Source organism: Salvelinus namaycush, chromosome 13 (assembly GCF_016432855.1).
Source record: "Salvelinus namaycush isolate Seneca chromosome 13, SaNama_1.0, whole genome shotgun sequence".
Taxonomy (NCBI): Eukaryota; Metazoa; Chordata; class Actinopteri; order Salmoniformes; family Salmonidae; genus Salvelinus; species Salvelinus namaycush.
The window spans coordinates 32,341,514-32,413,602 of NC_052319.1; the positions used below are offsets into that span (position 1 = coordinate 32,341,514).

The window sequence follows — 72,089 nt, forward strand, 5'->3', positions numbered from 1 at the left end:
GCAGTTGTCAGCATCACTGTGGTGACCTTGTTTAGAGCCTGCAAAGTTAATGGTTTACTCTTTACACACACAACCATGACTACTCATTAAGTCTACAACTTAATTCGCATTACCTAAACTCAGCAGGAGATACAGTTTTTTGTGTTTTGTTAGTGCTTCGGAAAAAATAAAAGCCCCCCAAAAAATAAATTTAAGATTAGATTAGCCTACTGTACTTCTTGAGAATGTTTACTCAAGACTGTCCTGAAATAACATTCTTCTCTCCCTGTTAGTTTTCCCTGCTCTTAGCATACTATATATTGCACACGTAACTAATCTTGCACAACCATCCGGAAGGCTTGCTAGGTTACAGTACATCCTGTTTGGTGCACAGCGGTTAACAGCCTGGTAATTGTGAGGCTAAGAAATAGAACCCTGGCAGTAAAAATGGTAGGTCAATGTAATGTTACTGAAATTACAAATTACATGAGATTTTTCATGTGCTTACAGTACTTACTTAGTAATCTTCATCCCGGGTGTGACATAAGGATGCAACAATTTTCTGCCACTGGAGTCTGTCTTTGGCCACAGTTTGCACCCTGTGCCATGAGAGACCCAACTTATTCCAGCTCAGCAACCACTGTCCGTTGCCATGTTTTTGGCCTGACTTGTGTGCGCTTTCCAGTTGGTGTCCATCTGAGGGCAACTTTGGGGATCCTTTCTGGCAGCTTCCTCAGCACATGGAGTTTCAAGTTCCTTGGTGTCCACATCACCAATGAACTGTCATGGTCCAAACATATCAAGACAGTTGTGAAGAGGGCACAACAAAACATTTTCCCCCTCAGGAGACTGAAAACATTTGGCATGGGCCCCAAGATCCTCAAAAGGTTCTACAGCTGCACCATCGAGAGCATCCTGACCGGTGGCATCTCCCCTGGTATGGCAACTGCTCGGCATCTGATCGTAAGGCGCTACAGAGGGTAGTGCAAATGGCCCAGGACATAACTGGGGCCAAGCTTCCTGCCATCCAGGACCTATATAATAGGAGGTGTGAGAAGAAAGCCCATAAAATTGTCAGAGACTCCAGTCAAGTTTATACTGTTTTCTCTGCTACCGCACGGCAAGCGGTACCGGAGTGCCAAGTCTAGGACCAAAAGGCTCCTCAACAGTTTCCACCCCCAAGCCATAAGACTGCTGAACAATAAAAATCGCCACCGGACAATTTACATTCACACCCCCCCTCACTGTTTGTTTTTCACTTCACCCCCACCTACATGTACAGTTTACCTCAACTAGCCTGTACCCCTGCACACTGACTCGGTACCGGTGCCCCCTGTATATAGCCTGTTATTGTTATTCTTATTTTATTGTGTTACTTTCTATTATTACTTTTTATTTTAACGTACTTGGTAAATATTTTCTTCTTCTTGAACTGCACTATTGGTTAAGGGCTTGTAAGTAAGCATTTCACGGTACAATCTACACTTGATGTATTCGGCGCATGTGGCAAATAAAGTTTGATTTGATGGCCAAGCCAGCGTAACCTGCGTATTTTAATTTCCAGGACAATGTTCTTACAGCCCGTCCTTCTATACAGGTTCTTGGAGATTTTGATTGGCCAGAGGATGTTGGAGATCTTGCAGACACAACCAATGCTCATCTCACTCTTGACTACCCTCCAGCACTCGGAAACATATAAAAGCAGTGACTTCACATTACTATTATAGAGCCTGATCTTAGTTTTGAGGCTGTAAAAATGTATCTTGCCTTGCAAAATACAAATCTGCAGAATTTCAGCAAACTCGGGCAAACCAAACAATTGCCCATGGACAACAATGATTCCTTTGTTGTAGTTCATACCATTGTATTACACATTGTTTGTAATATGGATATCACTTTCATCTGGTAATTTTTGCTTAATAACAATTGCAATGTCACTTTGCAACACATAAATTGGTACTGATGAGACTCTAGTTACCACCAAAGGTGTCCTATGGTCAGAAGAGTGCAAGTCAGAGGCAATCATGAGCTGATGTTTTCTGGCAAGTGTGAGAGGTATGTTTTTAAAACAGTTGGTATGGTGAGCAATCTGTTTAACCTTTTCTCAATATAGGGGGTGCTGTTTCAACGTTACCATTTATCGTTCCCAAATTAAACTGCCTCGTACTCAATTCTTGCTCGTACAATATGCATATTATTATTACTATTGGATAGAAAACAATCTCTAGTTTCTAAAACCGTTTGAATTATGTCTGTGGATGAAACAGAACTCTTTATGCAGCGAAATTCATGACAGGAACTGCGAAGGTCTGAAAACGAGGCTCTGTTCTCAGATCAGTTTAAAGCTCTGTATGTATCCTATGGGTCGACATGAACTGCACGCGCCTTCCCCTGGATGTCAGTAACCAATGAGAATTGGAATGGAGTTTCTACGTAGATCTCAGACCTTATAAAGCCGCAAGGAACGGAGGGAGCTCTCTTTTTGACGTTCGTCATGACGCAAAGCAAGACCTCAGGATGGCATTTTGAAACGCTCAGTTATCGGCCTTAGATATATCCGTCTGTAATTTAATTCGATATAGGTGTTAGAAACATCATAACGAAGTTATTTTAAACCGAGTTATATCAGTTTATGCGAGTATATTGCAATTTTCGGAATTTCCTTAGTATTGCGTTTTGAACATTTGGGCACGTCTTCGCCACATGGCTAATGTTTGCTGCTAATTCCTAAGTTGAAGACGGCAATCTACAACCGAGCAACGATGATTCTGGACAAAGGACCACTTGCCCAAGATTCTGATGGAAGCTCGTCCAAAAGTAAGAGCTATTTATGATGTTATTCCGTATTTATGTGGAAAAATGTAAAAGGATTTGTCCGCCATTATTGCGGCACTGGTCTGGCTGTAACGCACACTGTATGTCTAGTAACGTTAATTTTAAAAATCTAACACAGCGGTTGCATTAATAACTAATGCATCTTTCAATTGCTGTCCAACCTGTATTTTTTAGTCAAGTTTACGATTATTTATCGATTAGATTAGGTGCCTCTCCAAGATGGCGCCGGCCAGAATGCATGAAATGCTGCTACTGTTCACATTGTATAACCACGATTTGTGCCGCTAAATATGCACATTTTCGAACAAAACCTATATGCATTGTGTAATATGATGTTACAGGACTGTCATCTGATGAAGTTTATCAAGGTTAGTCCAATTATATATCTTTTGCTGGATTGTTACGATCGCTAACATTTGCTGCTGGTAAATGCGGTTGTGTTTCTGGCTATTGTGGTAAGCTAATATAATGCTATATTGTGTTTTCGCTGTAAAACACTTAAAAAATCTGACACATTGGCTGGATTCACAAGATGTTGGGCTTTCATTTGCTGTACGCTGTGTATTTTTCAGAAATGATTTATGATGAGTAATTAGGTATTTGACGTTGGTCTCTGTAATTATTCTGGCTGCATCGACGCTATTTCAGATTGCAGCTGCAATGTAGAACTGTGATTTATACCTGAAATATGCACATTTTTCTAACAAAACATATGCTATACAATAAATATGTTATCATTTGATGAATAACATATTTGATGAAGTTGTTTCTTGGTTAGTGGCTATTTATATCTTTATTTGGTCGAAATTGTGATAGCTACCTATGCAGGAAAAAAATGGTGGAGAAAAAAAAGTTGTGTCTTTTGCTATCGTGGTTAGCTAATAGATTTACATATTGTGTCTTCCCTGTAAAACATTTTAAAAATCAGAAATGATGGCTGGATTCACAAGATCTGTATCTTTCATCTGGTGTCTTGGACTTGTGATTTAATGATATTTAGATGCTAGTATTTACTTGTGGCGCTATGCTAGGCTATGCTAGTCAGCTTTTTTTACTGATGGGGGTGCTCCCGGATCCGGGATGCGTAGCAAGTAGAAGTTAATGCACATTGCTTGTGTCTTTTGTATGTTAATATGGAGACCAGTCTGTTTAGCATAGATGCTGAGTCTGTCTGACTTCTCCTGGAGGTGGAAATGTTTGGATGATATAGAAGCCAGATCATCAGCAAAGTCGATGTCCTCTAGATGGGAGAAGAGGATCCCCTGGATTCCTGGGACATGGTCAGATGTTCGACGCATTACCCAGTCGACTGTAACAAGAAAAAGGATTGGAGAGACGATGCAGCCTTATCTGACACCAGACTTAACTGACTCTAAGAGAACTATCAAGGATGATGCAACATTCAAAGTCTTTATAGAACGTCCCAATGAGGTTGACAATCTTGGTTGGCATTCTGTAGGCTCCAAGAATTCTCCATAAGCTCTCATGGTGAACACGATCGAATGCCTACTTGAAATCAATAAAGTTGATGTAGAGGGATGCATGTCACTCTAGACAATGCTCGACGATGTTGCACAGGGCAACGATCTGGTCGATACATCCTCTTCCTTTTCATAAACCTGCTTATTCTTGTATTAGTTTGTAATCGACAGCAGTGTCAGTCTTTTTGAGGAGTATCCTGCAGAAGATTTTTCTGGGGATGAAGAGGAGTGTTACCTCTCACCAGTTGTCACATTCGCTGAGGTTTTCTTTCTCTGGCAGTTTGACGATAAGGCCTTTACTCCAGTTTTGTGGTATGACATCACGCTCCCAGATCTCGCGAAAGAGATCAGTCAGCACCTTGGTAGCTGTGTCGACATCAGCTTTAAGTAGCTCAGTCTGCAGAGAGTCAATCCCTGGTGTTTTGCCACTCTCCATAGCCTTGATGGCTGCTTGGACCTCTGCTTCAACTGGTGGGCCGGTGTAAACGCCATCAGTCATATCCGAGGATGGTGGGTCTTATCCCTTTGAGCGTTGTTTTTACCTCTTTGTCCTTGGTCTTATATTGTTCCTGTGCTATCAGCTAGGGTGATTTTGCACTCTGCAGTTTATCTATGGCCAGCCTTCTCTCATCTATGTTCTTCTGTGTATCATGTGTTAAAACCACTTCTTACCCTTCTTCTTTCTAAAGCCAATAACTTTCATTGGTGTTTCTGTGTATGCATTATTGATGTTACTCCATGTAGTTTCAACTGTGCCCTGGTCTTCTTCCTCTGCATTGGCTAATGGACTGAAGTGATTTCCTAGCTCGATGCTAAAAGCTTTTTTTATTTCAGGAGATGTGAGCGTGTTGATGTCAAAGACTTTCTGCCCTTATTGTATGGTGTGTGTGTGTGGCTCACATCTTCAGCCTCACCTGGGCTGTTAGCAGGTAGTGGTCGCTGTTGCCCCACGGTGTACCTTGACACACTGCAGAGACCTTTGCCATTTCTTGTTGATAATGATGTGGTCGATTTGGTTGATGGTGTGACCATCTGGGGATCTCCATGTTATCTTATGGATGTGTTTGTGAGGGAAGAGTGGGCCACCAATCACACAGCTGTTATTGAGGCAGAAGTCCACAAGCCTTTCACCGTTATTGATGGTACCACAGCCATGTTGCCACATAGTCTGTTCACAGTCTGTGTTATTGGCTCCAAACATTGCATTCAAAACTTCCGTCATGATCACGTCGCGTTGTGGGACCTTGGATAGTGCTTTTTGTAGCTGCTCATACCAGTCAATCTTGTCCACCTCCTCTGCCTCGTTGGTGGGAGCATAGCATTGCAGGATGGTGAACTTGCAGTACATGGAGTCAAATCCTGCTCAATGATGGGTTCCCATTCCAAGAGTGATTTGGCAGTTGTTCTACTGATAATGAGGGATACACCACTAGAGTGGGAATCATCCTTTCCTGAAAAGAGTATTTGTTGAGCCATCACTTGTCACCTTGTGTCCAGAACAGTCCACTTGCTTTCGCTTTAACACAGGATGTCCACATTGTACCTGTCCATCTCTCTGATAACTTGAGCTGAGTTTGAAGTTTCAAACATGGTGCGGAGGTTCCTTGCTCCAAAACGGACTGTAGTTATGGTCCCTAGAAAACTCGTCATCGAGCTCCTGATTTCCCGGGTAGGGCTTTCATCTGAAGACAGCATAGTGCCGATGGATTGGCTGGAGTTTCCTGTTGGGTTCTTTGTTGCTTTAGTTTTCAAAGTTGTTTAAGTTTCTGTAGCAATGTGTGTTTTTACAGGGTGGGGTTGTTAGCCGCACACCCAACCCCCAACCTGGATGACCAGGTGTTGTGTTTAGTCTAGCCTCTCACCTGGAACCTGGCATGGTTGAACTTGCCTCGGGCCAAAACCCAGCCTGTATAGCTTTCAGGATCACTGAAATAAGCAAGCTTCCCCGCAAACGCAAAGGAAACAGCACACAGGGAAAAGCTTTTACATGTCAATACCTTTTACTGTGTAATGGTTGGCACAGGCATCTGTAGGTCTTCGTTGGTCAGGTGTGGCATTTCATTATATATTATATCTATCCTACAGTGCCTGTCTAAGGTCTTCGAAAGCCAAGTTAACAAACAGATCACCGACCATTTCGAATCCCACCGCACCTTCTCCGCTATGCAATCTGGTTTTGGAGCTGGCCACGCTCAAGGTCCTAAATGATATCATAACCGCCATCGATAAGAGACAATACTGTGCAGCCGTATTCATCGACCTGGCCAAGGCTTTCGACTCTGTCAATCACCACATTCTTATTGGCAGACTCAACAGCCTTGGTTTCTCAAATGATTGCCTCGCCTGGTTCACCAAATACTTATCTGATAGAGTTCAGTTTGTCAAATCGGAGGGCCTGTTGCACTCTCTATGGGGCTGCCACAGGGTTCAATTCTCGGGCCGACTCTCTTCTCTATATCCGTAAAGTTCATAGAAACTTGTCAAACGATGTTTATATTCAAACCTCGGGTTGTTTTTAGCCTAAATAATCAATAATATTTCAACTGGACAATAACGTTGTCAATTTAAATGGTAAACAAGAAACGCACTCTCTCGGTCTTGCGCAGGAAAAAGCTCTGTGACACGGCAGGGTCCACTCATTCAGACTGCTTTTACTTCTTTATTTTTCAGAATACAAGCCTGAAATAATTTCTGAAGACTGTTGACATCTAGTGGAAGGCAGAGAAACTGCAGTTTGAGTCCTAAGTCAATGGATACTGTATTGGCATTGAATAGAAAACTACAAAACCAAAAAAAAAACTACTTCCTGAATGGATTTTTCTCAGGTTTTCGCCTGCAAAATCAGTTCTGTTATACTCACAGACACTATTTTAACAGTTTTGGAAACTTTAGAGTGTTTTCTATCCAAATATACCAGTTATATGCATATCATATATTCTGGGCCCAAGATGCAGGCAGTTTAATTTGGGCATGCATTTCATCCAAAATTCTGAATGCTGCCCCCTATCCTAGAGAAGTTAAGCATCTCCAATCCAAAATCAAATCTAGAATCGGCTTCCTATTTCGCAACAAAGCCTCCTTCACTCATGCTGCCAAACATACCCTTGTAAAACTGACTATTCTACCGATCCTTGACTTCGGCAATGTCATTTACAAAATAGCCTTCAACAATCTACTCAGCAAATTGGATCCAGTCTATCACCTTGCCATCTGTTTTGTCACCAAAGCCCCATATACTACCCACCACTGTGACCTGTATGCTCTCGTTGGCTGGCCCTGGCTTCATATTCGTCGCCAAACCCACTGGCTCCAGGTCATCTATAAGTATTTTGTAGGTAAAGCCCTGTCTTATCTCAGCTCACTGGTCACCATAGCGCGCGCTCCAGCAGGTATATTTCACTGGTCACCCCCAAAGCAAATTCTTCCTTCGGCCGCCTTTCCTTCCAGTTCTCTGCTGCCTATGACTGGAACGAACTGCAAAAATCACTGAAGCTGGAGACTCATATCTCCCTCACTAGCTTTAAGCAGCTGCTGTAAGAGCAGCTCATAGACCACTGCACCTGTACATAGCCCATCTGTAAATAGCCCACCAACTACCTCATCCCCATACTGTTATTTATTTTATTTATTTTGCTCCTTTGCACCCCAGTATCTCTACTTGTACACTCATCTTCTGCACATCTATCACTCCAGTGTTTAATTGCTATATTGTAATTTTTTCGCACTACACACTGTATATAGACTTTTTCTATTGTATTATTGACTGTATGTTTGTTTATTCCATGTGTAACTCTGTGTTGTTGTTTGTGTCGCACTGCTTTGCTTTAACTTGGCCAGGTCGCAGTTGTAAATGAGAACTTGTTCTCAGCTGGCCTACCTGGTTAAAGAAAGGTTAAATAAATAAAACATATTTAAAAAAATTAGCCTGGGGCAAACCGAAACCAATGTTGAAACAAATTAATTCCCCAGTCTGCTCCCAGTCTGCTTTTTATGTTCTATCTCTCCATAATGTCATTCACTTTTGTTGTTTTCTGAGCCGCAGCAGGAGTGCAATGATTTATAAAAACTGTCTAGCAACGGATGCTGCACAACACTGTTAATATGGACCCACAACACAGAGAAAAGGAGGCAGAGAAAACAGGAGGAGAACATAGAATGCGACTGAGGGGTGGAGGTTTGGACAAGAGAATGTTCAGCATTTCTATTTCAGGCATTGACCACCTGATAACAACAGTGCTGATGTGATGGAAATATATGTACGTGATTTGTACCAGAGCATGAGAGACAGATATCCCTCTGTACTCTATAGCCAGAAGGTGGTGCTTAGGGTTAAGTACTGGCGGGCCTGTTGTGGGCTAGGATTTGCACGGAAGATGGAAATCTAAGGCTTGTTTACAGAAAAACAACAAGCCAATGGGATTTTATCTATGGATCACAGTCACACGTTGTTTCTAGATAGCAGTGGCGTCCCTGCTTTATTTTTCTATTCAGAACAACATTCAAAGAATGTATCCACCCAGTAAAAATATATCCAGGTCCTGAAATAGACATAAAGCAATAAGAAGGCCTGGTAGGAACTAGATCTATATAATAACAGCAACAATAAAATGTTCTCATGAAAATCATGTCTATTATGAATAACAACATGAGTGAAGGACAACTATAGTAATGTGTACACATACAGAGAAACATGCACATTACATAATGATGGGAGAAATACGAAGTGGTAGAAAGGCCTGGGAAAGAGTTTGTGCATGTGTCAAACTGTTAAATAAATGTTGTTTTTGAATACACGTCCGAATACAAAATCGTATAATTTCCTGCACTTGATAAATAGATCACCATTTCATAAAAACATAAATTGTTATCATTATTTACAGTATTTACAGCGGTACAACTGCTCTTGCCTTCTCTCTCCTTTGTGTATGAAGAAAGTAGTGAGCAGAAGGACACAGCTGAATGCTTCACATAAATAAAGCCATGTGAGTGAGGTAGAGGCACTCCCATGATCTACTGATCTCTGCCGTTACCATAGTGATTACGTTACGGGACTTTCCATCACAGTCACTAGTCCATATTAGATTGCATGGGTCCAGTTCTCAGAGTAACAGCATAATAATCAAGTTAGGAACCTGGCTGGAGGCTTGGCTACTATCATTCAGTTCTGAATCTGGTGTAGAGGGCAGAGGCTTGTAAACAGTGACTTCTTTGAGAGAAAGAAGACAGCTTCAATATCCGTTATCTGATATCTCTTGATAGTTATTTTGACTGTTTTCTGTTTTGTTTATCATCAATCTCTCTGTATCACCCCTCTGCCACTGGTTTCACATCCCTAAGGGAAACTCCCCGTCTTCGGGGAGTCATGTGAGGATGTCATGTTTTTGCTGTGTATGCACTGTATTGTTGAATTCTATGTGGGGGTTTTATATTTCCTGCTGGCGTTCTGGCCAGGTCTCCCTTTTCTGGCCTCAATGAGACTTCCTGGTTAAATAAAGGTTAAATAAAAATATTATTACTGCACACAAAACGTAAACATATAATAATTAGTATTATTAATATAATAATACAATATTAATATTAATACTACTACTAATAATAATGATAATAATACAGTAATAATAATATATAATAATAATCATAATAATGATAATAATACATAATAAAAACAACAATAATAGTGATAATAATACAATAATACTAGGTCACCATAACAGAATCAAACTTCTTTCTGCATGATTTTGAACAGTGAACAAAAGCACTGAAACTAAAGTGTAGTTAAAAATATATTATCAGGAAGGAAACAACTGCTGACCATCTTACAGCCAACTGTCATTATTTTTCTCCAAACTGTGGTTTTCACTGACTTCCTTCCCCTACAGTGGTCTAACAGCTACTGTTTGCTACAGTGCCTGGTTACTACAGATATTGATTTATTTGTTATTTCACTGAAGAACGAAATGCGTGTCCCACTCAGTATAGCGTAGGTTTAATAAGCATCCAACCAATCAGTATGTTTGAATAAAACCAACACAAAGAAATGTACACTAGTACTGTACACACACACCAACCACTACCACCACCACCCCTAAACCCACACACCTGTCTCTCATTGTGGATAAAAAGGCAGGTGTTGAGACTAGGTTAATCGTTAGGAATGTTTTAACTTGATAAGAATTAACGTATTTTGGAAGATGGGGTTGGGAGGAAGTTGAGGCTAAGACAGTTGATGGTGGTCTATGGTGGTCTATAAGAGCCACTACCATATCATCAATCAAGCAGACAGAGCACAGCCACAAATAACCCACAGGCAACAGCTTGTCCCTGTGTGTTCCTAGTTCTGAAGGCTGAAATCAAATCAAATCAAATTTTATTTGTCACATGGGCCGAATACAACATTGAAATGCTTGCTTACAAGTCCTTAACCAACAATGCAGTTTTAAAAAAATAAGTAAAAAGTTAAAGTAAAGTAAAAAATAGATAGGTAAAAAATTCTAATAACAAATAATTAAAGAGCAGCAGTAAAGTAACAGTAGTGAGACTATATATAGGGGGTACCGGTACAGAGTCAATGTCTGTGGACACAGATTAGTCAATACAAGGACTTTACAGCTTTACAGGCAAGGCCTTGAGTAAACATTGATCAAAACATGACTGAACAGTCTCTTTCTAACCTGCATTCTAACTATTAACTACCTCCAGTAACTACTGGTGGACAAAATGCCATGCTACACTAATGCTAGGCTAAAACAACAAATAGCAGAGGGTTTATCAGTGATAGGGTTAATGCGTTGATAGGGCTGTGGCAGTCATCAGCCGGTGACTGTCAAGCAAATAACTGCTGGTCTCATGGTAATTTAACATGAATTAACATAAACACATTTAGCATCTCCTGGCTTCCACACATAGTCTACAAGCCACTGAGGCAGACCTTTGGAACATCTACATATTAAAAAATTAAATAAATCCATGTAATCGCCTACACCTTCGCAATAAATCCATTATTTATTTTAGAAAGGTCTAAAGAAACATGATATGAAGAAAATGCAGTATATTACAGAAGAACAGAATAGCATTCTCTGAGTTGTCCTTATGTTAGGTCCTGATCTGGCCATAAAGCTGTTGGCTAATATAGTTCATTTAGCAGACAAGATTTGCATAGAATTTCTTGGCATTATTTTATAGTATGAAGAACACAATCGAACAAACCTGAATAAAATGGAAAGGATATTTTCTCCAAATGATTTGAGGGAGTGCGCACATGCGGCTATTCTATGTTGAGCGGTTCACAATGAAACAGGTACTCCTAAACGCTTAATTTAGAGTTATTTATGTCACTGTAGTTATGATTGAAGCGTTGGGCTATATGTTATAATTTTTAATACATTCTAAGACGGCATGATGCGACTCCAATTATATATATCTTATGGCTGCAGGGGCAGTTTTGAGTAGCTTGGATGAAAGGTGCCCATTTCAAATGGCCTGCTCCTTAGTCATAGTTCCTAATATTTGCATATTATTATTCATATTGGATAGAAAACACTCCAAAGTTTCTAAAACTGTTTGAATTATTTCTCTGAGATTAACAGAACTTATATTGGCAGGCAAAATCCTGAGTTGAAATCAAAACCGGAAGTCAGAAATCCGAGATTATCTGTATTCAACAGAGTCCCTAAAGAAATCCAAATGACGTAGGACTGGGGTTGCACTGCCTAGGGGTTCCACTAGATCAGCAATCAATAGAAATTCCAATGAGATTTCTATGGTGTTGTGGGAGAGAATGAGAGCTGAATCAGTCAGGTGTCCATCAAGCACCCATGTCCTGACCATGCGTTTTCTTCATGCAAGTCACTTGCGTTCCATGGCTCACGCAGACAAGAAGGAATACTCCGGTTGGAACTTTATTGAAGCTATATGTTAAAAACATCCTAATGATTGATTCAGTACTTAGTTTGAAATGTTTCTTCGACCGGTAATATCACATTTTGAAGTTTTTGTCCGATATGAAGCTGACCAGAATTAGCGTTTGGATATGTTTACCAAACGCGCTAACAATTGGACATAAATAACGGATTTTTTCGAACAAAACAAACATTTATTGTGGACCTGGTGTTCCTGCTTTGCTTTCTGATCAAAACCAACAAAGGTAATGAAATATTTATAATATATTTTATTGTTTATAGTGACGCTATCTTTGCAGCTGTGACATGCTAATTTGAGCGCCAGCTCAGATTATAGCGTGCAGTTATTTTTCCTTCAAGTTTTTTAAAAATCTGACATAGCGGTTGCATTAAGGAGAGGTATATATATAATTCAATGTGTATAACTTGTATTATCATCTATATTTATGATGAGTATTTCTGTTGAAACGATGTGACTATGCAAAGTCACTTGATGTTTTTGCATTTAGTGATTCTTGTAGCCTCAATGTAAACTCAGATTTTTTGATATAAATATGAATTGAATCAAACAAAACACACATGTATTGTGTAACATGAAGTCCTATGAGTGTCATCTGATGAAAATAATCGAAGGTTAGTGATTCGTTTTATCTCTATTCTGGTTTTTGTGAAGCTATCATTAGCTGGGAAAAATGCCTATGATTATTTGTAGTTTGTGGTGACCTAACAGTAGTGCTTTCGCTGAAAAGCCTATTTGAAATCGGACAGTTTGGTGGGATTAACAACACGATTACCTTTAAAATTATATAAGACACATGTATGTTTGAGGAATGTTAATTATGAGATTTATGGTTTTTGAATTTGGCGCCCTGCACTTGGACTGGCTGTTGTCATATTGATCCCGATATAGGGCTTGCAGCCATAATAAGTTGTTTTAAGTCGCATGAAAGGCATGAGCTCTGCTTTGTTTTACTGTACAGGCTGTACACTTCATCAGTATCTCATTCACAATTTGGCAAGCACTTGATAATGCCAAAAATGTCCCGATCGCATCCCCTTTGTGTGGCCGTAATGCCCTCTAAATAAATCTATGCCTTTTGCGGCTATTGGCCATTGTGCCCTTAGGCTGAATATAATAATTGTAATTAAATTCTCCCTGCATGCTGCATGCTCCTAAGCACCTCTCACTCACATAGCTCTCTCAAATAGCTCAATTCTTATTAGTCAATGCCCGTCACGTGATCGGGTTTTTCTCACAGGCTACAAATGAAGACAGACACATCGGGGACGCAACTGCACGAGTCCTTATCCAATTCCGAGGTGCATATTGAAGATATTGGAAGAACTGTCCACATTTACTTTTTTTGTCAGCCAACAAGATGAGTATGCCTAACGAACAGCAAAAACACCAGCCTATGTCAATATACTATCCCCATAGTACAAAAGTTGACCTATTTTTGTCTGCGTGAGATATAAATAGTCCAAACTTAGTCTGGAACAGTTGTGGGATGCGATAATACAACCACTAGCATAAAATAAAATTTGTTTACGCAATGAGGCTAAGGCAACAGATCAGAATGTTTAACTTAAAATGTTGATAAACTATTAGGCTATTTCTTTACATTATGAGCGACGCAATGTATACACGGCAGTAGGCTATAAACGCTGATGTTCAATTAGCGGGAAACACTATTATCAACAGCAAATGCGATTATGCATGTGTTGCTTTTATTATAAAGATGAGCATTTTTAGGGTGAAAATGATCTTCCCCAATCATGAAACTTGTTTTGATTTAGAATGGACCATTATCATGCACCTGTCTTGAAACGGGCAGGGGGAAAAATAACATGTTATCTATGCGCTTAATAGCAAATGGGGGACGCTTTTTCTGTGGTTTATTTTCATGCCAGCCAGGTAGGCTGTACTCCTGTTCTAAAGAGTACCACCACCAGCCAGGGTTTGGCTAGTCATTACTGACAAGATTCTCCATTTGTACATGTTATTTAGATTATACTTGGCCTCCCTTTAGTTGGCTTCAACATACTACATACATACATACAGGAGAGTTGTTGTTCCCGCTGAAGTAACAACGCCCCTCCACCACGGCAAGGCGGAGTCCAGGAGAGGTGATAAAAAAACTGAAACGAGGGCCAGCACTGTGTAAAGCTGTGGTGGAGGAGTGGCCGAGCCCAGGTTTCTAATGTCACAGTGAATACTGAATAGGGTCTCTGTTCATTAGATGGTTGGAGAATGTGCAGACTGGAAATCTTCCCACACCCAGTGCATGTCTGAGATCCTTCTGGCATCCGCTATCAGCCTGTCCGGTGATTTCTATAAAATAGCACAATAAATATACAGTCGTGAAAAAGTAAGTACACCCCTTGGAAAGTGGTCTTATTTTAAAACATATTTGGACATGGATATTTGAGCTAAATTCCCACCACATTCATTGATAAAGGTAACTCAACTTAACAAATGGTACAAAAAATTATTATTTTAAAAAATGTTATGCAATTAAAATATACATTTTTTCCTTATGCGGAAAAAAATTGTACACCCTTAACTTTCCCATCAAATAAAATGGCTAAAATTAGAATCAGGTACACCAAAACAGGTGCAAATTATTAGGAAATTATTAAAGAGAAACTGAGGAGGGTCAACACCTGGGTAAAGACCAAAACTACTGGAACAATATGCTCTGGACAGATGAGTCAAAGGTGGAGTTGTTTGGCCGCAATGCCAGACACCATATTTGGCAAAAAATAAATACTGCCTTTGAACAGAAGAGCCTCTACCAACAGTAAAGCATGGAGGCGGTGGCATTATGGCTTGGGGCTGCTTAACTGCCTCAGGGCCTGGACAACTTGCCATCATTGAGTCAACCATGAATTCTATATTGTACCAGAGAATTCTTGAGGAGAATGTGAGACCATCTGTCAAAAAGCTGAAGCTGAACCGAACATGGATCTTGCAACATGACAATGATCCAAAACATAAAAGCAAAGCTACAACAGAATGGCTAAAGAAAAATAAATGGAGGGTTATGGAATGACAGAGTGAAAGCCCAGATCTCAATCCTATCAAAATGGTGTGGGGGGACTTGAAGCGGGCCGTGCATGCAAGAAAGCCCTCGAACATGACACAGTTGAAGCAGTACTGTAAGGAAGAGTGGGCAAAAATGTTCACCAGTCTATGTAAGAGACTGATAGACAGTTACAAGAAACGTCTACATGAAGTTATTTCAGCCAAAGAGGGCAACACAAGCTATTGAAGTTAGGGGTGTACATATTTTTTCCGCGCTATGGAATTGCATTTCTGTTGATTTTTGATGAATAAATTATTGCAAAACTATAATCTTTCAGTGTCATTTGTTAAATTAGGTTACCTTTATCTGTCAATAGTGTTGAAGTGAAGATTACATATCCATCTGTCCAAATATGTAAAACAAATTACAACTTTCTAGGGGGTGTACTTACTTTTTCACATGACTGTACCTCATGAATAGACAATAGCTCAAATAAAATATATGTTTTATAATATACACTACTGTTCAAAAGTTTGGGGTCACAGAAATGTCCTTGTTTTTGAGAGAAAAGCACCCCAAAAAAATCACTTAAAATAACATCAAATTGATCAGAAATACAGTGTAGACATTGTTAATGTTGTAAATGACTATTGTAGCTGGAAACGGCAGATTTTTTTATGGAATATCTACATAGGCATACAGAGGCCCATTATCATCAACCATCACTCCTTTGTCCAATGGCACGTTGTGTTAGCTAATCCAAGTTTATCATTTTAAAAGGCTAATTAATCATTAGAAAACCCTTTTGCAATTATGTTAGCACAGCTGAAAACTGTTGTTCTGATTAAAGAAGCAATAAAACTGGCTTTCTTTAGACTAGTTGAGTCACTGTAGCATTTCTTCTGAAACTCGTCAGTCTATTCTTGTTCTGAGGAATGAAGGATATTCCATGCGAGAAATTGCCAAGAAACTGAAGATCTCGTACAACGTTGTGTACTACTCCCTTCACAGAACAGAGCAAACTGGCTCTAACCAGAATAGAAAGAGGAGTGGGAGGCCCCGGGGCTGTTTCCAGCTACAATAGTAATAGTAACATTAACAATGTCTACACTGTATTTCTGATCAATTTTATATTTTTTTAATGGACAATTTATATTTTTTTCTATCAAAAACAAGGACATTTCTAAGTGCCCCCAAACTTTTGAACGGTAGTGTATATATATATATTTTTAGATCATAATGTGTGTTCCTTACATCATGATACTTCCTCCATCCTGGTTTGGAGTGTTAGAACCCAGATGTCCCAGGTTCATCTTCCTCAACCTTGTCATCAGACATTATAACAGTATTATTACATTGCAAAAAGTGGCTGATGTGATAAGTTAATCACACAACAATGGTGGACATTAACATAGTGTCACGTGTGCTCCCTCTCTGGCCTCTCGGTCACCAGGCTACTCGTTAGGGCGCACACCTGTCACCATCGTTACGAGCACCTGCTCATTATCAGACTCACCTGGACTCCATCACCTCCCTGATAACTTCCCCTATATATGTCACACCCCTTGGTTACTTCCCCAGGCATTATTGTTTCTGTTTCAGTGTTAAGTCTGTGCGTTGTTCGTGTTTCTTGTTTTGTTTTATGTTGTTTATTTATTAAAACACTCACTCCTTGAACTTGCTTCCTGACTCTCAGCGCACATCATTACACATAGTCACATACCTGTGGTGGTGCCTGGAACTGGTGATTGGCAATGATTGTATTCCTGGGATATCGTCCAGAAAAAAATATGATATTAATTTGAGCCAAATCAATATATGATCATCTCATGATTTTTTTTTTTTTCATAATGCAAAATTCTGTTCATAATATTACAGTAGTTGATATTACCAAGTAAATTGTCTGTTTTTGCACAGGTACCATACAAGTGCAGCAGCAACAATCAGACACGGAATGGCAAAAAGTAGAACCCAACAGACAGCAGAGGTCTCTGTGAGGAGTGGGGATACAGTTAATAAGAAACAGTCTGTATTTACAATTACATATCATTTTGTTGCCATAACAACCATCGTGGCGCTGATGCAAACATTTTCCTGTAGAAAGCAAAGAGATAATACTAGGTTAAAAAACATGTACATATACAGTAAGAGAGAACTGTGTGTCATGACCATCTTAGTTAGTGGTTATACAGTAACTTCCTATAGGAAGGGGAATGAGGCCGTAAGTCTGATACTAAAACATGCATTGATACTAACACTGATACTAACACATGCTGTGAAATATAAGTGAGCATCTGGCTCAACTTTTATCCATGCTACATCACACTTCTCATAACCTCATATATGTGTTTTATGTGTATAACAGGAATGGCTGTATTGTTACCAGACAAATTTCCCTATGGGACAATAAACTATTCAATAAATCAGGCAATCAATCAACGAACCAATCAATCAATAAATCACATAACAATTAGAAGCAATTTATAAAGCAGTATAAGCAACCAGTATGTATGCATGTGTGTGTGTGTGTCTAAGGTGCTTCTCACCAGAGGATGTGTGGACATAGAGGGAGCCAGTTGCTCGTCCGTAGGGGTTGGAGGCCTCACAGACATAGAGACCATTCAGCTCAGAGCTGAGACTGAGGAGGTGCAGTGTGTCTCCTTCTGCTCTCACTGAAGACCCAGGCCATGGCTGGGCCACTCTGGGGAGAGAGAGAGCGGAGGAGAGGGGCTGAATGTATGTGTGTGATTGTGTGCGTGTGTGCGTGTGTGAAAGACAAAGGCATAATTTGACTGCCAGCATAATTCAACAACTGTCCTTTAGATATGAAAATTCTGAAGCTTAAAGCTAATTTAGATCTCATGTCTTAACAAGTGCAGATAACATTTACATTTAACTGAACTTAACTAGTTTACATAGGAGTGAGTACCTGCTCCAGGTGTAGTTGGGTTGTGGGTTACCATCTGCTACACATAGTAAGACTGTGGCTTTAGAGGTCTCACTAAGTGTAACGTTCACTGTCTGAGATGGATCTATGAGAGAGAGAGAGAGAGAGAGAGAGAGAGAGAGAGAGAGAGAGAGAGAGAGAGAGAGAGAGAGAGAGAGAGAGAGAGAGAGAGAGAGAGAGAGAGAGAGAGAGAGAGAGAGAGAGAGAGAGAGAGAGAGAGAGAGAGAGAGAGAGAGAGAGAGAGAGAGAGAGAGAGAGAGAGAGAGAGAGAGAGAGAGAGAGAGTCAGCCTACAGGGAGGAAGTCAGTGACTTAACAGTGTGGTGCCAGTACAACCTCTCCCTCAACGTCAATACAACCAAGGAGCTGTTCGTAGACTATAGGAGAAAGAGGGGAGAGCAAACTTCCATATCAACGGGGCTGTTGTGGAGCAGGTCGAAACCTTCCCGTTCTTTGGCGTCCACATTAGTAAGGAAGTAACATGGTCCACTCTCACTCGCACAGTCCTGAAGAGAACGGGCCCTCAGATCCTCAAAGAATTATACAGCTGCACTCTCGAGAACATCTTGACTGACTGCATCACCGCTTGGTATGGCAATTGCACCGCCCTTGACCGCAAAGCCCTGCATAGGATGGTGCGGTCAGCCCAGTACTGTACATCACAGGGACCGAGCTCCCTATCATCTCTATATCAAGTGGTGCCAGAAGAAGGCCCGAAAAATTGCCAAAGACTCCAGCCACCCACACCATAGACTGTTCACTCTGCCACCGTCCGGACAACGGTACCGGAGCATCGGCTCTAGGGCCAACAGGCTCAGAGACAGCTTCTATCCATAAGCCATAAGACTGCTAAATAATAATTTATGGTACCTAAACTATCTGCACTGACTCCATCTTGCACTGACCCTGCCCACACTAACTAGACTTTATATTCACACCATATACACACTCACTCACACACCCACACTACACTGTCACTCCCACACAAATCCCTCACACATTCAAACACTACATACGCACACAAACACACACATAACACAAATGCATACTGACACAACACAAACACACAAACACACACAGACACTCACACACTAACATACTTACACACACTTCAACACATCATTTGCTGCTGCTCAACACTGGAGCCCCTCAGGGGTGCGTGCTCAGTCCCCTCCTGTACTCCATGTTCACCCATGACTGTGTGGCCAGGCATGACTCCAACAACATCATTAAGTTTGCAGATGACACAACAGTGGTGGGCCTGATCTGTCACGAATCCCGCTTCCTGAGTCTGTGTTTGCCTGTGTTTCTGTCCTGGAGTGTGTTTCCGGTGTCCTGGAACGCACCCTGTCTGGTTGCCGGGAGAATTAGCTTGTTGGGAGATTGATGTTCACCCGCACCTGTATCCCATCAGTAATCTGCACACCTGTCCTGATCATCACCTCTCCCCTTCAAAAGCTCTGACCTGACATCCATTCCCTGCCGGATCGTTAGACATGAACAGTATGTTGTGCCATAGTATCAGCCTCAAGTTGGATAGTATTTGTTTTGTTGTTTTTGTTTACGTATTGCTTGCCTTGAACTTACCTCCGTTTGTTTTGTCTTCAGTTACTCACCCGGATCATTCACCCCATTCCCGCCTGGTCGACGGAGGATTCCGCTACTCCATTGGATTCACCTATTTACTCCCATCCACTCACCTCCGCTGCCCGCTACGCCACCTGGATATATCTACTCATTCACATTCACTTGTAAATAAATACTCACCTTCTTTCTACGCTCCTTGTCCTGGTCTGCTTCTGGGTTCGATTTTGAAAGAACGTGACAGAACGATCCGGCAAAGGATGAACCCAGCGGACCTGGACTCCGTTTGCCATGCCGTTACCCAGCAGGGGAAGACATTGGGACAACACAATACGGCGCTACAGGAGATAGCGAGTTCAATCCAGAACTTATCTGCTAGCTTGACACAAATCCAGGATCAGCTCAGTTTGCCGGCGATTCAGTCACCACCTGTTTCACCCATCTCACCTGCCGTGTCTGGAGCGGTTTCCTTCCGTGAACCCAAGGTACCGACGCCTGATAAATATGAAGGGGATTTGGGAAGATGCCGTTCGTTTCTTATGCAGTGTGGGTTAGTGTTTGATCTGCAGCCCCATTCTTACGCCACTGACAAGGCTAGGATAGCCTTTGTTATTGAACTGCTGCGTGGAAGAGCTCTGGAATGGGCTTCAGCCATTTGGGAACGACAGGGAACCTGCACGGCTTCATATCAGGAGTTCACGGGAGAGATGAGAAAGCTTTTTGACCATCCAGTCCGAGGTAAGGACGCAGCTAAACGTTTGTTCTCTCTTCGCCAAGGAGCTCGCAGTGTGGCAGATTTTATGATCGAGTTCAGGACATTGGCTGTGGAGAGTGGTTGGAATGAGGAGTCACTACAAGCGGTTTTTTACAAGGGGTTGTCGGAGGAACTTAAGGACGAGCTGATATCCTATCCAGAGCCTAGTGACCTAGACAGCTTGGTCACTTTATCTATTCGGGTAGATAATAGAGTCCGAGAGAGAAGGAGGGAGAAGAAGTGGGGTCCATCTAATCAATTTGATACTCGGTTATCATTCGGGTCAGGAGATGGACCAGAACGGGTTGATCATTTTACTTCACACGGGATAAGTGAAGGAGTTCGGCCGCCAGATCCTGAACCTATGCAAGTGGGGCGGCACGGGTTAACTAAGGATGAGCGCCAACGTAGACGTGAGACCAACAGCTGCCGCTACTGTGGTAGTTCGGGACATTACATCTCCGTTTGTCCTCAGCGCCCGTTAAACTGCTCGGCTCGTTAAGTTTGGGAGGAATGTTAGCGAGCCAGTTTCAACCTCTCAAGAGTCCTGTCCGACCTCGTTTTCCTGCTACCCTCATAAATAAGGATCAGAGTTTAGCGATTAACGCTTTCATCGATTCAGGTGCCGATGACAGCTTCATTGATGCCGACTTAGTGGAACAGCTGGGGCTTTCCAAGGAGCAATTACCGGAAGCCATTGAAGCAACCACTCTGAACGGCAGTGTTCTGGCACGGATCACTATGAGGACTGAACCGGTTAAGATGTTGTTGTCGGGGAATCATTCAGAGGTTATTTCTTTTTTCATTTTGCCTTCCCCCCATGTACCTCTGGTTCTTGGATACCCCTGGCTAAAGGAACACAATCCCTCGTTCGATTGGGTGACTGGAAAGGTAACTAGTTGGAGCATTGAGTGCCATGCTAACTGCCTCAGGACTGCCTGTTCTCATGCTGTCCCCAGTCGGGTCAGTGAGTCTGCTCCTCCTGATTTGTCCCTGGTTCCTGAAACATATCACGAGTTGGGTGAGGTGTTCAGTAAGCAGAAGGCTCAGTCACTTCCTCCCCACCGACCTTATGATTGTACGATTAAGCTGTTCCCTGGAGCTGCCTTTCCCAAGGGTCGGTTATACAGTATTTCTCGACCTGAGCGGGAAGCCCTGGAAACCTACATAAAGGAGTCTCTTGCTGCAGGTCTCATTCGTCCCTCGTCATCACCCCTGGGAGCTGGATTTTTTTTTGTGAGTAAGAAGGATGGCTCTCTTCGACCGTGTATTGATTATCGGGGTTTGAATGAGATTACGGTCAAGAACAAGTACCCCTTGCCCTTGATGAGCTCCGCTTTCGATTCTTTACAGGGTGCTACTGTGTTTACGAAGCTTGATCTACGCAATGCGTATCATCTGGTTCGGATCAAAGAGGGGGACGAGTGGTTGACTGGATTCAATACACCTATGGGACATTTCGAGTACCAGGTGATGCCGTTTGGACTTTCCAACGCTCCAGCAGTGTTCCAAGGTTTGGTGAATGACGTGCTGAGGGATATGATCGGTCTGTTTGTGTTCGTTTACCTGGATGACATCCTGATTTTCTCCAAGGAGCTTTCCAGCCACATCCAGCATGTTAAGCAGGTCCTGCAGCGGTTATTGGAGAACCGTCTGTTTGTGAAGGCAGAGAAGTGTGATTTTCACGCCCACACTACATCCTTCCTCGGGTACATCATCTCCAGGGGAGAGATCAAGATGGACCAAGAGAAGGTTCGGGCGGTTCGGGATTGGGTCCAGCCCAGTACGAGATTGCAGCTCCAGAGATTCCTGGGGTTTGCGAACTTCTATCGGAGGTTTATCCGTGATTACAGCCGGGTGGCCGCCCCATTAACTGCCCTGACGTCTTGCACCAGAAATTTCTGTTGGACTCCTGAGGCAGACCGAGCATTTCTGGACTTGAAGAGCCGATTCACCAACGCCCCGATTCTCTCTCAACCTGACACTTCCCGTCAGTTTGTGGTTGAGGTGGACGCGTCTGATGTGGGGGTGGGCGCCATCCTGTCCCAGCGTAGCTCCACTGACGGTAAACTCCATCCCTGCGCTTTCTACTCTTGTCGTCTTTCTCCAGCTGAAAGAAACTACGATGTGGGTAACCGGGAGCTTCTCGCTGTGAAGCTTGCCTTGGAGGAGTGGCGTCACTGGTTGGAGGGAGCGGAGCAACCGTTTGTGGTCTGGACTGACCATAAGAATCTGGCTTACGTGCAATCGGCTAAACGTCTCAACGCCCGTCAGGCCAGGTGGGCTTTGTTTTTTGGACGCTTCAATTTTTCCCTGACGTTCCGACCTGGGTCGAAGAACGGCAAGGCGGACGCCTTGTCCCGGATGTTCTCCAAGACGGAGGAGAGTGGGGCCAAGACTGAGACGATTCTTCCCCAGAACCTTGTCGTGGGAGCCGTTACATGGAGGATTGAGGAGGATGTGATGGCGGCCCTTCGGACGCAGCCCGGTCCTGGTAACGGTCCACCCGGTAGGTTGTTCGTGCCTGAGTCGGTCCGTTTTGCTGTTCTTCAGTGGTCCCACGCCAGCAAGATAGCTTGTCACCCTGGCGTTGCTCGGACGATGGCGCTACTGCGCAGACGATTTTGGTGGCCTGCCATGGGAGAAGATACCCGGAGGTTTGTTGCCGCATGTCCTGTTTGTGCTCAGAACAAGAGTACCAATCGGCCCAGCTCTGGGCTTCTTCACCCTCTACCTATTCCCCGGCGACCTTGGTCGCATCTGGCCCTGGACTTTGTCACGGGGTTGCCCCCTTCTGATGGTAACACGGTTATTCTGACCATTGTGGACAGATTCAGCAAGTTTGCTCACTTTGTTCCCCTCTCCAAGCTGCCTTCTGCCACTGAGACGTCCGAGATCCTGGTTAGGGAGGTTTTCAGGGTCCACGGGTTGCCCTGTGACATTGTTTCTGACCGTGGTCCTCAGTTTACCTCTGCTGTCTGGAGATCCTTCTGTTTGGCCATTGGAGCTACAGTCAGTCTCACTTCTGGATTTCACCCTCAATCTAATGGTCAGGCGGAGAGAGCCAACCAGAAGATGGAGTCCACGCTGCGTTGTCTTGTCTCCTCTGATCCTACCTCTTGGTCATCTCAATTACCCTGGGTCGAGTACGCCCATAATACCCTTCCGTCATCTGCCACTGGGATGTCCCCCTTCCAATGCCTGTACGGTTACCAACCTCCTTTGTTTCCTTCTCAGGAAAGGGATCTCTCGGTTCCCTCTGTCCAGACCCACATTCGTCGTTGCCACCGGACCTGGCATCGGGCCAGGAAGGCTCTCCTTAGAGTGTCTGACCGGTATCAGATCCAGGCGAATCGTCACCGTATTCCTGCCCCAGCTTATACGGTCGGAGATAAGGTTTGGTTGGCTACACGGGATCTTCCTCTACGGACTGAGTCGAGAAAGTTGTCACCGAAGTTCATTGGTCCGTTTGTAGTGGAGAGAATCATAAATCCTGTTGTGGTTCGACTCAAGTTGCCTGCAACTCTTAGAGTACATCCCACCTTTCATGTCTCCTGCCTCAAGCCGGTTCACCTCAGTCCTCTGTTGCCCCCTCCTCCTCGTCCTCCTCCTCCTCGGATGATCGGAGGTGGTCCTGTCTACACGGTGCGCCGCATCATGGACTCCAGACGGCGGGGTCGAGGGTACCAGTATTTAGTGGATTGGGAAGGATATGGTCCAGAGGAGAGGAGTTGGATTCCTCGGCGTCAGATCCTGGATGACGACCTGCTTCGTGACTTCTACCGCCTCCACCCTGGCGCTCCAGGTAGTCCGCCCGGTGGCGTTCGTCGGAGGGGGGGTACTGTCACGAATCCCGCTTCCTGAGTCTGTGTTTGCCTGTGTTTCTGTCCTGGAGTGTGTTTCCGGTGTCCTGGAACGCACCCTGTCTGGTTGCCGGGAGAATTAGCTTGTTGGGAGATTGATGTTCACCCGCACCTGTATCCCATCAGTAATCTGCACACCTGTCCTGATCATCACCTCTCCCCTTCAAAAGCTCTGACCTGACATCCATTCCCTGCCGGATCGTTAGACATGAACAGTATGTTGTGCCATAGTATCAGCCTCAAGTTGGATAGTATTTGTTTTGTTGTTTTTGTTTACGTATTGCTTGCCTTGAACTTACCTCCGTTTGTTTTGTCTTCAGTTACTCACCCGGATCATTCACCCCATTCCCGCCTGGTCGACGGAGGATTCCGCTACTCCATTGGATTCACCTATTTACTCCCATCCACTCACCTCCGCTGCCCGCTACGCCACCTGGATATATCTACTCATTCACATTCACTTGTAAATAAATACTCACCTTCTTTCTACGCTCCTTGTCCTGGTCTGCTTCTGGGTTCGATTTTGAAAGAACGTGACATGATCACCGACAACAACGAGACAGCCTATAGGGAGGAGGTCAGAGACCTGGCCGGGTGGTGCCAGAATAACAACCTATCCCTCAACATAATCAAGACAAAAGAGATGATTGATGACTACAGGAAAAGGAGGACCGAGCACGCCCCCATTCTCGTCGATGGGGCTGCAGTGGAGAAGGTTGAGAGCTTCAAGTTCTTTGGTGTCCACATCACCAACAAACTAGAATGGTCCAAACACACCAAGACAGTCGTGAAGAGGGAAACACAAAGCCTATTCCCCCCTCAGGAAAGTAAAAAGATTTGGCATGGGTCCTCAGATCCTCAAAAGGTTCTACAGATGCACCATCGAGAGCATCCTGACTGGTTGCATCACTGCCTGGTACGGCAACTGCTCGGCCTCCGACCGCAAGGCACTACAGAGGGTAGTGCGTACGGCCCAGTACATCACTGGGGCTAAGCTGCCTCCCATCCAGGACCTCTACACCAGGTGGTGTCAGAGGAAGGCCCTAAAAATTGTCAAAGACTCCAGCCACCCTAATCATAGACTGTTCTCTCTGCTACCGCACGGCAAGAGGTACCGGAGCGCCAAGTCTAGGTCCAAGAGGCTTCTAAACAGCTTCTATCCCCAAGCCATAATACTCCTGAACATCTAGTCAAATGGCTACACAGACTATTTGCCCCACCTCCCCCGTCAACACCACTGCCACTCTCTGTTGTCATCTATGCATAGTCATTTTAATAACTCTACCTACATGTACATACTACCTCAACTAACTGGTGCCCCCGCACATTGACTCTGTATCGGCACCCCCTGTATTTTTGAAACTGCACTGTTGGTTAGGGGCTCGTAAGTAAGCATTTCACTGTAAGGTGCGTACATTGTATTCGGCGCACATGACAAATAGACTTTGATTAGATTTTTTGCTCTATCCTTTATTTTACTCTTATTATTATTTATCATCCGGATGCCTAGTCACTTGACATTTCCTTCATGTACATATCTACCTGTACCTCGTACCTCTGCACATTGTTCTGGTACTGGTACTCCTTGTATACAGCTCCATTATTGTGTATTTTATTTTATTCCTCTTTTGTTAGTTATTATTTCATTTTTTTTTATCTCAGCATCGTTGAAAAGGATCATAAGCAAGCATTTGACTGTAAAGTCTACACCAGTTGTGATAGGCGCATGTGATAAGCAACATTCTATTTGATTAGAGAAAGAGAGAGACATTGAGTGAGAGCAATTGAAAGAGAGAGAGAGGTGGTTACAGTTACTGCAGGTATAGAATATAAATAGACCTACACTCACACACCCATACCAAGAAAGATATATTACACCTATAACAATGACAGTACAGTCTCTGAGCAGTGGGAAGGGATGGAACTTTCATCCACATATGAGGCAAAATTCAAAGAATTCTGTTATTTGTCAACCTGGTCTACTTTCATTTCTGTTTGATAGATTACTTGTAGTAGAGGAGCAGTACAATGGAAGCCTTGTCAAGGTCCATATCACTCTGTGCCTCAGAACTATGTTTAAGCTTAAGACAACAACAGTTGTTACAGGCCAAATCAAAGGCTTTCTTCTGTTGAAAGGATTTTACATGGAACCCTAAAGGGTTCTACTTGGAACTAATAGGGGTTATTCAAAGGGTTCTCCTATGGGGCCTGCCAAAAAAACATTTTTGGTTCTAGGATAGCACCTTATTTTCTAAGAGTGTATAGACAGACATGGACTGGTTAGAGGGGCTACTAGGCTACAGCCAGTGAAGACAGTGACACTATATACATACAGTGGATGTCTATGGTCTATGACAGTGATAGTAGAGTATACATTTACAGTGGATGCCGATAGTGTAGGAGAGTGGTAGTAGAATATATTTATATTGTCTGTCTATGTGTAGGAAAGTAGTAGTGGAGTATATACTTACAGTGGATGTCTATGGTCTATGACATTGATAATGGAATATACATTTACAGTGGATGCCGATAGTGTAGGAGAGTGGTAGTAGAATATATTTACATTGTCTGTCTATGTGTAGGAAAGTAGTAGTGGAGTATATACTTACAGTGGATGTCTAAGTTGTAGTTGTAGCTCCTTTCTGTTGCCAGGGCAGACTGGTTGACCACACACTGGACCTGCTGCTGATTGGCTGCTCTGGTTGGCACCCCAAGCAGGTGGCTGAGGACTGTGGTTGTGCCGTTGGCGTGCTGGGTGGAGTTGGTCACTGTCTTCAACAAACTGCCAAATGTACCGGTCTTCCACTTTACATCTGCCTGTGGCTTAGCACCAGCAGCCACACAGATTGCCAAGATAACCTCATTCTCCCCAATGACAGGAGGAACATCAACTGTCACACTCACCACTGGAGGAACTATGACCAGAAAACAAACAAACAGAGAACAGAAAACATGAACAAGTCACTCCTTATAATTTTTTTATTTTATTTTATTTCTCCTTTATTTAACCAGGTAGGCCAGTTGAGAACAAGTTCTCATTGACAACTGCGACCTGGCCTAGATGAATGTGGAACTAAACATGAAAGAACAACCAGAACACACACATGTGAAACTTACCCAAATGCTCATGTCACATGACCAACAAACTTTAAATAAACTCTATCATGTTCTCTATCTGGCCAATTGCAATATACATCATTAATAGCTACACATGTACTGTATTGGAGGTATGGGCAATCAAGTTTTAACAGGTTTTAGATCATCCTGCTGAGAGGTACTTGCACCTGAGGTATTTAGTTTCACACACATCACAAAATCTGTTTTTCAGCTTCACCAGTTCCACTCTAAAGCATTCACAGCCCAGTGATTATGCCATTAAGGATTGCAGGATATAGTGGTGTATTCTGTATATTTCAACATCTGTTCCACCATTGTGGAAACTATTGATGCCTGTACTCTCCTGGTTACAGCTTGAGTAAGAGGATACACTCTTAGAAAGGAAGTTGCTAAGTACAACCACATAGGGTTCTTTGGTTTGTCCCCATACAGGATCCCTTTTTGGTGCTGGGTAGAACCCTTTGCAGAGTGTTCTACCTAGAATAATAATTAGGAATTAGAATAGGATCTCTATGGGTTCTTCATAGATCCCCCTGTAAATGGTTCTGCCTAGAACCCTCTATAAATAATATTATACAGTTTAAAATGTTTTATTGTCACATACACCAGATAATTGCAGTGAAATGTGTTATTTTACAGGGTCAGGCAAAGTAGTACAGCACCGCTGGAGCAAATTAGGGTTAATGTCACGGATACCCAGGTAGACCGGCTTTCTAGCCATCATTGAATTGGATTTATTACCACCAACACCGGACTGTCTTGTCTCATTACGCACACCTGATTCCCATTTCCCTTGATTATTATGTTACATATGTGCCCTCTGTTCCCCATTGTCCTTGTCGATTATTGTTACCATGTCTGTTGGTTCTGTGAGTACCTTTTGTGCTATGTGCTCTTGTATTATGGGTCTCATGCTGTGATTATGTTGAGGTTTACACCTCGCTCTTTTGTTTGGGTTTCAACCCTGTGTTAATATATATATATATATATATATGCGTGCTTTGTTTGGGTGGAGAAAATAAACCCCCTATTACGTATTCCTGCGCCTGTGTCCAAACCTTATGTACAGCATGACAGTTAAATGCCTTGCTCAGCCATAGCGAGGATATCCAACTATTTGACATTTTAATCACCTGCAACCTACATTTTAGAATGATTGATAAGTAATCTACCTAAACCATCGAAACTATCTCAGTAACGGGTGCAATTCCAACACAGTAAACAATTGGATTAGTTGAGAACTTGTATGCTATTTATCTTTGTGTAGCATAAGGTTAATCAACTAATCAATGTGCATACAAAAACACATATTGAAACAAACAAATCTACCTAAAATAGAGCATGCTGGGAAATAAGAAAATAATGGGTGTGGTTTGAGTCTTTAACCATCATACCAGGATGTGCAACTAGTTATAAAATTGTAAAATCGTCTCTCCACCCCATGGCAAAACGTGTAGAATTGGGGGGATTAGGTTTCTCCAAGCTCTGATGCTGCTGATGGTCATTAGTAGCCTAACAAACGTGCATACTACTTTGTACTCTGCACACTATTGTCCCTCTAATACCTCTGACATCATTGCAAAGGTAATCAAAAATCTAATCAAACACTTAATGAAAGCCCATGAGCTCCTATTGCAAAGCATTTCTATAGGCTAAGCAATTGCATGAGATAACAGAGTTTTGGTGGCCTCTATTAAAAAGAGGGAGGATCCCATCAGCTTTCTATAGGCTAGACCAGTGGTGTAAAGTACTTAAGTACAAACACTTTTAAGTGTAACTAAAGTAGATTTTTGGGGTATCTGTACTTTACTTTACTATTAATATTTTTGACAACTTATTATGCTTTTACTCCACTACATTCCTAAAGAAAATGATGTACATTTTCCTTCATACTGTTTCCCTGACAGCTAAAAGTACTCGTTACATTTAGAATGCTCAAGCAGAACAGAATTATGGCAGCTAAAAATATAATGCTTTATCATCCCTTCTGCCTATGATCACTAATGTGTTTTAAAAAATTAAAACACAGAAAAACGTACATTTCCTTATTTTTAACCATCACTGAGAAGCCAGAGATGGTTATCAGCCTGATAATGATTGATCATCCACTTCATGTTGTCCTGAACATAATTTTTTAAAATTGTTTTTATTTTATCTTTATTTAACTAGGCAAGTCAGTTAAGAACAAATTCTAATTTACAATGACGGCCTACACCGGCCAAACTCGGACGACACTGGGCGAATTGTGCGCCACCCTATGAGACTCCCAATCACAGCCGGTTGTGATAGTCTGGATTCAAACCAGGTTGTCTGTAGTGACACCTCTAGCACTGAGATTGTGTTTTAGACCACTGCGCCACATGGGAGCCCTAAAATTGTGTTGGAGTCTGAGTGTTGGAGTGTGCCCCTGCCTGTCCCTAATAAAAAATAATAACAACACAGTTTGATTAATATAAGGAATTTGATGTATAACATTTACTTTGTACTTTTACTCAAGTATGACAACGTAGTACTTTTTTACCACTGTACTTTAAGTATATTTAAAACCAGATACTTTTAGACTTGTACTCAAGTAGTGTAACTTTCACTTTTACTTGATTCATTTTCTGTTAACGTCTTATGGCTGAAGGGGCAGTATTGAGTAGCTTGGATGAAAGGTGCCCATATCAAACGGCCTGCTCCTCAGTCATAGTTGCTAATATTTGCATATTATTATTAGTATTGGATAGAAAACACTCTAAAGTTTCTAAAACTGTTTGAATTATGTCTGTGAGATTAACAGAACTCATATTGGCAGGCAAAATCCTGAGTTGAAATCTAAACAGGAAGTCAGAAATCTGAGCCTGTGTGTATTCACCAGAGTCCCTAAAGAAATCCACTTGAGCTATTAATGATGTTGCACTGCCTAGGGGTTCCACTAGATATCAACCATCAATAGAAATTATAATGAGACTTCTATGATGTTGTGGGAGAGAATGATAGCAGAATCAGTCAGGTGTCCATCAAGCAGCCATTTTCTGATCATGCTTTTTCCTCATGGTACTCACTTGCGTTCCATTGCTCACGAAGACAAGAATGAATACTCCGGTTGGAACTTTATTGAAGCTATATGTTAAAAACATCCTAATGATTGATTCTGTACTTAGTTTGAAATGTTTCTTTGACCGGTAATATCACTTTTTGAAGTTTTTGTCCGATATAACGCTGACCAGAATTAGCGTTTGGATATGTAAACCAGATGCGCTAACAAAAGAAGGTATTTGGACATAAATAACGGATTTTTTTCGAACAAAACAAACATTTATTGTGGACCTGGGATTCCTGATGTGCTTTCTGATGTAGATCATCAAAGGTAAGGGAATATTTATCATATATTTTCTTGTTTATGTTGACGCCATCTTTGCGGCTGTGGTGTTTTACTTATGAGCGCCGTCTCAGATTATAGCGTGGGTTTCTTTTTCCGTACATTTTTTTTGTAATCTGACACAGCGGTTGCAGTAAGGAGAGGTATATCTATAATTCCATGTGTATAACTTGTATTATCATCTATATTTATGAGTATTTCTGTTGAAACGATGTGGCTATGCAAAGTCACTTGATGTTTTTGCCACTAGTGAATCTAGTCGCCTCAATGTAAACTCAGAATTTTTTATATAAATATGAATTTAATATAAAAAACATGCATGTAACATGAAGTCCAATGAGTGTCATCTGATGAAAATAATCGAAGGTTAGTGATTCATTTTATCTCTATTCTGGTTTTTGTGAAGCTATCTTTAGCTGGAAAAAATGGCTGTGATTTATTGTGGTTTTGTGGTGACCTAACATAATCGTTTGTCGTGCTTTCGCTGAAAAGCCTATTTGAAATCGGACAAGATTACCTTTAAAATGATATAAGACACATGAATGTCTGAGGAATTTTAATTATGAGATTTCTGTTTTTTGAATTTGGCGCCCTGCACTTCGACTGGCTGTTGTCATATCGATCCCGTTAACGGGACTGCAGCCATAAGAAGCTTTACTTTTACTCAAGTATGACAATTTAGTACAGGAGTATAGCCTACCTGACTGGCATGAAAATTAACCACAGGAAAAGCTTGCTCCCTTTGCTATTTAAGCACATACATTACATATTTTTCCCCCATTGCCCCTGTTCCCGAGACTGGCGCATGATAATGGTCCATTCTAAATAAAAACTCATTTAACACTTATATTATTTAGTAAATGTAAAGATGACACTCAATTAAGAACAGTCTGATGGGGGACTATAATAGCATATCACTTGTGAATGATGTATTATCAATTAGGAATGATGCCCAGGTTGTGCAGTAAGGCAAGACACAGCTTGCCTTTTTTTGCAACTTTTTCAAATCATCAGTGATGGAAAAAGTACCAAATGGTCGTACTTGAGTGAAAGTATAGATACCTTAATAGAAAGTTACTCAAGTAAAAGTGAAAGTTACCAAGTAAAATACTACTTTAGTAAAAGTCTAAAATTATTTGGTTTAAAATGTACTTAAGTATCAAAAGTAAAAATGTAATATTTTCACATTTCTTATATTAAGCAAAGCAGACTGCGCCATTTTCTTGTTTAAAAATGTGCGGAAAAATGTACGGATATCCAGGGGCAAACTCCAACACTCAGACATTATTTACAAAAGATGCATTTGTGTTTAGTGAGTCCGCCAGAATATAGGCAGTAGGTGTGATCGTGTGTTCTCTTGATAAGTGTGTGAATTTCACAATTTTCCTGTTCTGCTAAGCATTCAAAATGTATTGAATTGAATTATTTAAACAGCATATAGAATCATTTAAAAAGCTTGTTTCCAAAGTGGTCCTCGATGGTAAAAACACTAACACATATAATGATGAAATGGCAAGACAAAATTACAAAGAAGATTAAATACGTTCATTTATATTGACATCCTAAAAAAGTGGCACTATTCACCGCACTTTTCAATAACCTTAAAAATCAACCTCATTAATTTCACATTAAAACAATCTATATAAAGAGTACAGAAACGACAGAAAAAATAATGCAACAAATATTGTGTTTAAACTCCAATATAATATATATATATTTTTTAATGATTTTAAAAAACTAATATGTATAATCTTTGTAAGTTATATCGTAGGCATGACTGTTCTGTCGCAAATGCAGCTGACAAAAAATATAGAAATGTCTGTTCTACCCAAAATTACAACTCAATAATATCAGCATTACCACAAAAATGGAAGAGGAAAGTGGAAGGAGGATAAAGTAAGGAACTTGTCTGTCGGCCCTGCAATAAAGACAATTGTGATAAATAAAAGAGTATACCAGTTTCATTTAAGGGCCAAAGGATTGACAGCAGTCCCATATAGATTGCAAAATAGTTGGGAAGAGATTTTTTACGTACTGATTCCATGGAAATTTGGAAATTTGTGAATGCACACGCGATGAAGATAAAACGCACCTGCTAATATCGGTTTCCTATTGAACATACTTCTTTCCATATGAAATATGGAAATGGAATAATGTGTCCTTGAACAAAAGGGGGTCAAAATCAAAAGTAACAGTCAGTATCTGGTGTGGCCAACAGCTGCATTAAGTACTGCAGTGTACTCCTCTTCATGGACTGCACCAGATTTGCCAGTTCTTGCTGTGAGATGTTACCCCACTCTTCCACCAAGGCACCTGCAAGTTCCCGGACGTTTCTGGGGGGAATGGCACTAGCCCTCACCCTCCGATCCAACAGGTCCCAGACGTGCTCAATGGGATTGAGATCCGGACTCTTCGCTGGCCATGGCAGAACACTGATATTCCTGTCTTGCAGGAAATCACGCACAGAACGAGCAGTATGGCTGGTGGCATTGTCATGCTAGAGGGTCATGTCGGGATGCGCCTGCATTAAGGGTACCACATGAGGGAGGAGGATGTTTTTCCTGTAATGCACAGTGTTCAGATTGCCTGCAATGACAACAAGCTCAGTTCGATGATGCTGTGACATATTGTCCCAGACCATGACAAACCCTCAACCTCCAAATTGATCCCGCTCCAGAGTACAGGCCTCGGTGTAACGCTCATTCCTTCAACGATAAACGTGAATCCGACCATCACCCCTGTTGAGACAAAACCCCGACTCATCAGTGAAGAGCACTTTTTGCCAGTCCAGTCTGGTCCAGCGAAGGTGGGTTTGTGCCCATAGGCGATGTTATTGCCGGTGATGTTTGGTGAGGACCTGCTTTACAACAGGCCTACAAGCCCTCAGTCCAGCCTCTCTCAGCCTATTGCGGACAATGTGAGCACTGATGGAGAGATTGTGCGTTCCTGGAGTAACTCGGACAGTTGTTGCCATCCTGTACCTGTCGCGCAGGTGTGATGTTCGGATGTACCGATCCTGTGCAGGTGTTACACGTGGTCTGCCACTGCGAGGACATTGCAATTTATTGGCCTGACCACATCTATCTCCTTGCGGCATGCCTAAGGCATGTTCACGCAGATGAGCAGGGACCCTGGGCATCTATCGTTTGCTGTTTTTCAGAGTCAGCAGAAAGGCCTCTTTAGTGTCCTAAGTTTTCATAACTGTGACCTTAATTGCCCACCTTATGTAAGCTGTTAGTGTCTTAACGACCGTTCCACAGGTGCATGTTCGTAAATTGTTTATGGTTCATTGACCAAGCCTAGGAACCAGTGTTTAAACCCTTTACAATGCAGATCTGTGAAGTAATTTGAATTTTTACGAATTATCTTTCAAAGACAGGGTCCTGAAAAAGGAATGTTTCTTTTTTTGCTGAGTCTATATACAGTTGAAGTCGGAAGTTTACATACACTTAGGTTGGAGTCATGAAAACTTGTTTTTCAACTACTCCACAAATTTCTTGTTATGAAACTATAGTTTCTGCAAGTCGGTTAGGACATCTACTTTGTGCATGACACAAGTAATTTTTCCAACAATTGTTTATAGACAGATTAATTCACTTATAACTCACTGTATCAGATTTCCAGTGGGTCAGAAGTTTACATACACTAAGTTGACTGTGCCTTTAAATAGTTTGTAAAATTCCAGAAAATTGTCAATTGGAGGTGTACCTGTGGATGTATTTCAAGGCATTCCTTCAAACTCAGTGCCTCTTTGCTTGACATCATGGGAAACTCAAAATAAATCAGCCAAGACCTCAGAAAAACAATTGTAGACCTCCACAAGTCTGGTTCATCCTTGGGAGCAATTTCCAAACGCCTGAAGGTACCACGTTCATCTGTACAAACAATAGTATGCAAGTATAAACACCATGGGACCACGCAGCCGTCATACCTCTCAGGAAGGAGACGCATTCTGTCTCCTAGAGATGAATGTACTTGGTGCGAAAAGTGCAAATCAATCCCAGAACAAGAGCAAAGGACCTTGTGAAGATGCTGGAAGAAACAGGTACAAAAGTATCTATATCCACAGTAAAACAAGACCTATACCAACATCATCTGAAAGGCCGCTCAGCAAGGAAGAAGCCACTGCTCCAAAACCGCCATTAAAAAAAGCCAGACTATGGTTTGCACCTGCACATGGGGACAAAGATTGTACTTTTTGGAGAAATGTCCTCTGGTCTGATGAAACAAAAATATAATTGTTTGGAGGAAAAAGGGGGATGCTTGCAAGCTGAAGAACACCATCTCAACAGTGAAGCACGAGGATGGCAGCATCATGTTGTGGGGTGCTTTGCTGTATATACAGATGAAGTTGGATGTTTACATACACCTTAGCCAAATACATTTAAACAGAATTTTTTCACAATTCCTGACATTTAATCCAAGTAATGATTCCCTGTCTTAGGTCAGTTAGGATCACCATGTTATTTTAAGAATGTGAAATGTCAGAATAATAGTAGAGCGAATTATTTAATTCAGCTTTGATTTCTTTTCATCACATTCCCAGTGCGTCCGAAGTTTACATACACTTAATTAGTATTTGGTACTATTGCCTTTAAATTTCTTAACTTGGGTCAAACGCATTGGGTATCTTCCACAAGCTTAAGATGGGTGAATTGTGGCCCATTCCTGCTGACAGAGCTAGTGCAACTGAGTCAGGTTTGTAGGCCTCCTTGCTTGCACACGCTTTTTCAGTTCTGCCCACAAATGTTCTGTGGGATTGAGGTCAGGGCTTTGTGATGGCTACTCCAATACCTTGACTTTGTTGTCCTTAAGCAATTTTGCCACAACTTTGGAAGTATGCTTGGGGTCATTGTCCATTTGAAAGACCACTTGAGACCAAGCTTTAAATTCCTGACTGATGTCTTGAGATGTTGCTTCAGTATATCCACATAATTTTGCTTCCTCATGATGCCAACTGTTTTGTGAAGTGCGCCAGTCCCTCCTGCAGCAAAGCACCCAACTGCAAAGATAAAGCCAAGATAAAGCACAGCAGTTCGACACATACAACAACACCGAGTTACACATGGAATAAACAAACACAGTCAATAATACAGTAGAAAAAATTAAAATCTATATACAGTGAGTGCAAATGAGGTAAGATAAGGGAGGTAAGGCAATAAATAGGCCATGGTGGCAAAGTAATTACAATATAGCAATTATATACTGGAATGGTAGATGTGCAGAAGATGAGTGTGCAAATAGAGATCCTGGGGTGCAAAGGAACAAGATAAATAAATACAGTATGGGGATGGGGTAGTTGGATGGGCTGTTTACAGATGGGCTATGTAAAGGTGAAGTGATGTGTGAGCTGCTCTGACAGCTGGTGCTTAAAGCTAGTGAGGGAGATATGGGTCTCCACCTTCAGTGATTTTTGCAGTTTGTTCCAGTCATTGGCAGCAAACAACTGGAAGGAAAGGCGGCCAAAGGAGGAATTGGTTTTAGGGGTGACCGGTGAGATATACCTGCTGGAGCGCGTGCTACGGGTGGGTGCTGCTATGGTGACCAGTGAGCTAAGATAAGGCGGGGCTTTACCTAGCAGAGACTTATAAATGACCTGGAGCCAGGGTTTGGCGATTGACAGCCAACGAGAGCGTACAGGTAGCAGTGGTGGGTAGTATATGGGGCTTTGGTGACAAAACAGATGGCACTGTGATAGACTGCATCCAATTTGCTGAGTAGAGTGTTGGAGGCTATTTTATAAATGACATCGCCGAAGTCAAGGATCGGTAGGATGGTCAGTTTTACAAGGGTATGTTTGGCAGCATGAGTGAAGGATGCTTTGTTGCGAAATAGGAAGCTGATTCTAGATTTAATTTTGGATTGGAGATGCTTAATGCGAGTCTGGAAGGAGAGTTTACAGTCTAGACATACACCGAGGTATTTGTAGTTGTCCACATATTCTAAGTCAGAACCGTCCAGAGTAGTGATGCTGGACGGGCGGGCAGGTGCGGTCAGTGATCGGTTGAAGAGCATGCATTTAGTTTTACTTGCATTTAAGAGAAGTTGAAGGCCACGGAAGGAGAGTTGTATGGCATTGAAGCTCGTCTGGAGGTTAGTTAACATAGTGTCCAAAGAAGGGCCAGAAGTATACAGAATGGTGTCGTCTGCGTAGAGGTTTATCTGAGAATCACCAGCAGTGAGAGCGACATCATTGATGTATACAGAGAAGACAGTCGGCCCGAGAATTGAACCCTGTGGCACCCCATAGAGACTTTAAGGGGTCCGGACAACAGGCCCTCCGATTTGACACACTGAACTCTATCAGAGAAGTAAATGGTGAACCAGGCGTGGCAATCATTTGAGAAACCAAGGCTGTTGAATCTGCCAATAAGAATGTGGTGATTGACAGAGTCGAAAGCTTTGGCCAGGTCGATGAATACGGCTGCACAGTAATGTCTCTTATCAATGGCGGTTATGATATCGTTTAGGACCTTGAGCATGGCTGATGTGCACCCATGACCAGCTCTGAAACCAAATTGCATAGCGGAGAAGGTACGGTGGGATTCGAAATGGTCGGTAATCTGTTTGTTGACTTGGCTTTCGAAGACCTTAGAAAGGCAGGGTAGGATAGATATAGGTCTGTAGCAATTTAGGTCTAGAGTGTCTCCCCCTTTGAAGAGGGGGATGACCGCAGCATCTTTCAAATCTTTGGGAATCTTAGACGAGACGAAAGAGAGGTTGAACAGGCTAGTAATAGAGGTTGCAAAAATTTCGGCACATAATTTTAAAGAGAGGGTTCCGATTGTCTAGCTCGGCTGATTTATATGGGTCCAGGTTTTGCAGTTCTTTAAAAACATCAGCTATCTGGATTTGGGTGAAGGAGAAATGGGGGAGTCTTGGGCGAGTTGCAGTGTAGAGTGCAGGGCTGTTGACCGGGGCAGGGGTAGCCAGGTGGAAAGCATGGCCAGCCATAGAAAAATGCTTGTTGAAATTCTCAATTATTGCGGATTTATTGGTGGTGACAGTGTTTCCTTGCCTCAGTGCAGTGGGCGGCTGGGAGGAGGTGCTCTTATTCTCCATGGACTTTAGTGTCCCAGATCTTTTTTGAGTTTGTGCTACAGGATGCAAATTTCTGCTTGAAAAAGCTAGCCTCAGCTTTCCTAACTGCCTGTGAATATTTTTTTCTAACTTCCCTGAAAAGTTGCATATCACGGGGGCTATTCGATGCTAATGCAGAACGCCACAGGATGTTTTTGTGTTGGTTAAGGGCAGTCCGGTCTGGAGAGAACCAAGGGTTATATCTGTTCCTGGTTTTAAAAAAAATTGAAAGGGGCATGCTTATTTAAGATGGTGAGGAAGGCCCTTTTAAAGAATGACCAGGTATCCTCTACTGACGGGATGAGGTCAATGTCCTTCCAGGATTACCGGGCCAGGTCGATAAGGAAGGCCTGCTCACTGAAGTGTTTTAGGGATTGTTTGATAGTGATGAGGGGTGGTCGTTTGACCGCAGAGCCGTTACGGATGCAGGCAATGTGGCAATGATCGCTGAGATCTTGGTTTGAAAACAGCAGAGGTATATTTGGAGGGCAAGTTGGTTAGGAAGATACCTACGAGGGTGCCCGTGTTTACGGATTTGGGGTTGTACCTGGTGGGTTCATTGATCATTTGTGAGAGATTGTGGGCATCAAGCTTAGATTGTAAGATGGCCGGGGTGTTAAGCATGTCCCAGTTTAGGTCAATGTAGCAGCACGAGCTCTGAAGCTAGATGGGGGGCAATCAGTTCACATATGGTGTCCAGGGCACAGCTGGTGGCAGAGGGTGGTCTATAGCAAGCTGCAACAGTAAGAGACTTGTTTCTGGAAAGGTGGATTTTTAAAAGTAGAAGCTCAAAATTCAAAAGGCACTCGCACATCTGAGCAATCTTTTTTGCAGGTGCATGGCAACAGTTGAACAAGATGAAGGAAAACAGAAACCGCACACTGCTCTTGATAGTATCACTGATATTTAATAAGCTTACGTATCGGCGTCACGGCCTTCGTCAGAGCTTTTGTGAATTTTTTTGAAATTTGCACCCTTATGTAGACCTAGCCCCACCCACATCCATTCCACAAATCGAAGGGGGGTGGAGGCAAAGGAAAAACAAATACGTGCTACCAAATATAACAATATGCATTTCATAAATATTACAAAAGTGTATACATAAGAAGTATTAAACATGTCTGTAAAATCACAATGAGGACATAGCAAGTTTTCATTAGTCATTGGGTACATCGTACGAGAAACATCAGAGTAATCTTAAATAGGCACATATTTCAGGTTCAAATTCAAATTCACAACATAACATACATAGGCATTTCATCATTAAGTTCTTTAGGAAATAATGTCTGGAGGGTGAAAACCCCAAAACATTCTCTTTTACTCAAAGTAGAAGCTCGAATTGTTTGGGTACAGACCTGGATAGTAAGACAGAACTCTGCAGGCTATCTTTGCAGTAGATTGCAACACCGCCCCCTTTGGCAGTTCTATCTTGTCGGAAAAAGTTACAGTTAGGGATGGAAATTTCAGGGTTTTTGGTGGTCTTCCTGAGACAGGATTCAGACATGGCTAGGACATGCGGGTTGGCAGAGTGTGCTAGGGCAGTGAATTAAACAAACTTAGGGAGGAGGCTTCTAATGTTAACATGCATGAAACCAAGGCAGTTACGGTTACAGAAGTCAACAAATGATAGCGCCTGGGGAATGGGAGTGGAGCTAGTCACTGCAGGGCCTGGATTAACCTCCACATCACCAGAGGAACAGAGGAGGAGTAGGATAAGGGTACGGCTAAAGGCTATAACAACTGGTCGTCTAGTACGTTCAGAACAGAGAGTAAAAGGAGCAGATTTCTGGGCGTGGTAGAATAGATTCAAGACATAATGTACAGACAAAGGTATGGTAGGATGTGGATACAGTGGGGGTAAACCTGTGCATAGAGTGACGATGAAAGAGATATTGGCCCTAGAAATATCATTTAAACCAGGTGATGTCACCGCATGTGTGGTAGGTGGAACTAAAGTGTTAAATAAGGCGTATTGAGCAATGCTAGAGGCTCTACAGTGAAATAAGGCAATAAATACTAACAAAAACCGCAATAGACAAGGCATATTGATGTTAGCGAGAGGCATGCGTAGCTGAGTGATCATAGGAGTCCAGTGAGTGGCTTCAGGCAGCTTGCGGGCTGGGGCCAGCAAGCTAACAGAAGGGCCTTGGAGGGACGTCGCAACGGAAGAAAGTCTGTTGTGACTCCCTCGTGCTGTTACGTCGGCAGACGGCTCCGTGTGGTAAACCAGGCCAATTGGCAGAATAGGTATAGTCACCAAAGAATTTGTCCGGTGGGCCTCTTAAGCTAACAGTCCGATGTGCTCTGGACAGCTAGCAGGTTGCGGCTAGCATGCTAGCGGATGGGATTTCAGGGGACGAAGTGACGGCGGAGCCAGTTGAGAAAAAGACCTTCGGGCGAATCACGTCGGTGGTCCAGTCGTGATGAGTCGGCAGAGGTCCAAGCCAGTTGGCAAAAAGAGGTATTGTAGCCCAAGGAGTTGCTGATGGACCTCTTTGGCTAGCCGGGAGATGGGCCTAGCAAGGCTAGCTCCAGGCTAATTGGTTCTTGCTTCAGAACAGTGACAATAGCCAGGAGTGGCCACTCGAATAGCAGCTAGCTAGCTGCAATGATCCAGGTGAAGAAAAAAAAGGTTCAGAGCTTGTGGTAGGAATCCGGAGATATGGATAAAAATAAGTCAGATTTGCTCTGGTTTGAGTCGCACTGTGCAGACTGGCGAGAGTTGTCCATGCTAGAGGTGGCTGATGACTGCTAGCAGTGGCTAGCTGACTACTAGCTAGTAGCTAGTTAGCTGGCTAGCTCTGTTGGGGTTCCGGTTCAGGCAACGGTTCAGACGACGGATCAGCAGGGCTCCGTATGGTGGGTTTAGTGGCCAAAGAATTTGTCCGATGGGCCTCTTAAGCTAACAGACCGAATGTACTTTAGACAGCTAGCGGGCCGTGGCTAACTAGTAGCCAGTTAGCTGGTAGCCAGTTAGCTTTTGATGAGTTGATAAGTTCTTAAGTATAAAAATAGCAGATCCGTACCACATTGGGTGAGGCGGGTTGCGGGAGAGTATATTCAGTCCGTAGATAGAAAGTGATATTAAAATATGAAATATATATACGCGTAAAAAACAAGGAAAAATAGTTTTTACAAGGGATAGTAAGGGACAAGACAAAAACACAAGTCCGACTGCTACGCCATCTTGGATATCCAAGATATCACCTGTTGGGCAGCGAGAGCATACTCCTCAAACAGTGGTCGATGCGTGGAGTGAAATAAGTGTTGTATTTATTTTTCAGCTGCTCATATTAAGCACATTCTCTGCTATAAAACCCAAGTAGCCTACAAAACAGACCAGTGGGAAAGCTCGGCGCTTCCATTCCCTATTCCAGTGCATACAGGTTACATGTATTTTTCCCCTGCCCCTGTTTCTGCCCATTTGATAATGGGCCATTCTAAACCGAAACAAATGTTACATATTAGTAAAGACAAGATTAAATTGAGAATAGTCTGATGGGTGAAAATCACCTGGTGAGAGAACAGCTGTGCACCCCGAGAAAAGGAACAGAGCGCAAGCTTTTTTTGCTTCTTTCTCAAATCATCAACAGCCTAGAGTCGCACCATGCAGCCCATATATGTTTTGATTTATAAGACATATTTAAGGTTGGTATCATCCACAACTAAACTCTAAATCTAGCATATAGGACCTGTTTCAAGAAAAATGTTGTTTCCATTTTTTTCAGCTAAGTTCAATTATATTCTTCATAATATAAAATCATATAAAATAAAATAATGGCACGGGACGTATAAGTTTATCTTGTCAGTTAAATGGCACGGAGCATAGCCAGATAACATACAGTAGGCCAACTCATATTCTGTTCTTCTGAAATAAATGTTCTTCATATCATAATGTTTCTTTAGACCTGACTAAAATAAATTATGGATTTGTGATGGTGTATATTAAATTGATTTATTACACTTTTTTATGTAGATGTTCCAAAGGCGCAAATCAGAGGCTTGTATGCTGGAGGCCTGGAGATGCTAAACGTGTTTATGTTAATTAACGGTCAATTACCGTGAGACTGGAAGTCTGTTTTTGCTTGACAATAACCAGGTGACAAAATGTCATGACTGCCACAGCCCTACCCCCACCCTCACAAAGTTGGCCATCCCTGCTCTACACAAAATAAAATAATCTCATTCAATTCTGGTTATTAACACCTGAACTCCTTAATCAACATTAACTCCTGAATCAACACTAGACATGTTACATGTAAAACTGTAAAATATTCTGTGTACCATACAATACATTGCTGGTTCAGACTTCCTTCTATTCTCCCACTCTCTGCTCAATACAATGAAAGAAAATACTAGTTTGAAACACAAAAATCATGGCAAAAATATAAACTATGTCAGTGTTGTATTTGTTAAATGATTAAGGGAATCATTGCACAAATATTCCCTTACACTGTAGGTACAGTTTAAAACATCTTTAAACATTTATCAGATTACTGGGACTCCTGATGTTAAAGTTTAAATAATTAGATTAACACTAACGCTCAGGCATTATTTAAAAGTAAGAAAAAAATTATAATAAAAATTATTATTCAAATTCAGAAGAGTTTCTATGTAGAAACCTTCTTGCATTTCAAGTAATCATCAAATAACAATTTCTTCCAAAAAAGGATCTCAGGGTAAAAAAAGGTTATAGGTCGAATCATATCCCTCTGGATAGAACCCATTTGGAACCCTTTTTCTAAGTGTGGAAAAAGCAAAACCTGTAGATGAGGGCTCTGCTCTTGCTTCACTTGAAGAATGAAACTACCAACTTTTTGGCTTTCTAGTATTGATTTTCACATGCAGTGATTCTACACTGTCAAAAGTAGAAACAGTGCTGCAAAGAGTGAAGGAAGAGTTCTTACCTAGCACAGTCAGAAGTATCTCTGTATTGTATGCTCCACTGGGGAAAACACTGAAGATGCATGTGAAGGTGCCTTCATCCAACAGTCTGACAGCTGTTATTCGAATAGATCCAAGGTTCTCTGATGGGTTCCCAATAAACTGGACTCTATCTGCCAATCCATTCGGTGCAATAAACTTAGTAACCCCATTGGGATAAATCAGCATAAAATTATGGTTCTGTGTTTCTTCCGCAGTACTTTTCTGCCATGTTATCTGTTCGAGGTCCTCGGTTGTCTCTATCAGTCTGCAGGATAAGTCCACATCCTCCCCCTGTACCACAGTCCTGCATTCACCAATGACACGTGTACCTGAAGAGAAAACACAAGCCAAAAAACAGTCCAAAAGATACCTGTAGAATAGATGTTTATGAACTCTAATAAACAGAGATGTTACATAAACACACAGACAAGACCATTATTAGTATTTAGCTGTGATTATGAACTTTGATATCCTATTAATGCTGAAATGTGGCTATTGCAAAAACAAATGTGCCAATTGCTCAATATTTGACCCTATTCCCATTTTGGCAGCCATAGTCAGAGGAGATGGCTAAAGCACATACTGACCTGGGTTCAGTCTACGCCCCAGGGGTACGCGCAATACCTTCAGGGGGTATTCCAAAGAAAAATGTGATTCACATTTTCAAACAGTCCATTTAGATTTTCCAACGGGGCTATACATTTGGGTGATGTTTTTCTCGCCCGAGTAGCCTCGTTTCACTGCCAAAATGTAAATTAAACCATCTAGTGTTCAGTGAACTAACAACACAATGTCAAATACAGGTAGCCTAGTCAAATAATTAACATCCAATGACATTAACCGTTACTCTCTTGCGGTAATTTCCGCTAACGGTACGTATGTAGCCAAACGTAGCTGCTGCTCATTCCGCTAGATCGAAAATGGATGAATGGTTAAAAAAGTAAGGCCCGCATCTATAGAGACACATACCAGCTCTACTGGTAGTACTGTTACTTTATAATTTTTTTCAATTGCACCTTTATTTAACTAAGCATGTCAGTTAAGAACAAATTCTTATTTACAGTGAAGGCCTACACCGGCCAAACACGGACGACGCTGAGCCAATTGTGTGCCGCCCAATGGGACTCCCAATCACGGTCAGTTGTTTTACATCCTGGATTCGAACCAGGTGTTCTGTAGTGACACCTCTAGCACTGAGATGCAGTGCCTTAGACCGCTACGCCATTGACTATACGCAGTACTACACCTGCACCTGTCGACAACACAAGTTTTTCTGCTTCCACGAGCACATATAATGCTAGCATTAGTAATTCTACATTTGTTGCTAGCCCAGCTAGCATGGACACTGACAGCTGTGAATCTGATGCAGCCGAATAGCTACTTCCCCCTTACCCGGGAAAGCACCAAACAACAGACAGGGACGTTGGATAATCGAAGAGGGGCAAATACGACGAGAATTACTGTACATTGATTTGGTGTTCACTTATATTGGGAGTAGTGCCTTTCCTCAGCCACAGTGTGTTATATGTGCAAAAGTCCTATCTCACAACTCGATGAAACCTTCACTCTTGTGTAGACATTTAGAAACATGCCAATTTGAAAAATAATCCACAGGAGTTTTTTGAGTGAGAAGACATGGATAAAAGCAACAGATAACATTAATAAGAAGGGGCTAGAAGCGTCTTATATGGTGAGGTAAAGAGTGGCTAGGACAGGCAAGCTCCATGCTATTGTGGAGAACTTAATTCTTCCTGCTGCCGTGGATGTGGCTGGGACAATGCTGGGGGAAAAGGCTCAAAAAGACTATACAGACAATGCCTTCATCAAACAGCACTGCTTCACGATGCATCAGTGACATGGCAGAAGATGTTTTGAAACAATTACTGCTTTGCATACAAGCCAGCGAAATCTATGCGTTACAGCTGGATGAGTCAACAGACGGGCCGGGCCTGGCACAGCTCCTGGTATATGTCTGTTAAGTTTATGTGGGGGTCAATTAAGGAAGACATCCTTTTCTGCAAACCACTATAAACCAGGACAACAGGAGAGGATATTTTTTATGCACTGGAGAGCTTTGTGACATCAAATGGACTTTCGTGGTCAGGATGTGTTGGTATCTGTACTGATGGTGCAAAATCCATGACAAGGAGACATAGTGTAGTGGGGCAAAGTATTGACACATTTTTTTGAATTGTGAGACGAGCTTAAAGTTTTCTTAACTGACCATAATTTTCACTTGTCTGCCCACTTGCATGATGACGAGTGTCTCAGACAACTGGCCAATCTGGTTGATGTGTTTTCTAGCCTGAATGATCTGAATCTATTATCACAAGGACTCTCCACAACTATATTCAATGTGCGGGACAAAATTGAGGCTGATTCAGAAGTTGTAGCTCTTCTCTGTCTGCATTAACAAGGAGAACACACAGCACCTGAGTGAGCTTTGTGCGCAATTACGTAGTTATTTTGCCGAAACGGACGGCACAAACAACTGGATTCGTTATCCCTTTCATGCCCTGTCTCCAGTCCACTTGCAGATATCTGAACAAGAGAGCCTCATCAAAATTGCAACAAGCGGGTCTGTGAAAATTGAATTTAATCAGAAGCCACTGACATATTTCTGGATAGGGCTGTGCTCGGAGTATCTTTCCTTGGCAAATGGCGCTGGTAAGACACTTATGCCATTTGCAACCACGTACCTATGTGAGAGTGTATTCTTGGCACTCACTATCATTAAAACTAAATACAGGCACAGACTGTGTGTGGAAAATGATTTAAGACTGAGACTCTCCAATACAACCCTACATTGCAGAGTTATGTGCATCCTTTCAAGCACACATTTCTCGTTAACCTGTGGTGAGTTGTTGATGGTTTTATATGTAAAGTTTTTATAGGTTTTATATGTAAGATGGCTAAATAAAGAGCAAAGTTATTGATTATTATTATATTATTATTTGTGGCCTGGTCCTATAAGAGCTCTTTGTCACTTCCCACGAGACGGGTTGTGACAACTCACATTTATTAAACATAAGAATGAATGTATCATATAGTGTGTGTGGCAGGCTTACAATGGTGGCAAAAAACAACATTTTAGTGCGCTGACCCTGGTGCTAGAGGAGGTACGCAGCTGGAGGTTGAATGTTTGAAGGGGTACAGGACAATAAAACGTTTGGGAACCACTGGTCTAGGCTGAAGCTACTTAGTGAATATGTTATTAGAATAATAAGTCAAAAGCCCTGACTCTTTTCTAACACTTAATCAAGAGTAAGATATTCAATACATTCCCAGATACTTGTGCATGCTCAGCATGTCTCAAAACTTACTGAGTTAAAAACATAGTAAACACACTGAATTAAAAACATAGTAAACATACTGAGTTAAAAACATAGTAAACATACTGAGTTAAAAACATAGTAAACATACTGAGCTGATGTGTGTGACTTATTGTACCCTAAAAGGACAAGGACTACAGTTGAATGGTGGGATTGTGTGTTTGGTGTTATTGTCTTGCCTTGTGTCAATAAGAGAAAAGAGACAAAAACATGATCTCAATAGTATACATTTTATAACATCAATTGGAAACCTACTTTCTGTATCCCTCTGGATGATGAGTAGAATCACACAGCACAGCTTACGTAACATGCTTTGCTCTTCTCATTGCTAGGGTCATAGGGGAAATGTAATAATATAATTATATTTCTATTTGAAATTGCCGTTTTGTAATAATGACGACCTATTAATTGTTCATGCAATACATTTATGTAGGCTAAGCTATATGTAAAATAATGTTGAATGCAATCATCCATCTTTGATGGAAACTATGCACATCTTTCAATGAAGACCAAACATTTTAACAGAAATTAACAAACAGTCCTACATTGGTCAGTAATAATGGATCTAAACATTTGTATCTGTAAATGTAATAGACCACTAACCTTTGAATGGAAGTTCCTCTGCTGGAATAGCCGAGAAATGTGTTTTTTGACGTTTGTGCTGACAGAAAAATGTCCTCAGTAAGCCACAGCAGCTATAGCACAATGGGTGGACATTGGTTGAGACAGTTTAGTCTCCACCCCACTCGCAGACTCCTGGCTTTGCATAGACTGTGTGCTACATCTTTGAAAGCCCGTACCACCATCTACTGGTTATTAAACATACCCATAGGCCTCATTACAAACAAACAAGAATGATGGGACAAAATTATTTTTTTTATTTTAGAAAAACAAAGTTAAATACAACAACAAGCCAGCATCTGTCTGACTTGGGACCTCTCTCTCTGATGATACACTTTATATGCAAAAGTATGTGGACACCGATTCAAATTAGTGGATTCAGCTATTTCAGCCACACCCATTGGTGACGTGTATAAAATCGAGCACACCGCCAAACATTGGCAGTAGAATGGCCTTACTGAAGAGCTCAGTGACTTTCAATGTGGCCCCATCGTAGGATGCCACTTTTTTGTCAGTCCGTCAAATTTCTGCCCTGCTACATCTGTACCAGTCAACTAAGTGCTGTTATTGTGAAGTGGAAACATATAGGTGCAACAACGGCTCAGCTGCGAAGTGGTAGGACACACAAGCTCACAGAACGGGACCGCTGAGTGCTGAAGCGGGTAGCGCGTAAAAATTGTCTGTCATAGTTGCAACACTCACAATCGAGTTCCAAACTTAAGCAACGTCAGCACAAGAACTGTTCGTTGGGAGCTTCATGAAATGGCTTTCCATGGCCGAGCAGCTGCACACAAGCCTAATATCACCTCACGCAATGCCAAGTGTCGGCTGGAGTGGTGTCAAGCTCACTGCCATTGGACCTCGGAGCTGTGAAAATGCTTTCTCTAGAGCAGTGGTTCCCAAACTTTTTATAGTCCCCTACCCCTTCAAACATTCAACCTCCAGCTGCGTTCCCCCTCTAGCACTAGGGTCAGCGAACTCTCAAATGTTGTTTTTGCCACCATTGTAAGCCTGCCACACACACTATACGATACATTTATTCAATTTGTAAGTCGCTCTGGATAAGAGCGTCTGCTAAATGACTTAAATGTAAATGTAAATTAAACATAAGAAGGAGTATGTTTTTGTCACAACCTGGCTCGTGGGAGGTGACAGAGCTCTTATAGGACCAGGCCATATATAATAATAATAATCAATGATTTTGCTCTTTACTTAGCCATCTTACAAATAAATCCTTATTTGTTCATCAAAAATGGTCTATAACTCACAACAGGTTAATGAGAAGAGTGTGCTTGAAAGGATGCACATAACTTTGTAATGTAGGGTTGTATTGGAGAGTCTTAAATAATTTTCCACATAGTATGTGCCTGTATTTAGTTTTCATGCTAGCGAGGGTCGAGAATCCACTCTCACATAGGTACTGTACATGGTTGCAAAGGGCATCAGTGTCTTAACAGTAAAATTTTCCAAGGCAGGATACTCTGAGTGCAGCCCTATCCAGAAATCTGTCAGTGGCTTCTGATGAAATTACAATTTCACAGAACCGCTTGTTGCAATTTTGATGAGGCTCTCTTGTTCAGATATCGGTAAGTGGACTGGAGGCAGGGCATGAAAGGAATAATGAATCCAGTTGTTTGTGCCGTCCATTTCAGGAAAGTAATTGCGCACCCATGTCAACCAGGTGCTTCGCTATATCACATTTGACGTTGTCTGTAAGCTTGAGTTCATTTGCAGACAAAAGAATCATACAGGGATGGAAAGACCTGTGCGTTCTCCTTGTTAATGCAGACACAAGAGCTCCAACCTCAATGTTGTTCACACATTGAATATAGTTGCGGAGAGTCCATGTAACCCTAGATTCAGATCATTTTATTTTTTATTTCACCTTTATTTAACCAGGTAGGCTAGTTGAGAACAAGTTCTCATTTACAACTGCGACCTGGCCAAGATAAAGCAAAGCAGTTCGACACAAACAACAACACAGAGTTACACATGGAATAAACAAACATACAGTCAATAATACAATAGAAAAAGTCTATATACAGTGTGTGCAAATGAGTTAGGATAATGGAGGTAAGGCAATAAATAGGCCATAGTGGCAAAATAAGTACAAATAGCAATTAAACACTGGAGTGATAGATGTGCAGAAGATGAGTGTACAAGTAGAGATACTGGGGTGCAAAGGAGCAAAATAAATAAAACAGATAACAGTATGGGGATGAGGTAGTTGAATGGGCTATTTACAGGTGGGCTATTTACAGGTGCAATGATCTATGAGTTCCTCTGACAGCTGGTGCTTAAAGCTAGTGAGGGAGATATGAGTCTCCAGCTTCAGTGATTTTTGCAGTTCGTTCCAGTCATTGGCAGCAGAGAACTGGAAGGAAAGGCGGCAGAAGCAGGAAATGGCTTTGGGGGTGACCAGTGAAATATACCTGCTGGAGCATTTGCTACGGGTGGGTGCTGCTATGATAACCAGTGAGCTGAGATAAGACGGGGCTTTACCTAGCAAAGACTTATAGATGACCTGGAGCCAGTGGGTTTGGCGATGAATATGAAGCGAGGGCCAGCCAACGAGAGCATACAGGTCGCAATGGTGGGTAGTATATGGGGCTTTGGTGACAAAACAGATGGCACTGTGATAGACTGCATCCAATTTGCTGAGTAGAGTGTTGGAAGCTATTTTGTAAGTGATATCGCCGAAGTCAAGGATCGGTAGAATAGTCAGTTTTACAAGGGTATGTTTGGCAGCATGAGTGAAGGATGCTTCGTTGCGAAATAGAAAGCTGGTACTAGATTTCATTTAGAATTGGAGATGCTTAATGTGAGTCTGGAAGGAGAGTTAACAGTCTAACCAGATATCTAGGTATTTGTGGTTGTCCACATATTCTAAGTCAGAACCGTCCAGAGTAGTGATGCTGGGCGGGCGGGCAGGTGTGGGCAGCGATCGGTTGAAGAGCATGCATTTCGTTTTACTTGCATTTCAGAGCAGTTGAAGGCCACGGAAGGAGAGTTGAGGCATTGAAGCTCGTCTGGAGGTTAGATAACAGTGTCCAAAGAAGGGCCAGAAGTACTCAGAATGGTGTCCGCGTAGAGGTGGATCAGAGAGTCACCAGCAGCAAGAGCGACATCATTTATGTATACAGAGAAAAGATTTGGCCCGACGATTGAACACTGTGGCACCCCCATAGAGACTGCCAGAGGTCCGGACAACAGGCCCTCCGATTTGACACACTGAACTCTGTCTGAGAAGTAGTTGGTGAACCAGGCGAGGCAGTCATTTGAGAAACCAAGGCTGTTGAGTCTGCCGATAAGAATGTGTTGATTGACAGAGTCGAAAGCCTTGGCCAGGTCGATGAATACAGCTGCACAGTATTGTCTCTTATAGATGGCGGTTAAGATATCGTTTAGGACCTTGAGCGTGGCTGAGGTGCACCCATGATCAGCTCGGAAACCAGATTGCATAGCGGAAAAGGTATGGTGGGATTCGAAATGGTCTGTGATCTGTTTGTTAACTTGGATTTCGAAGACCTTAGAAAGGCAGGGTAGGATAGATATAGGTCTGTAGCAGTTTGGGTCAAGAGTGTCTCCCCCTTTGAAGAGGGGGATGACCGCGGCAGCTTTCCAATCTTTGGGGATCTCAGACTATACGAGGTTGAACAGGCTAGTAATAGGGGTTGCAACAATTTCGGCTGATAATTTTAGAGAGGGTTCAGATTGTCCTGCCCAGCTGATTTGAAGGGGTCCAGATTTTGCCGCTCTTTCAGAACATCAGCTATCTGGATTTGGGTGAAGGAGAAATGGGGGAGGATTGGGCAAATTGTTGTGTGGTGTGCAGGGCTGTTGACCGGGGTAGGGGTAGCCAGGTGGAAAGCATGGCCAGCCGTAGAAAAATGCTTGTTGAAATTCTCAAATATTGCGGAATTATCGGTGGTGACAGTGTTTCCTTGCCTCAGTGCAGTGGGCAGCTGGGAGGAGGTGCTCTTATTCTCCATAGACTTTACAGTGTCCCTGAACTTTTTTGAGTTTGTGCTACAGGATGCAAATTTCTTTTAGAAAAAGCTAGCCTTTGCTTTCCTAACTGCCTGTGTATATTGGTTCCTAACTTCCCTGAAAAGTTGCATATCGCGGGGGCTATTCGATGCTAATGCAGAACGCCACAGGATGCTTTTGTGGTGGTCAAGGGCAGTCAGGTCTGGAGTGAACCAAGGGCTATATCTGTTCCTGGTTCTAAATTTCTTGAATGGGGCATGCTTATTTAAGATGGTGAGGAAAGCACTTTTAAAGAATAGCAGGCATCCTCTACTGACGCGATGAGGTCAATGTCCTTATAGGATACCCGGGCCAGGTTGATTAGAAAGGCCTGCTCGCTGAAGTGTTTTTTTGGAGCGTATGACAGTGATCGGGGGTGGTCGTTTGACCGCAGACCCGTTACGGACGCAGGCAATGAGGTAGTGATCGCTGAGATCCTGGTTGAAGACAGCAGAGGTATATTTGGAGAGCAGGTTGGTTAGGATGATATCTATGAGGATTCCCATGTTTACGGATTTGGGTTTTACCTGGAAGGTTCATTGATAATTTGTGTGAGATTGAGGGCATCAAGCTTAGATTGTAGGATGGCTGGGGTGTTAAGCGTGTCCCAGTTTAGGTCACCTAACAGCACAAGCTCTGACGAAAGATGGGGGGCAATCAGTTCACATATGGTGTCCAGGGCACAGCTGGGGGCAGAAGGTGGTCTATAGCAAGTGGCAGAGGGTAGAGACTTGTTTCTGGAAAGGTGGATTTTTAAAAGTAGGAACTCAAATTGTTTGGGCACAGACCTGGATAGTAAGACAGAACTCTGCAGGCTATCTTTGCAGTAGATTGCAACACCGCCCCCTTTGGCAGTTTTATCTTGTTGGAAAATATTATAGTTAGGGATGGAAATTTCAGGGTTTTTGGTGGTCTTCCTAAGCCAGGATTCAGACACAGCTAGGACATCCGGGTTGGCAGAGTGTGCTAAGGCAGTGAATAAAACAAACTTAGGGAGGAGGCTTCTAATGTTAACATGCATGAAACCAAGGCTTTTACGGTTACAGAAGTCAACAAATGAGAGCGCCTGGGAAATGGGGTGGAGCTAGGCACTGCAGGGCCTGGATTAACCTCTACATCACCAGATGAACAGAGGAGGAGTAGGATAAGGGTACGGCTAAAGGCTATAAGAACTGGTCATCTAGTACTTTCGGGAACAGAGAGTAAAAGGAGCAGGTTCAAGGCATAATGTACAGATTCAAGGCATAATGTACAGACAAAGGTATGGTAGGATTTTAATGCAGTGGAGGTAAACCTATGCACTGAGTGGCGATTAGAGAGATATTGTCTCTCGAAACATAATTTAAACCAGGTGATGTCACCGCATGTGTGGGAGGTGGAATTTAAGGGTTAAGTAAGGTGTATTGAGCAAGGCTAGAGGCCCTACAGTGAAATAAGGCAATAATTACTAACCAAAACAGCAATGAACAAGGCACAAGGCCGGAGCTAGCAAGGTAGCAGAAGGGCCTTAGAGGGACGTCGCGATGGAAGAAAGTCTGTTGTAGCCCCTTCATGCTTGTTATGTCTGCAGACCAGTTGTCGTAGATCAGCAGGGCTTCGTGTGGTAAAAGGGGTCTAGGCAAATTGCCAGAATAGGTATAGTGGCCAAAGAATTTGTCCGATGGGTCTCTTAAGCTAACAGTCCGATATGCTCTAGACAGCTAGCGGGCCACGGCTAGCAGGCTAGCAGATGGGCATTGAGGGGACGTTGCGACTTAGGAGCAAGTTGATAAACCCCCTCGGGCGAAATACGTCGGTAGTCCAGTCGTGAAGGGTCGGCGGGGGTCTAGGCCAATTGGCAAAAGAGGTATTGTAGCCCAAGGAGTGGCTGATGGACCTCTTCGGCTAGCCCAGAGGTGGGCCTAGTAAGGCATGCTCCAGGCTAATTGGTTCTTGCTTCGGGACAGAGACGTTAGCCAAGAGTGGCAACTCGGATAGCAGCTAGCTAGCTGCGATGATCCAGGTGAAAAGGTTCAGAGCTTGTGGTAGGAATGCGGAGATATGGAGAAGAAAAATAAGTCAGATTTGCTCTGGTTTGAGTCGCGCTGTGCAGACTGGCGAGAGTTGTCTAGGTTAATGGTAGCTGATGACCGCTAGCAGTTTCTAGCTGGCTACTAGCTAGTTTGCTGGCTAGCTTATGTTGAGGGTTCCGGTTCAGAGGTAAAGAAATAGCAGACCCTTGGGTGAGGTGGTTTGCAGGAGAGTATGTTGTAGTTGAAAAAATATATATGCGAATAAAAAAAAGATATATACATGGGACACGACAAGACGTTCAGGCAGGAAAAAACATCAACCAGATAGGCTAGTCGTGGGAGAAACTCATCATCATGCAAGCAGTCAGACAAGTGAAGATTATGGTCAGTAAAGAAAACTTTAAGCTCATCTCGCAATTCAAAAAACATGTCAATACTTTAACCCATGATAACCAGCGCCTTTCTTTATGTCGCTGCCCATATCATTGCATAATGCAGAAAATACACAAGAGTTCAGGGGCCTTGCTTTAACAAAGTTAACCATTTTCACTGCAGTGTCCAAAACGTCTTTCAAGCTGTCAGGCATTTCCTTGGCAGCAAGAGCCTCTCGGTGGATGCTACAGTGTACCCAAGTGGCGTTGGGAGCAAATGCTTGCACTCGTGTTTCCACTACACTGTGTCTCCCTGTCATGGCTTTTGCGGCATCAGTACAGATACCAACACATCTTGACCACCAAAATATCCTCTCCTGTTGTCCTGGTTTACAGTGGTTTCCAGAAAAGGATGTCTTCCTTAATTGACCCTTCCTAAACATAACGGACATACACGAGGAGCTGTGCCAGGCCCGCCACATCTGTTGACTCAGCCAGCTGTAACGCATAGAATTCACTGGCTTGTATGCGAAGCAGTAACTGTTTCAAAGCATCTCCTGCCATGTCACTGATGCGTTGTGAAACAGTGTTGTTTGATGAAGGCTTTGTCTGTATACATTTTTTGGCCTTTTCCCCCAGCCATATCCGCGGCAGCAGGAAGAATTAAGTCCCCCACAATAGTATGGGGCTTGCCTGTCCTAGCCACTCGGTAGCTCACCATATAAGACGCTTCTATCCCTGTCTTATTAATGGTATCTGTTGGTTTTATACGTCTTACTACTCGAAAGTCGTCTTAATTCTCACTGAAAACTACTGTGGCTTATTTTTCAAATTGGCATGTTTTGTTTCAATCTGTCTGCACAAGAGTGAAGGTTTCATTGGGAGTTTCATTGTGAGAGTACTTTTGCACATACAACAAACTGTGGCTGAGGAAAGGCACTACTCCCAATATAAGTGAACCCCATATTAATGTAGTTCTCATATATTAATGTAGTTCTCATATTCGCGCCTCTTCGATGGTCCAACGTCCCTGTCTGTTGTTTGGTGCTTTCCCGGCTAAGGGGGCAGTGGCTCTTCGGCTGCATCAGATTCAGAACTGTCAGTGTCCATGCTAGCTGGGCTATCAACAAATGTAGAATTACTGATGCTATCATCATGCTATCATGGAAGCAGACAACTTATATCGTCTTCAGGTGCAGGTGTAGTATTGCTAGTAGTAGCTCCCAAGTGGTGCAGCAGTCTAAGGCACTATCTCAGTGCTACAAGCGTCACTACAGACACACTGGTTCGAATCCAGGCTTTATCATAACCGATTGGGAATCCCATAGGGCGGTGCACAATTGGTCCAGTGTCATCCGAGTTTGGCCGGTGTAGGCTGTCATTGTGAATTTGTTCTTAACTGACTTGCCTAGTTAAATAAAGCAGCAGTACTACCAGTTGAGCTGGTATGTGTCTCTACAGATGCAGGTCTTACTTGTTTTAACCATTTATCATTTTTCGAGCTAACGGAATGAGCAGCAAATATATTTGGCTACATACGGACCGTTAGTGAAATTCCTGAAAGAGAGTAATGGTTAATGGGATTGGATGTTAATTATTTGACTAGGCTACCTACATTTGACATTGTGTTGTTATTTTGCTGAACACTAGATGGTTTAATTTTGGGGGGGCAGTGAAACGAGTCTACTCAGTCGAGAAAGAAACATCATCCAAATGTATAGTCCCGTTGGAAAATCTAAATGGACTGTTTGAAAATGTGAATCACATTTTTATTTTTATTTGGCGTACCCCTGAAGGCATTGCGCGTACCCCAGTTTGGGAGTACGCACAGGTAGCCTAGCGGTTAGAGCGTTGGGCCAGTAACCGAAAGGTCGCTGGCTGACCAGGTGAAAAACCTGTCGATGTGTCCTTGAGCATGGCACCTAACTCTAATTTGCCCCAGGTGCTGACCCTGTAGGTAGGCTGTCATTGTACATAACAATTTGTTCTTAACTGATTTGCCTAGTTAAATAAAGGTTAAAAAAATGGTAGTTTGTACATGTCAGATATTGTCTCAAGAAGGCAAAATGTACTGCCACAAATCATTGCAGATAAAGTTAAGAATTACAAAATCTTCAATTCTACAACATCTACAGTACAGACCTGCACCATGATAACGATAACTTTGCAGCTTGTAGAAGTACATATTTCTGTGTTTTTGGAGCTTTGTTACTATTTCCATATCAGAAGACAAGTTACTTTAAAAAATAACAAGTGTCTTCACCCTTCTATAACATGTCATTTATAATATTAGGGTCCTAAATACTGAAATGGTCTTTTAATTTGTACAGTACAGTTAGCACATTAAATGTGAATACAGTAATGTATACTGTACTCTATTGTGCTCTACTGTAATGTACTAAAGTCTAGTTTGTGTATGCTAGCTTACTCAATCATACACCCTAACATACAAGTGCATTGATACATAACATTAAAGTTCTGCAGTGGCAACACAGCTAACACTGTTACACATATTGTTTTAAAACAAGCTCACATCTCAAATAATTGTTGCCTAAATGAGCCATGTAAAGACAAAATAGAAAACACAACAAGCCCTATAGAAACAGGGCCACATCAGAACACTGAAAACATTGTAACAGAAAATTGTCTCTAAGACAGCAACATTGACGGTGCAAAAAAATACTTGTCTGGCTTAATGACAACATAGTTGTAATGAGAATTGGAAACTATTATCATCATCTGGTCACTTGGTAAAATGTGAACCCTTTTGTCCACTTCTTTGTCGGTTGTGTCGGACGTGATAGTCAATCTGTAACCACATAGACAGAAAAGTGACCATAACATATGGATATGAATATTAAGGATTTCACCTAATTTGAATAACTTATTGGGTGCTGAACAGTTTTTTTCCAAAATCAAAAACATAAACACTATCTTAGTTTTGGATAACTAAGGCTCCATACAGATCTGGATATTGTTTGTCTCAGCTAATAATACCACAAACCATTAAAGCATAATTATAATGGATGATTAGGTCAGAAGACGGAAATGCAAAAACAGATCTCACCATGTTTTGCCTTAACATCGTAAAAGGATCGGAGACTTTTTTTCAATTTTCGCCTAAAATGACATACCCAAATCTAACTGCCTGAAGCAAGGATATGCATTTTCTTGGTACCAGTTGAAAAGACACACTTTGACGTTTGTGGAAATGTGAATTGAATGTGGAAGAATATAACAGATTAGATCTGGTAAAAAACAATACAAAGAAAGAAAAAAAACATTTTTTTTGTACTATCATCTTTGAGAAAGGCCATAATGTATTATTCCAGCCCAGTTGCAATTTAGCCACTAGATGGTAGCAGTGTATGTGCAAAGTTTTAGACTGATACAACAAACCATTGCATTTCTGTTCAAAATGTTGTATCAAGACTGCCCAAATGTGCCTTTGTTTATAAATAACTTTTCATGTTCAAAACTGTGCACTCTCCTCAAACAATAACATGGTGTTATTTCACTGTAATAGCTACTGTAAATTGGACAGTGCAGTTAGATTAACAAGAATTTAAGCTTTCTGCCAAAATCAGATATGTCTATGTTCTGGGAAATGTTGTTGTTACTTACAACCTCATGCTAATCGCATTAGCCTACGTTAGCTCAACCATCCCGCAGGGGAACCACAGATCATGAAGAAGTTTCAAAACCTGTTAGGGCGCATGAACCACTAGCGGAACACCTACAATAACATCGGGTGAAATTGCAGAACGCGAAATTCAAAATACCAAAATCGTAATATTAAACATTCATTCAAATACAAGTGTCATACATTTAAAGCTTAACTTCTTGTTAATCCAACTGCATTGTCAGATTTCAACAAGGCTTTACAGTGTAAGCATACCATGCGATTATCTGTCGTTGGCGCCCCCCCTTGGGTTGTGCCGCGGCGGTCTTTGTGGGCTATACTCGGCCTTGTCTCAGGATGGTAAGTTGGTGGTTGAAGATATCCCTCTAGTGGTGTGGGGGCTGTGCTTTGGCAAAGTGGGTGGGGTTATTTCCTGCCTGTTTGGCCCTGTCCGGGGGTATCATCGGATGGGGCCACAGTGTCTCCTGACCCGTCCTGTCTCAGCCTCCAGTATTTATGCTGCAGTAGTTTGTGTCGGGGGGCTAGGGTCAGTTTGTTATATCTGGAGTACTTCTCCTGTCTTATCCGGTGTCCTGTATGAGTTTTAGTATGCTCTCTCTAATTCTCTCTTTCTCTCTTTCTTTCTCTCTCTCGGAGGACCTGAGCCCTAGGACCATGCCTCAGGACTACCTGGCATGAGGACTTCTTGCTGTCCCCAGTTCACCTGGCCATGCTGCTGCTCCAGTTTCAACTGTTCTGCCTGCGGCTATGGAACCCGAACCTGTTCACCGGATGTGCTACCTGTCCCAGACCTGCTGTTTTCAACTCTCTAGAGACTGCAGGAGCGGTAGAAATACTCTTAATGATCGGCTATGAAAAGCCAACTGACATTTACTCCTGAGGTGCTGACTAGCTGCACCCTCGACAACTACTGTGATTATTATTATTTGACCATGCTGGTAATTTATGAACATTTGAACATCTTGGCCATGTTCTGTTATAATCTCCACCCGGCACAGCCAGAAGAGGACTGGCCACCCCTCATAGCCTGGTTCCTCTCTAGGTTTCTTCCTAGGTTTTGGCCTTTCTAGGGAGTTTTTCCTAGCCACCGTGCTTCTACACCTGCATTGCTTGCTGTTTGGGGTTTTAGGCTGGGCTTCTGTACAGCACTTTGAGATATCAGCTGATGTAGGAAGGGCTATATAAATAAATTTGACTTGAAATTTAATTATATCGCAAGCCACAATCAGCCCAAATTTGGCCTACCATAATAAATACTGAACCGTTTGCCGTATTTGGCCCACTTTTGGCCCACATAGGGATGGCCGCTGCCGAGGCAAAGCCAGCAGTGCCAAACAGTTGCTGCAAATAGCCCGGATTTGTCTGCTATCTGGGTAGTTTTGGTTGGTTTGCTAGCAAAGCAAGGGATAGGAATGTTGCCAGCCAGTATTGCAACCAAACTTATAGAACAAATGACCAGCCAGGATGAAATAGCATAAATTGATCAAAATAACAATTTTATTGAAAATATGTCAATCATTATTTGACTATGTTGGCAACCCCTTATATAAAAGTGATAATGCCCTCGAACCCATTGTTTGGAGAATATATTGGCACGGTTGCCAGCCGGAGACAAAACACCAGTGCCAATATATCCTCCAAACACCAGCTTTTCAGGCATTATCACTTAACTAAAGTAGCTAGCAAGTTTTCTAGATAGTTGCAGTAGTTGCCTTGGTAACCAAACAGCCTTGCTAGTTTAGCTAACCAATCCATCAGTCCTATCATGCTATTATGAAAAATTCTAAATGTTTTCAATTCGACTTTTGCAAGAGCAGCTCAAACGTGGAACATGTAAAAATGAACTATAGCCATTGAATTCTACTGTGCTGATATACTTATCAAAATAATAAACACTCTAGAATGCCCTTCAAGCCAATCAGAAACAATTATTCAACAATGCCATGGTATACTGGGTGGTCGAGCCCTGAATACTGATTGGCTGGCAGCGGTGGTATATTAGTAGGCTACTACAGTACAGTCCTCTAACCACAAAGATTTCAGTAATTTAAAGATAAAGATTTCAATAGGATACGTCTTCATTCAGATAAGAGCCAGGCGAAGAGCAAAAAGGAGCAGCTTGGACAAGACACTCCGCGGACGATCAACAGTCATGTTCCAAGATGGCAGCATGTCAAGTCGTTTGTCTGTGACTAGTACATTTTAACTTACTAATAACATATTTATTTATGTTTGCGTAACTTCGTTGTTGTGTAGTGCAAACTATTTTATTTTTGCTGGTGTAAAGATCACGGGTCCTCCTCAACTCGGAACTTCATTACTTGAAGTTTACCAAAACCTGTTCTCTCTATCGCCCTCAACACCCAATCTACTCACACGCGCAAACACTCACATTGACTCACATACACGCTGTCCATCTCTCCCCTTACCTTCGTTGGCCTCTTATTTTTTTTGTCAGAGAAAATGACAATTTACGTGGTATTGCTTTGTGCACTCTACTGAACTCTGGAGAAAACGAACATTGTCGCAGGGTGAGTACATCTGACAATTTGCTTTCCCGTCCATTAGAAATTTTGTATCATCTGGTAGGCTGTTTGATTCAGTGTCCTCTGTCTCTGTACAACCCTATGTGGATGAACCAGTGTCCTCTGTCTCTGTACAACCCTGTGTGGATGAACCAGTGAGAGCTGGTCAAACTTTTAGCTTTTTGCCATTCTCAATGCAGGTGGTACATAAAGCCCTGAAATCCTTAGATCAAAGGTCCTGATCTTTTGGATCCCTGCTTTTTAAATCTGGCAGCTGATTTCATAGCTGAACCACTTACATATCTGTTCCATCTAACCCTGGAATGTAATGAAATTCCAAAGATCTGGAAATCAGCATTTGTCCTACCACTTTTAAAAGGGGGAGATCCAACTCTTTTAAATAATTATAGGCCAATCTCAAAGCTGTCACCCCTGGTGAAAATACTTGAAACCCTTGTAAGTGAACAGCTAAAAGAGTTATTATTTACTCTATTTTATCAATGTACCAAATTGGGCTTCAGGAAGAAGCATAGCACAATTACAGCAGCCATGAAGGTTTTAAATGATATCACTGAAGCCCTTGACAAAAAACAGCACTGTGTCTCACTTTTTATTGATCTCTCTAAGGCTTTTGATACAGTTGATCATGCTATACTAAGGCAGAGATTGTTGAGTGTAGGTCTTTCGGAGCATGCAGTTACATGGTTTGCTAACTGTCTGTCTGATAGAACTCAGTGCACTCAATTTGATGGGCTTATGTCTGTTAAATTGTCTGTCCTGAATGGTATGCCCCAAGGCTCTGTACTTGGTCCACTCTTATTCACTATTTATATAAATGATTTAGACAAAAATGTCCAAAATGCACAACTTCATTTTTATGCTGATACTGTTATTTACTGTTGTGCCTCGTCTCTTATAAAAGCTTTCCAGAACTTGCAAACTGCTTTTTATACTGTTCAACATACCTTGTGTCAATTGAAGCTTATCCTCAATACTGACACAACTAAACTAATGGTGTTTTCTAATGCAAGAAATAGACCTCTGAACCTTTCACCTATTACTACCTGTCAGGGCAAGGAGATTGAGGTTGTAACCTCATATAAATATCTTGGAATTCTAATTGATGACGGCCTCTCTTTTAAATTGCATATTCAACAAACTTACAAAAAGTGAAGCTGAAATTGGGATTTTATTTTAGGAAGAAGGCCTGTTTTTCTTTTGAAGCCAGAAGGAGGCTAGTATCAGCTACATTTATGCCTTTACTAGACTATGGGGATATTTTATATATGAATGCTTCCATTCAGTGTTTGAGATCAATTGACACTCTTTACCATGGCACTTTGAGATTTATTTTAAACTGCAAAACCCTTACGCACCACTGCACTTTGTATACCAGGGTTGGCTGGCCTTCTCTCGTCACTCGGAGGCTCAGTCACTGGTATACTTTTATTTACAAAGCCATTTTGGGTTTACTACCTTTTTATTTGGGCATTTTTATTGTTCAGAAATGTGGTGGGTACTCTCTTCGTTCGCTGGACTTTATTCTGCTAACTGTTCCAAATGTCCGAACTGAATTTGGTAAAAGGTCTTTTATGTACTCTGCGCCATCGTCTTGGAACACCTTACAAAATAATTTTAAACTGGAAGAACTTGTCCCGATTTGGTGTTTTTAAATCACTGATGAAGGATTTTGAGGCTGATTCCCTGACCTGTCAATGTTTTTGATTTGCTGTTTTTGATTTTGTTATACTCTTGTGAATTCAATGGTTTTTACTAGATTGCTTGTAGTTTTTCATGTTGTCTGTCTGTAATTTTTGTAATGACTTGGTACTGCCTAGCTTGGCCAGGATGCTCTTGAAAAAGAGATTTTAAATCTCAATGAGCCCTTCCTGGTTAAATAAAGGTTAAATAAAAAATAAAAAGAGGAATATGACTAATGCAACTGTCTAACCTAATATAAGCAAATAATTAATAAGGACCTATATTCATTATTTATGTAAGAAAGTTATATAGGCTAGATCAAATTAAAAAGAATGTTGACTACACTGCAATTTATTCGAGCAATCATCACTCTTTCATGAAGACTATGCACATCTTGCAATGAAGCCCAAATATATATATATTTTTAATAAACAATAGTGCTGAGTGATTAACCACATTTCAGTTATTTTTCAGTTTTTAAAGAACTCATTTACAGACTTCAGTTCAATGCCTTGAATTACATTTCATTTCCCCCCCCTGCTATGTCAATGTGTGGTTTCTGTATACAGTGCCCTCAACTAATATTGGCACCTTTGGTAAATATGAGCAAAACGTTGTCATGTATGCTCTCTCTCCGGCGATCGGCGTCCTGCGGCAGGAGCCGCGCATCCCTCTCTGGCCTCTAGGTCACCAGGCTGCTCTTTATGGCGCACACCTGTCACCATCGTTACGCGCATCAGCGCATAATGACACTCACCTGGACTCCATCAACTCCTTGATTACCTGCCCTATATATGTCACTCCCTTTGGTTCCTTCCCCAGGCGTCATTGTTTCTGTTTCTTGTTATGTATTATGTTCGGTTTATTTATTAAATATTCACTCCATGTACTTACTTTCCGGTTCGCAGCGCACATCGTTACAAACGGGCTGTGGAAAAATGTCTTTGCTGTTGCTCCTCTTGGTCTTTCATTCAAAATATTCACAAAAATCAAACCTTTAAATTAAGCAACATGATTGAAAATAAATAAATATGAAATAAATATTTTTCTCCGAAACATGTGTGCCACAATTATTGGCACCCTTGGAAATTATGAGTAAAATCTAACTGAAGTATATTCCCATTCATATTTTAAGTTTGTAAGTTCACCTGAGTGATTACAAAGACTTAAGTGACTTCCTGTTTCACTGGGGTTTAAATATGAGGTGACACACAGGCCAAGTTCCCATACTCATCCATCACTATGGGAAAGACCCGAGAATACAGTAAATATGTGCGAGAACAGGTTGTTGAGCTGCACAAATCTGGAAATGGCTATAAGGAAATAGTTCAAATGGTGTAAAATGGCCATTTCCACTATCAGGGCAAAAATTAAGAAGTTTAAAGCAACTGGAGATTTTACCAATAGGCCTGAAAAAGGACCTGTGTCTATATTAACCCCACGCACAGTGAGGAGGATGGTTCGAATGGCCAAAGAATCTCCAAGGATCACAGTTGGAGAATTGCATACTTAATTTGGGATTTGTGGCCAGAAAGTCTCAAAAACTATAGCTGTCATCACACAACAAACTCAAGCACCTACAGTTTACCAAACATTACTGGAACTTTCAATGGGACTGGGTTCTATGGTCAGATGAGACCAAAATAGAGCTTTTTGGAAACAAACACTAGAGGTGTGTTTGGCATAGACAGAAAGATAGCCATACAAAAAAGTACCTCATCATGGGAAGTATGGTGGTGGGTCTTTGATGTTGTGGGGCTGTTTTTCTTCCAAAGGCCCTAGAGAACTTGTTAAGATACATAGTATCAAGGATTCCATCAAGTTTCAGCTGATATTAAATCAAAACCTGACTGCCTCTGCTAGGAAGCTAAAACTGGGCTGTGGTTGGAGGTTTCAGCAGGACAATGATCCAAAGCACACCTCAAAATCAACACAAAATTTGTTCACTGACTACCGAATCAAGGTTTTGCCATGGCCATCTCAGTCCCCTGACCTAAACCCCATAGAAAACCTGTGGGATGAGCTGAACAAGAAAGTCCGCAAGCGTGGACATCGAAATCTGAAGGATCTGGAGAGATTCTGTATGGAACAATGGTCTTAGATCCCTTATCATATGTTCTCCAACCTCCGTACGCATTATAGGAGAAGACTCAGAGTTGTTATGTTGGCAAAGGGAAGTTGCACAAAGTATTAAATGCCAATAATTGTGCCACTATTTGAGAAAATTATTTGTTTTTTAATGACAATCATTAAATTATTTTACTTTAATGAAAGGTTTGATTTTTGTGAATATTTTGAATGAAAGACCAAGAGGATAAACAATAAAGACATTTTTTCACAGACAGTTTTGCTCATATTTACCACGGGTGCCAAAATTAGTGGTCTCTGTATATCACACTCTAAAAAATACTGGTTCGTTTGGATGACCCATTTTCTGAGTTGCAGGTATTGGGTAACTTAGTTGGGTTGTTTTCTTTAAAAAGAGCAAGGTCGGGTATTTAATTCTGAGTTATCGATGTTGGGTTGTTGAGATATGACCCAGTTGGTGTGTTAATTCTCCCGCCAAATCCAGATGATCAAAGTGATCCAGCATGCTCATGAATGAGGATTGTTGCAACTGTAGCAAGCGCTGAGTACAATTACTTTTCGACTGACAAATGGCCAAGGCATTGTGGCTGACCAAAAACGTAACATTACTAATGATTCATTCAGGTTAAATGCACCTGGCTATCATAATTACATACTATCGCAGTCATTGACAATTTTAGACAATGTTAGCTGGCAAGTGAACAACCTCATGCATGCTAGCTCAAACATTAGCTAGCTAGCTACTTACTTACAAAAACCAAGCCATGAGGTCGAAGGAATTGTCTGTAGAGCTCTGAGACAGGATTGTGTTGAGACATAGAACTGGAGAATGGTACCCAAAAATGACTGCAGAATTAAAGGTCCCCAAGAACATAGTGGCCTCCATAGTTCTTAAATGGAAAAAGTTTGGAACCACTAAGACTCCTCCTAGAGCTGGCCGCCCAGCCAAACTGACCAATTGGGGGAGAAGGGCCTTGGTCAGGGAGGTGACCAAGAACCATATCGTCACTCTGACAGAGCTCTAGAGTTCCTCTGTGGAGATGGGAGAACCTTCCAGAAGGCCAACCATCTCTGCAGCACTCCACAAATCAGTCCTTTATGGTAGAGTGGCCCGACAGAAGCCACTCCTCAGTAAAAGGTACATGACAGCTCACTTGGAGTTTGCAAAAAACAACTAAAGACTCTCAGACCATGAAAAACAATATTCTCTGGTCTGATGAAACCAAGATTGAACTCTTTGGCCTGAATGCCAAGCGTCATGTCTGGAGGAAACTGGCACCATCCAGGTGAAGCATGGTGGTGGCAGCATCAAGCTCTGGGGATGTTTTTCAGCAGCAGGGACTTGGACACTAGTCAGCATCGAGGGAGAGATCCTTGATGAAAACCTGCTTCAGTGCGCTCAGGACCTCAGACTGGGGAGAAGGTTCCCCTTCCAACAGGACAACAACCCTAACAACAGCCAAGACAATGTAGGAGGGGCTTCTGGAAAAGTCTCTGAATGTCCTTGAGTGGCCCAGCCAGAGCCTGGACTTGAAACCCATCGATCATCTCTGGAAAGACCGGAAAATAGCTATGCAGCGATGCTCCCCATCCAACCTGACAGAGTTTGAGAAGATCTGCAGAAAATAATGGTAGAAACTCCCCAAATACAGGTGTGCCAAGCTTGGTGCATTACTATCAAGAACACTCGAGGCTGTAATCACTGCCAAAAGTGCTTTCACAAAGTACTGAGTAAATGGTCTGAATACTTATGTAAATGTGATATTTCAGTTGTATTTTTTCAATTTTTTTGCAAAAAATACTTTTTTTGCTTTGACATGGGGTATTTTGTGTAGATTAATGGTTATTTAAAAAAAATGATTGTATAATAAGGCTAGGAGCTCCCGAGTGGCGAAACGGTCTAAAGCACTGCACCACAGTGCTAGAGGTGTCACTACAGACCCTGGTTCGATCCCGGGCTGTGTTTACTTGGCTCATTGCGCTCTACGCGACTCCTAGTGTTGGGCCGGGTGCCTGCAGGCTGACCTCGGTGGGTAGTTGAAAGGTGTTTCCTCCGACACATTGGTGCGGCTGGCTTCCAGGTTAAGCGGTTGGGTGCTAAAACCTGTCTAGGACTGGGGTTCCGCTAGCGGAAATTGCAGGGAGCCAAATTCAATCAACAGAAATCTCATAATTAAAATGTCTCAAACATACAAGTATTAGACACCATTTTAAAGATAAAATTCTCGTTAATCCAACCACAGTGTCCGATTTCAAAAAAGCTTTTCGGTGAAAGCAGAACATATCATTATGTTAGGTCAGCAACTAGTCACAGAAAGCATACAGCGATTTTCCATCCAAAGAAAGGAGTCACAAAAATCAGAAATAGAGATAAAATGAATCACTAACCTTTATTATTCTATATCAGATGACACTCCCGGGACAACATGTTACACAATACATGTATGTTTTATTTGATCAAGTTCCTATTTATATCCTAAAACCTCTGTTTACATTTGGCTTTGCCTCCAAAACATCCCGTGAATTTGCACAGAGCCACATCAATTTACAGAAATACTCATAATAAACATTGATAAAAGATACAAGTGTTATTCACAGATTTAACGATATACTTCTCCTTAATTAATGCAACCGCTGTGTCAGACTTTTAAAAAACTTTACGGAAAAAGCAAACCATGCAATAATCTGAGTACAGCACTCAGAGACCAACACAACCCAATTAGATATCCGCCATGTTGGAGTCAACATAATTCAGAAATAGCATTATAAATATTCACTTACCTTTGATGATCTTCATCAGAATGCACTCCCATGAATCCCAGTTCCACAATAAATGTTTGATTTGTTCCATAAAGTCCATCATTTATGTCCAAATAACTCCTTTTGGTTCGCGCGTTCAGTACACAATCTAAACTCACGACGCGCGGGCAGGTCCAGGCAAATGTTCAGACGAAAAGTCATATTACAGTTTGTAGAAACATGTCAAACGAAGTATAGAATCAATATTTAGGATGTTTTTAACATAAATCTTCAATAATGTACCAACCGGAGAATTCCTTTGTCTGTAGAAAAGCAATGGAACAGAGCTCGCTCTCACGCGAACGAGCATCACGAGCTCAAGGCATTATTTCCCCTCTCATTCGGCCCCCCCTTCACAGTAGATGCATTAACTTTTTAGGGATAGGGGGCAGCATTTTCACTTTGGATGAATAGCGTGCCCAGAGTGAAGTGCCTCCTACTCTGTCCCAGATGCTAATATATGCATATTATTATTACTATTGGATAGTAAACACTGAAGTTTCTAAAACAGTTTGAATGATGTCTGTGAGTATAACAGAACTCATATGGCGGGCAAAACCCTGAGAAAAAATCCAAACAGGAAGTGGGAATTCTGAGGCTGGTCGATTTTCAACCACCTATCAATCACCTATTGAAATCCCAGTGGGATATGGATCTGTTTGCACTTCCTACGGCTTCCACTAGATGTCAACAGTCTGTAGAACATTGAATGAAGCTTCTACTGTGATGTTGAGCCGGATGGGAGCTGTTTGAGTCAGTGGTCTCGCAGAGAGCCAGGTCCTGGTCACGCACATTCCACATGATATCGACTTGCGTTCCATTACTTCTATAGACACAAAGGAATTCTCCGGTTGGAACGTTATTGAATATTTATGATAACAACATCCTAAAGATTGATTCTATACTTAGTTTGACAAGTTTATTCGACCTGTAATATAACTTTTTACTGGGATTGAGTAGCAGGCAGTTTACTCTGGGCACGCTTTTGATCCAAATGTGAAAAATCTGCCCCCTATCCCAAACAGGTTTTAAGAAGCGGGGTTTGTCGTGTCATGCTTTGGAGGACGCATGACTCGATCTTTGTCTTCCGAGCCCGTTGGAGAGTTGCAGCCATGAGACAAGATTGTAATTGTGGAGAAAAAGGGGTTGAAATAAAACAACAACAAAAAATAATAGTAATAAAAAAATGATGATAAAAAAATATGAATAAGGCTGTAATGTAAATGTGAAAAAGTCAAGGGGTCTGAATACTTTTCAAATGCACTGTACCTTTAGTTTTCCAGGTGTACCAATTTATCGGTGAATTCTGAAAAGCTATCCAGGGATTGTTCCATAAGGTTGTGTTTTTATGGAGTGGTTTTTGTGGAAAATGTTTCATTTTCTTCCATATTGTTATAGTGTTCTTAACTATTAAGTTATTAATGTTCTGAGCTTTATCCTTTGAAAACAGACACGTAAAAAGATTATGGGGATGAGAATGGCATCTTCAATATGTAAAAATGTTTTTTTTACTATACTTAATTGTTAATTTTTTACATACATTTTTCTGTATTTATAAATTTATGAATAATGGTAGAATACAGTGAAATTTATATTTAACTTTCGTTGTGACGAGATAATAGGAAATGTCAGTAAATGCGAAATACATTAAACTTCCTGTATTTTTACAGACATGCATAATTTTTCACAACAATAAGCTGTAGAAATACAGTAATAAACATTATAAAGAAACAACTATATTTACCATTGTTTTATGGATATAGGCAGACCTAGCAAATGGTTGTATTGCATTTAGGCTTCAGTACAAATCTACCCAACTAGCTAACTAGAATACTTATTTAAATTTTTTACCTTAAGTATTTAAGGTTTTTTGCCATCAATGTGACCATACAGAGTTGGCTACTTTTACCAGTGTGAGATTGTGCTTACATGTTTCTATGTAATGTAGGTAGACTGCATTCTACCTTGACTCTACCTTGACACCATGCTATATTGTAATTTTTTTACATTAACATCACCACTTCAGCAATTTTGTCCTCATCAGAGTATTATTCATTATGACCAATCATTATAATCCAACATTCTCTTCCATATCAGACACCTCCTCCTCTATTTCAAAGTCACCATCCTCTACATCACTATTCGGAACTATTAAAAATGTTAATGTAATTAAAGACTAGTCAATATTTCACATTGCCTTTTTCCATTTCCATTGGAAACCATTTGACAACGAATCAGAAACACGTTGGAGGCGTCATTCAAATGCCCACGCACACAACTGGCGCCAATTGAATGCAGCAGGCAGCAGCTTGGCACATACATCGATAGGAGAGCATTACCACCAAACGTTTGCTTAATTGTTTAACATAAAGTTTAAATAGTTGACAAAATTGATAGATTTGCAGCTTATTAACTTTGTGTTGTATTTGTTAGCTAATATCGTGGAGTTTGGGGTTGGCTGCTCACACGTTAGCAAGGTAACGTAGCTAGCTAATATTACCCAAGCTAGCTACCAACCAGACCTTGGTTAGCTAGCAGCAAGCCAGCTAAGATAAGCAGATACGTTTTTTGTAACATATGTTGACTGTTAACGTTTTATTAATTCAGAATTTTGAAGCATTGACATTCAGTTATTTAGCTAGATTGCTAGCTGAATTTCATAACCTAGCTAGCGCGCTAACTTGCTAGGTAGTTTGCTGTAAGCCAATCCACCCTGACAACATAAGTTTTTCTCTGTCTTTCTCCTTCAACAGTTACTTTAATTGGAATTGAGTAAATTCCCTGCAATCCTCAAACTGAAATAAGATTAATATCAAGCTTAGTTTAGCAAACATAGTAGTTTAGCATGAAAGTACAAACAAATAATCGCTGTTGTCCCCTTTTTTAAGTCCATTGTAATCAAGCAAATCAGAAAGATACACTTCAGTAGGGGATAGGAGTCCCGCTAGCGGGACACCTTCCAGTGGAACTGGAGGGCGCCCAATTAAAATAGATATTATGGATTTTAAACATTTATGTACATATACGTGTCTTATATTGGCTGAAAGCTTAAATTCTTGTTAATCTAACTGCATTATCCAATTTACAGTAGCTATTACAGCGAAAACATGCCATGCGATTGTTTGTGGACAGCGCCCCACAGGTTTCATAAATTCACATATAACGATTAAATAATCACTTACTTTTTGAAAATTTTCCCTGATTTGTCATCCAAAAGGTCCCAGCTATAACATGTAGTGTCGTTTTGTTAGATAAAATCCTTCTTTATATCCCAAAAAGTCAAATTAATTGGCGCCATCGATTTGAATAATCCACTCGTTCAATTTGCAGAGAAAGGAATGCAAAAACTTACCCCTGAACTTTGTTTCAACAAGTCAAAATACGTTTCTATTTACTCCTCAGATACCCTAAAATTTTATCAAACTATAATATTTCTTTCGGAATGAAGTATGTTCAAAAGGAAACCGATTTCAGCAGGTGCATAGTGTCTTCATGGCGCACGCAAACATTAATTGATATTTATTCGTTTTTGAAGTTACAAACCTGAAACCTTGAACATAGACTGCTGACATCCTGTGGAAGCCATAGGAATTGCATCCAGGGAGCAAATAACCTTTTTAATATGACCTTACTCTTGCATTTCTAAGAGGATGGTCTCTCCAAAAAGAAATAATTCTGGATGGTTTTTCTTTGGATTTGCTCCTACCATATCTATTGTGTTATATTCTCCTACATTATTTAAACATTTCTACGAACTTCAAAAGGTTTTCTTTCCAATGATACCAAATATATGCATATCCTGGCTTCAGGGCCAGAGCTACAGGCAGTTTGCTTTGGGCACGTCATTCAGACAGGAAGTGGAGAAAAAAGGGGCCTAGCCCTAAGAAGTTTTAATTGGAACCTAGATTTAAATCTACAAGCTACTTTTTTTGTTTGTTGTTACAAGTAAGTTAAATATAGAGAAATTGGGAACATGTCAGGTCTTTCCAAAGAATTGGGCCTCACTGTTTAAACGTTACGGGGTATTGTGGATCATTAGTCATTATACCAACATGAAGAAAATGGCCAATATGTATCCTGCAAATCTGTTTACAAAATATAATGCTTTTAAAAGTCATATGTGTTGTCATCATAGTCTGCTGTATCTGCTGTATCACAACAATGACATGATGCAAGGGCCGTTTACATGTGAAAATCGTCATTGTCAGAAACAATGCCTTGATCTGAATGATATTCTTGGTCACCTAAGGTCACATGTTTCAAAAAGAGAAAAGGTCAAATGCCCATTCAGAGACTGGCAAAGCCTTTATATTAAGATCCTCTTTAACCTCCCACATTTCAAGGCAATATAGGTATGCTACAGCTGCTCATGTGTCCAATTATTCGGTTCTTTCGGTGAGTTCTCACGATGCTGAAAGTCTGTTCGTTGTAGATTTTATTGATGAAGGCCCAGAGGATATACTGAACCCAGCTGTTATGAAAAGTCTGTATTTAATCTGTATGAAGTTACAAGGCAAAAATCTAATTCCCTCCTCTACGATACAAATGGTTGTTGATGAGATTAATAGTCTTAAAACCTCTAACGAGTCACCCTCCCGGATCCGGGATCCTCCTCATCAAAAAAGCTGACTAGCATAGCCTAGCCTAACGCGACAGGGATATCATATAATATAATTTTCATGAAATCACAAGTCCAATACAGCAAATGAAAGATAAACATCTTGTGAAACCAGCCATCATTTCCGATTTTTTAAATGTTTTACAGCGAAAACACAATATATATTTATATTAGCTCACCACAATAGCCAAACACACAACGCCATGTTTTCACCATGTTTCCACCGCAAAGGTAGCTTCACAAAACCCACAAATAGAGATAAAATTAATCACTAACCTTGAACAACTTCATCAGATGACAGTCTTATAACATCATGTTATACAATACATTTATGTTTTGTTTGAAAATGTGCATATTTGAGGTATAAATCATAGTTTTACATTGCAGCTACCATCACAAATAGCACCAAAACAGCCCGAATAATTACAGAGAGCAACGTGAAATACTTAAATACTCATCATAAAACATTTATGAAAAATACATGGTGTACAGCAAATGAAAGATAAACATCTTGTGAATCCAGCCAATATTTCCGATTTTTAAAATGTTTTACAGCGAAAACACAATATATATTTATATTAGCTCACCACAATAGCCAAACACACAACGCCATTTATTCACCGTAAAGATAGCTTTCACAAAACCCACAAATAGAGATACAATTAATCACTAACCATTGGACAACTTCATCAGATGACAGTCTTATAACATCATGTTAAACAATACATTTATGTTTTGTTCGAAAATGTGCATATTTAGAGGTACAAATCCTGGTTTTACATTGTGAATATGTAGCCATGATGCACCAAATTGTCCGGAGATATTTTGGACAGTCACGTAATCTAACCAAAAAACTCATCATAAACTTTACTAAAAAATACATGTTGTACAGCAAATGAAAGATACACTGGTTCTTAATGCAACCGCTGTGTTAGATTTAAAAAAATAACTTTAGTACAACATACAGCATGCAATATTGTGAGACAGCGCTCACCTATTCTCCGCCTTGTTGGAGCCAACATATTCCACAAAAATACAAAATAACATCATAAATATTCTCTTACTTTTGATGATCTTCCATCAGAATGTTGTGCAAGGAGTCACAGTTCCAGAATAAATCGTTGTTTTGTTTTAGAATGTCCATTTCTTCTGTCGAATTAGCAACTTTGGCTAGCCATGTGGAGGGCACATGTCCAATAAATCTTTGCGCCTGGAACGAAAAATTCCAAAATTCCCAATAAACGTCGAATAAACTGGTCAAACTCGGTTGAAAATCCCACTTTATGATGTTCTTCTCATATGTATCCAATAAATCCAATTTCGTCGTGTATACCTAACGCTTTTCAGAAGACAATGTCAGGTTCCCTGGTGCGCAGTTGATTACTGCCAAAAGAGCGGACCTGTCACTCCAAAAGCTCTCCTTCGGTCTCACATCAAGCTAGACACCCCATTCAACATTCTACTGCCTGTTGACATCTAGTGGAAGGCGTATGAAGT

At 41.5% G+C, this 72,089-nt stretch overlaps 1 protein-coding gene across 1 annotated transcript; it reads right to left on the reverse strand.

The window, feature by feature from the left end:
- Nucleotides 1-13,550: 13,550 nt before the first annotated feature.
- LOC120058447 (nectin-4-like) lies at nt 13,551-46,892 on the reverse strand. Its single transcript, XM_039007109.1, has 9 exons — nt 46,789-46,892; nt 46,441-46,513; nt 42,835-43,182; nt 26,976-27,281; nt 18,149-18,251; nt 17,766-17,920; nt 17,111-17,210; nt 16,943-16,985; nt 13,551-14,525 (listed from the first exon to the last, which is right to left on the reverse strand). The coding sequence occupies exons 2-9, from the start codon at nt 46,493-46,495 to the stop codon at nt 14,430-14,432; spliced, it is 1,206 nt and encodes a 401-aa protein (XP_038863037.1). The 5' UTR covers nt 46,496-46,513; nt 46,789-46,892; the 3' UTR covers nt 13,551-14,429.
- Between the last annotated feature and the right edge of the window lie 25,197 nt (nt 46,893-72,089).

What these genes read in the sequence shown, in the direction of transcription:
- LOC120058447 (XM_039007109.1), bottom strand. Translation starts at nt 46,495, where the DNA reads ATGTTACGTAAGCTGTGCTGTGTGATTCTACTCATCATCCAGAGGGAT. An exon ending in CATCCAGAGGGATACAGAAA is followed by an intron (nt 43,183 to 46,440) that starts GTAGGTTTCCAA and finishes TTTTCTCTTCAG; the next exon opens with GTACACGTGTCATTGGTGAA. An exon ending in GATACTTCTGACTGTGCTAG is followed by an intron (nt 27,282 to 42,834) that starts GTAAGAACTCTT and finishes TTCTGGTCATAG; the next exon opens with TTCCTCCAGTGGTGAGTGTG.